This window comes from Leptodactylus fuscus, unplaced genomic scaffold (genome assembly GCF_031893055.1).
Source record: "Leptodactylus fuscus isolate aLepFus1 unplaced genomic scaffold, aLepFus1.hap2 HAP2_SCAFFOLD_191, whole genome shotgun sequence".
Classification (NCBI taxonomy): domain Eukaryota; kingdom Metazoa; phylum Chordata; class Amphibia; order Anura; family Leptodactylidae; genus Leptodactylus; species Leptodactylus fuscus.
The window spans coordinates 13,209-85,297 of NW_027440214.1; positions in this window are offsets into that span (position 1 = coordinate 13,209).

The window sequence follows — 72,089 nt, forward strand, 5'->3', positions numbered from 1 at the left end:
CCAATTCATGGTGGAGGGAGCCTCTAACCAGCCCAGTTTGGGCAAATTCATGGTGGAGGGAGCCTCTAAAAAACCCAGCTTGGACCAATTCATGGTGGAGGGAGCCTCTAACCAGCCCAGTTTGGGCAAATTCATGGTGGAGGGAGCCTCTAAAAAACCCAGCTTGGACCAATTCATGGTGGAGGGAGCCTCTAACCAGCCCAGTTTGGGCAAATTCATGGTGGAGGGAGCCTCTAAAAAACCCAGTTTGGACCAATTCATGGTGGAGGGAGCCTCTAAACAGCCCAGTTTGGGCAAATTCATGGTGGAGGGAGCCTCTAAACAGCCCAGTTTGGGCAAATTCATGGTGGAGGGAGCCTCTAACCAGCCCAGTTTGGACCAATTAATGGTGGAGGGAGCCTCTAACCAGCCCAGTTTGGACCAATTAATGGTGGAGGGAGCCTCTAACCAGCCCAGTTTGGACCAATTCATGGTGGAGGGAGCCTCTAAACAGCCCAGTTTGGGCAAATTCATGGTGGAGGGAGCCTCTAACCAGCCCAGTTTGGACCAATTCATGGTGGAGGGAGCCTCTAAAAAACCCAGTTTGGACCAATTCATGGTGGAGGGAGCCTCTAAACAGCCCAGTTTGGGCAAATTCATGGTGGAGGGAGCCTCTAAACAGCCCAGTTTGGGCAAATTCATGGTGGAGGGAGCCTCTAACCAGCAGAGTTGGTGGAAATCAGGGTGGAGGGAGCCTCTAACCAGCAGAGTTGGGGGAAATCAGGGTGGAGGGAGCCTAGTATTAGCAGAATTGTGCAACGCTTATGGTGGATGAGTATGAGGATGCGGAGGAATTGGAGAGGTTGAGTACAGACATGGAGTTTCATGTTGGGGTGCTTTACACAGGTGGGCACAAAAATGACGGCTCTACCCAGTGGTGGTTCATTTTTATCAAAGTGAGCCGGTCGGCACTCTCAGCTGACAGACGGGTGCGCTTGTCAGTGATGATGCCACCGGCTGCACTGAACACCCTCTCAGATAGGACGCTGGCGGCAGGACAGGACAGCACCTCCAAGGCATATAGGGCAAGTTCAAGCCACAGGTCCAACTTCGACACCCAATACGTGTAGGGCGCAGAGGGGTCGGAGAGGACAGGGCTGTGGTCGGAAAGGTATTCCCGCAACATGCGCCTATACTTCTCACGCCTGGTGACACTAGGACCCTCCGTGGCGGCACTTTGGCGAGGGGGTGCCATCAAGGTGTCCCAGACCTTAGACAGTGTGCCCCTCGTTTGTGTGGACCGGTGAGAACTTGGTTGCCTACTGGAGGAACTGCCCTCCCTGCCGCCAACGTCACATGCTGGAAACATCTCCATCATATTCTGCACCAATTGCCTGTGGCAAGCATTGATGCGATTGGCCCTCCCCTCTACCGGAATAAAAGACGAGATGTTGTTTTTATACCGGGGGTCAAGGATAGCAAAGATCCAGTACTGGTTGTCCTCCATGATTTTGACAATACGCTTGTCGGTTGTAAAGCACCCCAACATGAACTCAGCCATGTCTGCCACAGTGTTAGTTGGCATGACTCCTCTGGCCCCACCGGAAAGTTCAATCTCCATTTCCTCCTCATCCTCCATGTCTACCCATCCGCGCTGCAACAATGGGACGATTCGAAGTTGCCCGGAAGCCTCCTGTATCACCATCACATCATCGGACAACTCTTCTTCCTCCTCCTCCTCCTCCTCCTCCTCCATTAAACGCAGTGAAGCGGACAGATGTGTGGACCTACTCTCCAGCTGTGACGGATCGGATGCTATCCCTAACTCCTCTGTGTGATCTGAGTTATCCCTGATGTCAATCAGGGATTCTCTCAGAACACACAAGAGCGGGATTGTAAGGCTCACCATCGCATCCTCAGAGCTCACCCTCCTTGTGGACTCCTCAAAGACCCGTAGGATGTCACAAAGGTCTCTCATCCATGGCCACTCATGGATGAGAAACTGAGGCAGCTGACTTTGTGGCACCCTAGGGTTTTGTAGCTGGTATTCCATCAAAGGTCTCTGCTGCTCAACCACTCTATTCAACATCTGAAACGTTGAGTTCCAGCGTGTGGGGACGTCGCACAAAAGCCGGTGTTGTGGCACATGCAGGCGTTGCTGGAGAGATTTTAAGCTAGCAGCGGCTACTGTCGACTTGCGAAAGTGGGCGCACATGCGCCGCACTTTCACCAGTAGCTCTGGAACATTGGGGTAGCTCTTTAGGAAACGTTGCACCACTAGGTTGAAGACGTGGGCCAGGCATGGAACATGTTGGAGTCCGGCAAGCTCCAGAGCTGCTACCAGGTTCCGGCCGTTATCACAAACGACCATGCCTGGGCCCAGGTGCAGCGGCTCAAACCATATTGCCGTCTCATCGAGGAGGGCATCCCTCACCTCGGAGGCAGTGTGCTGTCTGTCCCCCAAGCTGATCAGCTTCAGCACAGCCTGCTGACGTCTACCAACGCCAGTGCTGCAACGTTTCCAACTCGTAGCTGGGGTCAATCTAACAGCGGAGGAGGAGGCGGTGGCGGAGGAGGAGGCGGTGGCGGAGGAGGAGGCGGTAGAGGAGGAGGAGGAGGGGGGTGTTCTTCTCGTGTCCCTGCCAGGAATGTTAGGCGGGGAGACGAGGTACACCGGGCCAGTTTGGGAAGCAGTCCCAGCCTCAACTACATTCACCCAGTGTGCCGTCAGTGAAATGTAGCGTCCCTGTCCGCATGCACTTGTCCACGCGTCGGTGGTCAAGTGGACCTTTGTGCAAAGCGCGGAACTAAGGGCCCGCCTGATGTTGAGTGACACGTGCTGGTGCAAGGCGGGGACGGCACACCGGGAGAAGTAGTGACGGCTAGGGACGGCATAGCGAGGTGCCGCAGTTGCCATCAGGTCCAGGAAGGCGGGAGTTTCAACAAGCCGGAACGCCAACATCTCCTGGGCCAGCAGTTTAGCGATGTTGGCGTTCAAGGCTTGCGCGTGTGGGTGGTTAGCAGTGTATTTCTGCCGCCGCTCCAATGTCTGAGAGATGGTGGGTTGTTGTAAAGAAACGCCTGATGGTGCCTTTGATGGTGCAGGAGAAGGAGATAAGACAGGACCAGGGGAGGATGAGGTAGAAGTCAACAAAGTGGCGGAGGCAGATGAAGTGGTGTCCTGGCTCGTCCTCTGGAGTGCATCGCCAGCACAGTCAGCAGTGGCAGTGGCAGAGGCAGTGGCAGAGGCAGTGGCAGTGGCGTGAACGGCAGGCGGCCTTTGTCCTGCCGTTGCTGCCTGCCACTGATTCCAGTGCTTGGATTCCAAATGACGGCGCATTGAAGTGGTGGACAGGTTGCTCTTCTCAGAGCCCCTAATCAATTTCGAGAGGCAAATTGTGCAGACAACACTATATCTGTCCTCGGCGCATTCCTTGAAAAAACTCCACACCTTCGAGAAACGTGCCCTCGAGGTGGGAGTTTTTCGGGGCTGGGTACGAACTGGAACATCTTGGGAGATTCCGGGTGTGGCCTGGCTTCGCCTAAGCTGCTGACCTCTGCCTCTGCCTCTAGCTACCCTTTTTGGTGCTGCACCTGCCTCAACATCCACACTACTTTCCCCGCTTGACATCCCCCCTGTCCAGGTCGGGTCAGTGTCCTCATCATCCACCACTTCCTCTTCCAACTCCTGTCTCATCTCCTCCTCCCGCACAATGCGCCGGTCAACTGGATGCCCTGACGGCAACTGCGTCACATCATCGTCGATGAGGGTGGGTTGCTGGTCATCCACCACCAAATCGAACGGAGATGGAGGAGACTCTAGTGTTTGAGCATCTGGACACAGATGCTCCTCTGTTAGGTTCGTGGAATCGTGACGTGGAGAGGCAGGTTGAGGGACAATGAAAGGAGCGGAGAACAGCTCTGGGGAGCAGGGACAGTTTGGGTTATTGTTCTGTAAAGCTTCGGAATTTTGGGAGGAAGGAAGACAAGACTGTTGGGTAATAGGAGGAGAGGAGGCAGAGTCTGACTGGCTGCTGGACAATGTGCTGTAAGCGTTCTCTGACAGCCATTGCAAGACCTGTTCCTGGTTCTCGGGCCTACTAAGGTTTGTACCCTGCAGTTTAGTTAATGTGGCAAGCAACCCCGGCACTGTGGAGTGGCGCAATGCTTGCTGCCCCACAGGAGTAGGCACGGGACGCCCTGTGGCTTCACTGCTACCTTGCTCCCCAGAACCATTCCCCCGACCTCGCCCACGGCCTCGTCCACGTCCCTTTCCGGGAGCCTTGCGCATTTTGAATTCCTAGTTAGAAATTGGCACTGTATACCAGTAGTAAAAATTGTGGGTGCACGTAACCCCAATATATTCTTTGAATTCCCAGTCAGACACTGGCACTATATGGCAGTAGCAAGAAATGAGGGTATTTGTATTCCCAATATACTCTTTGAATTCCCAGTCAGACAATGGCACTGTATACCAGTAGTAAAAATTGTGGGTGCACGTAACCCCAATATATTCTTTGAATTCCCAGTCAGACACTGGCACTATATGGCAGTAGCAAGAAATGAGGGTATTTGTATTCCCAATATACTCTTTGAATTCCCAGTCAGACAATGGCACTGTATACCAGTAGTAAAAATTGTGGGTGCACGTAACCCCAATATATTCTTTGAATTCCCAGTCAGACAATGGCACTATATACCAGTAGCAAGAAATGAGGGTATTTATAACCCCAATATATTCTTTGAATTCCCAGTCAGACAATGGCACTGTATACCAGTAGTAAAAATTGTGGGTGCACGTAACCCCAATATATTCTTTGAATTACCAGTCAGAAACTGGCACTATATGGCAGTAGCAAGAAATGAGGGTATTTGTATTCCCAATATATTCTTTGAATTCCCAGTCAGACAATGGCACTGTATACCAGTAGTAAAAATTGTGGGTGCACGTAACCCCAATATATTCTTTGAATTCCCAGTCAGAAACTGGCACTATATGGCAGTAGCAAGAAATGAGGGTATTTGTATTCCCAATATATTCTTTGAATTCCCAGTCAGACAATGGCACTGTATACCAGTAGTAAAAATTGTGGGTGTATATAGCCCCAATTCTATTGCTAGGGGACTTGCAGGGTATTTCTGGGGTGAAGGTGGGGGGGCACACCGTTGGAACGGGTATCGGGGTATATATCGGGTATACGGGAATACACTGACAGTGTATTCCATTCAGGATGCTGGGAAAGCTGGGTTGCGGCGATTGAGCCCGTCAGTGCCACGTTACACTGACAAGCTTCTCCCTGGAATTTAGCTCTTACAAGAGCTGTTGGTTGTCTTCTCCTTCCTATCCTAGCCTGTCCCTGCCTACCCAGAATCTAAGCCCTAGCTAGCTGGACGGAAACCTCCGTCCTCGGTGAATTGCAAGCTCAGAATGACGCGAACCTGGGCGGCGCTGTTCTTTTAAATTAGAGGTCACATGTTTTCGGCAGCCAATGGGTTTTGCCTACTTTTCTCAACGTCACCGGTGTCGTAGTTCCTGTCCCACCTACCCTGCGCTGTTATTGGAGCAAAAAAGGCGCCAGGGAAGGTGGGAGGGGAATCGAGTAATGGCGCACTTTACCACGCGGTGTTCGATTCGATTCGAACATGCCGAACAGCCTAATATCCGATCGAACATGAGTTCGATAGAACACTGTTCGCTCATCTCTAATTATTACCCCTGACACATACTTACCTGTTACTCCTTGATATACTTATATGCCATTTTACCTGGTGTGTAGCTATTTATATCTGTGTCTGTATATACTCCAGATTATCTGTTAGATCTACTATCTAGTACATACACAGCATTACTATATTGTTGTTTCCTTGTTTGTATGGTTCAATTTGCTTTTTCCATCTGCCCTGCTGAAATGAATTTTTAATATTTATTCAATAAAAATTTATATATTTTATAGATATTGTATTGAATTCATAAAATTTTTGACCACTATTTCTATGGTATGTTCAGACCAAAAGTTTGGCCACACCTTCTCATTGGCAGAGTTTTCTGTATTTCCATGACTATGACAGTTGTAGATGACACTGAAGTAAGACATGTGGGATTATAGACTTACCAAACAGTGTGACACAACTGACAATCTATCTTCTGTTCTCGCTTCCTTTTGCTTTGATTCCTGCTTTGCACACTCTTGGCATTCTCTTGATGAGCTCCATGAGGTAGTCACCGGGAATGGTCTTCCAACAGTCTTGAAGGAGTTCCCAGAGATGCTTAGCAATTGTCTGTCCTTTTGTCTTCACACTGCACTCCAGCTCACCCCAAACCGTTTGGATTGGGTTCAGGTCTGGTGACTGTGGAGGCCGGGTCACCTGGTGTAGCCCCCCATCACTCTCCTTCTTGGTCACAGCCTGGAGGTGTTTGGGGTCATTGTCTGGATGGAATAGCATGCCGCTGCAAGATACTGTAGTAGCATGCTGGTTCAGTATAAATCCCCAACAGTGTCCCCAGCTTGGCCCCCCCACACCATCACACCTCCTCCTCCATGCTTCACGGTGGGAACCAGGCATGTAGACTCCATCCGGTCACCAAAGACTGGAAGGTTGGAACCAAAGATTTCACATTTGGACTCATCAGACCTTGGCACAGATTCCCACTGGTCTCATGTCCATTCCTTGTGGTCTCTTCTGCTTGTTGCCGGTCCTTAGCAGTGGTTTTCTAGCAGCTATTTTACCATGAAGGTCAGGCGGCTGCACAAAGTCTCCTCTTACCAGTTGTTGTAGAGATGTGTCTGCTGCTAGAACTCTGTGTGGCATTGCCTGGTCTCTAATCTGAGCTGCTGGTAACCTGCGATTTCTGATGCTGGTGACTTGGATGAACTTATCCTCCACAGCAGAGGTGACTCTTGGTCTTCCTTTCCTGGGGCGGTCCTCATCCTCCGCAGCAGAGGTGGCTCTTGCTCTTCCTTTCCCGGGGTGGTCCTTATCCTCCGCAGCAGAGGCGACTCTTGGTCTTCCTTTCCTGGGGCGGTCCTTATCCTCTGCAGCAGAGGTGACTCTTGGTCTTCCTTTCCTGGGGCGGTCCTTATCCTCCGCAGCAGAGGCGACTCTTGGTCTTCCTTTTCTGAGGCGGTCCTTATCCTCCGCAGCAGAGGTGCTCTTGCTCTTCCTTTCCTGAGGCGGTCCTTATCCTCCGCAGCAGAGGTGCTCTTGCTCTTCCTTTCCTGGGGCGGTCCTCATCCTCCGCAGCAGAGGCGACTCTTGGTCTTCCTTTTCTGAGGCGGTCCTTATCCTCCGCAGCAGAGGTGCTCTTGCTCTTCCTTTCCTGGGGCGGTCCTCATCCTCCGCAGCAGAGGTGCTCTTGCTCTTCCTTTCCTGGGGCAGTCTTTATCCTCCGCAGCAGAGGTGACTCTTGGTCTTCCTTTCCTGGGGCGGTCTTTATCCTCCGCAGCAGAGGTGACTCTTGGTCTTCCTTTCCTAGGCCGGTCCTCATGTCAGCCAGTTTCCATGTAGTGCTTGATGGTTTTTGCAACTGCACTTGGGGTCACTTTCAAAATTTTCCCAATTTTTTCGGACTGACTGACCTTCCTTTCTTACAGTAATGATGGCCACTCGTTTTTCTTTACTTCGCTGCTTTTTTCTTGCCATAATACAAATTCTAAGAGTCTATTCAGTCGGACTATCAGCTGTGTATCCACCTGACTTCTGCACAACACAACTGATGGTCCCAACCCCATTTATAAGGCAAGAAATCCCACTTATTATACCTGACAGGGCACAGCTGTGAAGTGAGAACCATTCCCGGTGACTACCTCATGGTGCTCATCAAGAGAATGCCAAGAGTGTGCAAAGCAGGAATCAAAGCAAAAGGTGGCTACTTTGAAGAACATTTCTCCTAGTCAGGGAGGAAGACATGACTGATGGTGGAGGTAGTAGTGGCGGGGGATGGTACTACTACTACTGGAAGTCATGGTAGACTAGTGTAGCAGTCAGTAGTAGCCCCTATTGTCTTAACAGTGGTGTTTTGCTGCCATCTACTGGTGTGAAGAAATATAGCCTGTGTCTGTACTACTGTGAGACAATAATCACCCTGTTCTGTTTGGTAAATGGTGCGGTCCAGAGGAAGTGACGTGAGCAGCGTGGTGTGTGGGCCCAGAGTGTGTGCTGTGAGGACCTGTGAGAGGCCATTGCTGCTGTAGGCCATAGTAGAAGGCCTGAAACACTGCAGAGACTGACTGGAGAAAGCGGCAGTGTTGTGGAGATTGTTCTGGAGACTAAAGCCGGACTGTGCCTTGGACTTTGTTCAGACCTTCACCCAAGACAGAAGCAAGCCAGAGTCTGCTGAGTTCCTGGACAGGCCTGCATCGAGGGAGCACCACAGAGAGCTGAGAGACTGTATAAACCCGGTACCGTACAAGTATCTCAGGGACAGCTAGGGCCAGTTTATAGCGTGCGTTATCCTCATACTGTTATATGTAACTTAGTTTTATTTTGTTGATTCCTTCCCATTTTCCATAAGTAAATTGTGTTATATACCTGCCAGTGTGCGTCTGTCTCCTAGTCGCGGATCCGCGTTACCTGCTGGCCCGGACTTACAGTAGCTAGGGAAAAAATCTGGAGGTGGAAATTCTAAAAGGTTGTGCAGAAATCCTACAGCCTTGGTGAATACAAAAAACAACAAAAAGGGGAAGATTACGATGATTCTCTAAGGGGGGATAGGAGTCAGGATGAGAAGGTGACATCAGATGAAAAGACTGCGATGGCGATGAGCAAGATCTATAAGAAGAAACGGAGCTGTGACCATGCATGAATGACATCAATAGTCACAGGGGAAGTGATCCAGGCTGTCCTCCGATGCCTCCATGTGATGTTACTGACCACATCTACACCCAGCACATGGTCATCATCATCATCATCACCAACTGTTTCTTCTCCTTCCACACCAACATTAGTCATCCATAAGGGAATGTGTGTCCAGTCATCCAGCGGTTCCAGCCAAGCTGCCGGCGGTGCAGTCACTGCCGCACCAGTTGTTGGATTCACTAAGTGATGACATGCGCTCAAGCTCGATGGAGTACAGCTAGCCGCCATTATGTGTCTAGGAAAGCTGTCCCTGCCTTATACGTGTGGGGGAACGAGGGCCTTTACATGGACATATCAGTCTGGGCTGGGGAGAGGTGCACGTCAACATCCACACATGGAGCAGAAACAAAAACAGACAAAGCAGCAGAAATTCTGAAAAATAACAAGGCCAGCTGCTAGCTCCACCCCGTTTGTGCAGGACCAGTTCTGACTCCCTGCAGGACCCATCCACCTCCTCTAGATCCTCCTCTCTGCAGCATCTTTACTAGGGCAGGCTGTTGCTTTCACTCATCTTCCTCCTCCTTCTCTGCTGCCATGTGGTGTTACAGTGAATGAGCCTGGATGAGAGGAGCCACTCAGAGGACGAGGAGCTGCCTCACAGTATCCGGCAGCAAGTGTCCCGCTAGATGGCTCCTCACCAACTGTCAGCGACAATTGCATCAATACTGCAATACAGGGGGCTCAGCGGATAGCAACATGGAGGGGCTCAGCGGATAGCAATATGGGGGTCTGGGGGGAACTGTAGATAACAAAACAGGGGGCTCAGCGGATAACAACACGGGGGGCTCAGCGGATAGCAATATGGGGGGGCTGGGGGGAACTGTAGATAACAAAACAGGGGGCTCAGCGGATAACAACACGGGGGGCTCAGCGGATAGCAATATGGGGGGGCTGGGGGGAACTGTAGATAACAAAACAGGGGGCTCAGCGGATAACAACACGGGGGGCTCAGCGGATAGCAATATGGGGGGGCTGGGGGGAACTGTAGATAACAAAACAGGGGGCTCAGCGGATAACAACACGGGGGGCTCAGCGGATAACAACATGGAGGGGCTCAGCGGATAGCAACACAGGGGCTCAATTGGTAGCAAAACGGGGGGTTCAGCGGATAACAACATGGGGGGGTTCAGTGGATAACAACACAGGGGGGGCTCAGTGAATAACAACACAGGGGGGGCTCAGTCGATAACAATATGGGGGGCTCAGTGGATAACAACAAAGGGGGCTCAGCGGATAGCAACATGGGGGGAACTCAGCGGATGACACGGGGGCTCAGTGGATAAAAACACAGGAGGCTTAGCGGATAGCAACATGGGGGGGTCAATACTGTTGTCTTGCAGCGCTGCAGTTGCAGGTTTGAGTCTGACCAGGGTCATGGAGATTTTAGCTTCTCCCCTTGTTTGTGGGTTTCTGATAGGTAAATGGGCTCATTACACCTCAGCACAATGGAAGAGCGACTCCCTGTGGCCAGGGCTGGTCTTGCAGGATGAGAGCGTACAGCGAGCGAGCCAAAGGCTGAAAAGGGTTAATGGCCCTTATCCAGTAAGAGAAGGGTTAAATCCTCCTGTAAGAAGAGAGGAATGGGCAACAGAGAGTCACAAGAGGAGGAGGGGCGAAAGGGTTAACCACCAGGGCTGGCACTGGAGGGGTTAATGCAGTGACCGCAGGAGGCGGGGAAGAAGATGAAAGGGTTAATGCCTGGGGTCATCACTGCCAAGGTGAAAGACAGCAAAGGGTTAACAGCAAGGACAAGGTTAAAAGTACATGCACTGGGTCAGCGGGAGGGAAGGGGTTAACTCACTGGCATCCAGCAGCAGGCAAGGGGTTAATAGTGACATCTCCGACTGACTGACCTGTCATCTCTGTGCAGCCGGCTCAATGGAAGAGACAGAGCTGGTCATGTGACTCAGCCTGACAGACAGCCACGTGACCAGACCCCTGTACACACTGCGCAGAAAAGCATCCTGGGAAACTCCTGCACAGACTGATACCACACTCTGCACACTGACCAGTCACATGATGCACTGCACACACACATACACACAACACAACGCACTGCACGACCGGACTGTACACACAACACAACGCACTGCACACCCTGACTGTACACACAACGCACTGCACACACACACAACACTATGCACTGCACACCCTGACTGTACACACAACACAACGCACTGCACACCCTGACTGTATACACAACACAACGCACTGCACACACACATACACACAACACAACGCACTGCACGACCGGACTGTACACACAACACAACGCACTGCACACCCTGACTGTACACACAACGCACTGCACACACACACAACACTATGCACTGCACACCCTGACTGTACACACAACACAACGCACTGCACACCCTGACTGTATACACAACACAACGCACTGCACACACACATACACATCACACACAACACAACGCACTGCACACCTTGACTGTATACATAACACAACGCACTGCACACACACACATACACAAAACGCACTGCACGACCGGACTGTACACACAACACAACGCACTGCACACCCTGACTGTACACACAACACAACGCACTGCATACCCTGACTGTACACACAACACAATGCACTGCACGCACTGACTGTACACATAACACAACGCACTGCACACAAACACACAAAACAACGCACTGCACACCCTGACTGTACACACAATACAATGCACTGCACACACACACAACACTACGCACTGCACACCCTGACTGTACACACAACACAACGCACTGCACACACACAACGCACTGCACACCCTGACTGTATACACAACACAACTCACTGAACACCCTGACTGTACACAAAACACAACGCACTGCATACCCTGACTGTATACACAACACAACGCACTGCACACACACACAATGCACTGCATACACACATCACACACAACACAACGCACTGCACACCCTGACTGTACACACAACGCACTGCACACACACACAACACTACGCACTGCACACCCTGACTGTACACACAACACAACGCACTGCACACACACAACACAACGCACTGCACACCCTGACTGTATACACAACACAACGCACTGCACACACACATACACATCACACACAACACAACGCACTGCACGACCGGACTGTACACACAACACAACGCACTGCACGCACTGACTGTACACACAACACAACGCACTGCACGCCCTGACTGTACACACAACACAACGCACTGCACACCCTGACTGTACACACAACACAACGCACTGCACGCACTGACTGTACACACAACACAACGCACTGCACACACACAACACAACGCACTGCACACCCTGACTGTATACACAACACAACTCACTGAACACCCTGACTGTACACAAAACACAATGCACTTCATACTCTGACTGTATACACAACACAATGCACTGCACGCCCTGACTGTACACACAACACAACGCACTGCACACACACACAATGCACTGCATACACACATCACACACAACACAACGCACTGCACACCCTGACTGTACACACAACGCACTGCACACACACACAACACTACGCACTGCACACCCTGGCTGTACACACAACACAACGCACTGCACACACACAACTCAACGCACTGCACACCCTGACTGTATACACAACACAACGCACTGAACACCCTGACTGTATACACAACACAACGAACTGCACGCCCTGACTGTACACACAACGCACTGCACACACACACACAACACACTGCATACACACATCACACACAACACAACGCACTGCACACCCTGACTGTACACACAATGCACTGCACTGCACGACCTGACTGTACACACAACGCACTGCATGCCCTGACTGTACACACAACACAATGCACTGCACACCCTGACTGTATACACAACACAACGCACTGCACGCCCTGACTGTACACACAACACAACGCACTGCACACCCTGACTGTATACACAACACAACACAATGCACTGCACGCCCTGACTGTACACACAACACAACGCACTACACACACAACGCACTGCACGACCTGACTGTATACACAACACACTGCACACCCTGACTGTACACACAACACAATGCACTACACACACACACAACGCACTGCACACACTGACTGTATACACAACACAACACACTGCACACCCTGACTGTACACACAACGCACTGCACGACCTGACTGTACACACAACAAATGCACTGCACACCCTGACTGTACACACAACACACTGCACACCCTGACTATACACACAACACAACACAATGCACTGCAAACACACACAAGACAGCGGACTGCACGCCCTGACTGTACACACAACACAACACACTGCACACCCTGACTGTACACACAACGCACTGCACACCCTGACTGTACACACAACACACTGCACGACCTGACTGTACACACAACACACTGCACGACCTGACTGTACACACAACAAATGCACTGCACACCCTGACTGTACACACAACACAACGCACTGCACACCCTGACTATACACACAAGACAACGCACTGCACACCCTGACGGTACACACAACGCACTGTACAACCTGACTGTACACACAACACAATGCACTGCACACCCTGACTGTAAACACAACACAACGCACTACACACCCTGACGGTACACACAACACAACACACTGCACACCCTGACTGTACACACAACACAATTCACTGCGCACCCTGACTGTACACACAACACAACGCACTGCATGACCTGATTGTACACACAACACAATGCACTGCACACCCTGACTGTACACACAACACAACGCACGGCACACCCTGACTATACACACAACACAACACAATGCACTGCACACCCTGACTGTATACACAACACAACGCACTGTACGCCCTGACTGTATACACAACACAATGCACTGCACGCACTTACTGTACACACAACACAACACACTGCACGCCCTGACTGTACACACAACACAAAGCACTGAACACCCTGACTTTAAAAAATAAAAGATAATACTGATATTCTTGTACATAGGAGTAGTATTATAATAGTTATATTTTTGTACATAGGAGCAGTATTATAGTAGTTATATTCTTGTATATAGGAGTAGTATTATAGTAGTTATATTCTTGTATATAGGAGTAGTATTATAGTAGTTATATTCTTGTACATAGGAGTAGTATTATAGTAGTTATATTCTTGTACATAGGAGCAATATTATAGTAGTTATATTCTTGTATATAGGAGTAGTATTATAGTAGTTATATTCTTGTACATAGGAGTAGTATTATAGTAGTTATATTCTTGTACATGGGAGGTAGTATTATAGTAGTTATATTCTTGTACATAGGAGCAGTATTATAGTAGTTATATTCTTGTACATAGGAGCAGTATTATAGTAGTTATATTCGTGTACATAGGAGGTAGTATTATAGTAGTTATATTCTTGTATATAGGAGTAGTATTATAGTAGTTATATTCTTGTATATAGGAGGTAGTATTATAGTAGTTATATTCTTGTACATAGGAGTAGTATTATAGTAGTTATTTTCTTGTACATAGGAGTAGTATTAAAGTAGTTATATTCTTGCACATAGGAGTAGTATTATAGTAGTTATATTCTTGTACATAGGAGTAGTATTATAGTAGTTATATTCTTGTATATAGGAGCAGTATTATAGTAGTTATATTCTTGTACATAGAAGGTAGTATTATAGTAGTTATATTCTTGTATATAGGAGTAGTATTATAGTAGTTATATTCTTGTATATAGGAGTAGTATTATAGTAGTTATATTCTTGTATATAGGAGCAGTATTATAGTAGTTATATTCTTGTACATAGGAGCAGTATTATAGTAGTTATATTCTTGTACATAGGAGCAGTATTATAGTAGTTATATTCTTGTACATAGGAGTAGTATTATAGTAGTTATATTCTTGTACATAGGAGCAGTATTATAGTAGTTATATTCTTGTACATAGGAGTAGTATTATAGTAGTTATATTCTTGTACATAGGAGTAGTATTATAGTAGTTATATTCTTGTACATAGGAGGTAGTATTATAGTAGTTATATTCTTGTACATAGGAGTAGTATTATAGTAGTTATATTCTTGTACATAGGAGGTAGTATTATAGCAGTTATATTCTTGTACATAGGAGTAGTATTATAGTAGTTATATTCTTGTACATAGGAGCAGTATTATAGTAGTTATATTCTTGTATATAGGAGTAGTATTATAGTAGTTATATTCTTGTATATAGGAGTAGTATTATAGTAGTTATATTCTTGTATATAGGAGGTAGTATTATAGTAGTTATACTCTTGTACATAGGAGGTAGTATTATAGTAGTTATATTCTTCTACATAGGAGTAGTATTATAGTAGTTATATTCTTGTATATAGGAGCAGTATTATAGTAGTTATATTCTTGTATATAGGAGTAGTATTATAGTAGTTATATTCTTGTATATAGGAGGTAGTATTATAGTAGTTATACTCTTGTACATAGGAGGTAGTATTATAGTAGTTATATTCTTCTACATAGGAGTAGTATTATAGTAGTTATATTCTTGTATATAGGAGCAGTATTATAGTAGTTATATTCTTGTACATAGGAGCAGTATTATAGTAGTTATATTCTTGTACATAGGAGTAGTATTATAGTAGTTATATTCTTGTACATAGGAGTAGTATTATAGTAGTTATATTCTTGTATATAGGAGGTAGTATTATAGTAGTTATATTCTTGTACATAGGAGGTAGTATTATAGTAGTTATATTCTTGTACATAGGAGTAGTATTATAGTAGTTATATTCTTGTACATAGGAGGTATTATTATAGTAGTTATATTCTTGTATATAGGAGTAGTATTATAGTAGTTATATTCTTGTACATAGGAGGTAGTATTATAGTAGTTATATTATTTTATATAGGAGTAGTATTATAGTAGTTATATTCTTGTACATAGGAGTAGTATTATAGAAGTTATATTCTTGTACATAGGAGGAGTATTATAGTAGTTATATTCTTGTACATAGGAGGTAGAATTATAGTAGTTATATTCTTGTACATAGGAGTAGTATTATAGTAGTTATATTCTTGTACATAGGAGCAGTATTATAGTAGTTATATTCTTGTACATAGGAGGTAGTATTATAGTAGTTATATTCTTGTACATAGGAGGTAGTATTATAGTAGTTATATTCTTGTACATAGGAGTAGTATTATAGTAGTTATATTCTTGTACATAGAAGCAGTATTATAGTAGTTATATTCTTGTACATAGGAGTAGTATTATAGTAGTTATATTCTTGTACATAGGAGCAGTATTATAGTAGTTATATTCTTGTACATAGGAGTAGTATTATAGTAGTTATATTCTTGTACATAAGAGGTAGTATTATAGTAGTTATATTCTTGTACATAGGAGCAGTATTATAGTAGTTATATTCTTGTACATAGGAGTAGTATTATAGTAGTTATATTCTTGTACATAAGAGGTAGTATTATAGTAGTTATATTCTTGTACATAGAAGCAGTATTATAGTAGTTATATTCTTGTACATAGGAGCAGTATTATAGTAGTTATATTCTTGTACATAGGAGTAGTATTATAGTAGTTATATTCTTGTACATATGAGTAGTATTATAGTAGTTATATTCTTGTACATAAGAGGTAGTATTATAGTAGTTATATTCTTGTACATAGGAGCAGTATTATAGTAGTTATATTCTTGTATATAGGAGGTAGTATTATAGTAGTTATATTCTTGTACATAGGAGTAGTATTATAGTAGTTATATTCTTGTATATAGGAGTAGTATTATAGTAGTTATATTCTTGTATATAGGAGCAGTATTATAGTAGTTATATTCTTGTACATAGGAGTAGTATTATAGTAGTTATATTCTTGTACATAGGAGGTAGTATTATAGTAGTTATATTCTTGTACATAGGAGCAGTATTATAGTAGTTATATTCTTGTATATAGGAGGTAGTATTATAGTAGTTATATTCTTGTATATAGGAGTAGTATTATAGTAGTTATATTCTTGTACATAGGAGCAGTATTATAGTAGTTATATTCTTGTATATAGGAGGTAGTATTATAGTAGTTATACTCTTGTACATAGGAGGAGTATTATAGTAGTTATATTCTTGTACATAGGAGCAGTATTATAGTAGTTATATTCTTGTATATAGGAGGTAGTATTATAGTAGTTATACTCTTGTACATAGGAGGTAGTATTATAGTAGTTATATTCTTGTACATAGGAGTAGTATTATAGTAGTTATATTCTTGTATATAGGAGCAGTATTATAGTAGTTATATTCTTGTACATAGGAGCAGTATTATAGTAGTTATATTCTTGTACATAGGAGTAGTATTATAGTAGTTATATTCTTGTACATAGGAGTAGTATTATAGTAGTTATATTCTTGTACATAGGAGCAGTATTATAGTAGTTATATTCTTGTATATAGGAGGTAGTATTATAGTAGTTATATTCTTGTACATAGGAGGTAGTATTATAGTAGTTATATTCTTGTACATAGGAGTAGTATTATAGTAGTTATATTCTTGTACATAGGAGCAGTATTATAGTAGTTATATTCTTGTACATAGGAGTAGTATTATAGTAGTTATATTCTTGTACATAGGAGTAGTATTATAGTAGTTATATTCTTGTACATAGGAGTAGTATTATAGTAGTTATATTCTTGTACATAGGAGTAGTATTATAGTAGTTATATTCTTGTATATAGGAGTAGTATTATAGTAGTTATATTCTTGTACATAGGAGGTAGTATTATAGTAGTTATATTCTTGCACATAGAAGGTAGTATTATAGTAGTTATATTCTTGTACATAGGAGTAGTATTGTAGTAGTTATATTCTTGTATATAGGAGGTAGTATTATAGTAGTTATATTCTTGTACATAGGAGGTAGTATTATAGTAGTTATATTCTTGTACATAGGAGTAGTATTATAGTAGTTATATTCTTGTACATAGGAGCAGTATTATAGTAGTTATATTCTTGTACATAGGAGCAGTATTATAGTAGTTATATTCTTGTACATAGGAGTAGTATTATAGTAGTTATATTCTTGTACATAGGAGTAGTATTATAGTAGTTATATTCTTGTACATAGGAGTAGTATTATAGTAGTTATATTCTTGTATATAGGAGTAGTATTATAGTAGTTATATTCTTGTACATAGGAGGTAGTATTATAGTAGTTATATTCTTGCACATAGAAGGTAGTATTATAGTAGTTATATTCTTGTACATAGGAGTAGTATTGTAGTAGTTATATTCTTGTACATAGGAGTAGTATAATAGTAGTTATATTCTTGTACATAGGAGGTAGTATTATAGTAGTTATATTCTTGTACATAGGAGTAGTATTATAGTAGTTATATTCTTGTATATAGGAGGTAGTATTATAGTAGTTATATTCTTGCACATAGAAGGTAGTATTATAGTAGTTGTATTCTTGTACATAGGAGTAGTATTATAGTAGTTATATTCTTGTACATAGGAGGTAGTATTATAGTAGTTATATTCTTTTATATAGGAGTAGTATTATAGTAGTTATATTCTTGCACATAGAAGGTAGTATTATAGTAGTTATATTCTTGCACATAGAAGGTAGTATTATAGTAGTTATATTTTTGTACATAGGAGTAGTATTATAGTAGTTATATTCTTGTATATAGGAGTAGTATTATAGTAGTTATATTCTTGTACATAGGAGGTAGTATTATAGTAGTTATATTCTTGTACATAGGAGTAGTATTATAGTAGTTATATTCTTGTACATAGGAGTAGTATTATAGTAGTTATATTCTTGTACATAGGAGGTAGTATTATACTAGTTATATTCTTGTACATAGGAGGTAGTATTGTAGTAGTTATATTCTTGTACATAGGAGTAGTATTATAGTAGTTAAATTCTTGTACATGGGAGTAGTATTATAGTAGTTATATTCTTGTACATAGGAGCAGTATTATAGTAGTTATATTCTTGTACATAGGAGTAGTATTATAGTAGTTATATTCTTGTACATAGTAGTAGTATTATAGTAGTTATATTCTTGTACATAGGAGCAGTATTATAGTAGTTATATTCTTGTACATAGGAGTAGTATTATAGTAGTTATATTCTTGTATATAGGAGTAGTATTATAGTAGTTATATTCTTGTATATAGGAGTAGTATTATAGTAGTTATATTCTTGTATATAGGAGTAGTATTATAGTAGTTATATTCTTGTATATAGGAGCAGTATTATAGTAGTTATATTCTTGTACATAGGAGCAGTATTATAGTAGTTATATTCTTGTACATAGGAGCAGTATTATAGTAGTTATATTCTTGTACATAGGAGTAGTATTATAGTAGTTATATTCTTGTACATAGGAGCAGTATTATAGTAGTTATATTCTTGTACATAGGAGTAGTATTATAGTAGTTATATTCTTGTACATAGGAGGTAGTATTATAGTAGTTATATTCTTGTACATAGGAGTAGTATTATAGTAGTTATATTCTTGTACATAGGAGGTAGTATTATAGCAGTTATATTCTTGTACATAGGAGTAGTATTATAGTAGTTATATTCTTGTACATAGGAGCAGTATTATAGTAGTTATATTCTTGTATATAGGAGTAGTATTATAGTAGTTATATTCTTGTATATAGGAGTAGTATTATAGTAGTTATATTCTTGTATATAGGAGGTAGTATTATAGTAGTTATACTCTTGTACATAGGAGGTAGTATTATAGTAGTTATAATCTTCTACATAGGAGTAGTATTATAGTAGTTATATTCTTGTATATAGGAGCAGTATTATAGTAGTTATATTCTTGTATATAGGAGTAGTATTATAGTAGTTATATTCTTGTATATAGGAGGTAGTATTATAGTAGTTATACTCTTGTACATAGGAGGTAGTATTATAGTAGTTATATTCTTCTACATAGGAGTAGTATTATAGTAGTTATATTCTTGTATATAGGAGTAGTATTATAGTAGTTATATTCTTGTATATAGGAGTAGTATTATAGTAGTTATATTCTTGTATATAGGAGGTAGTATTATAGTAGTTATACTCTTGTACATAGGAGGTAGTATTATAGTAGTTATATTCTTCTACATAGGAGTAGTATTATAGTAGTTATATTCTTGTATATAGGAGCAGTATTATAGTAGTTATATTCTTGTACATAGGAGCAGTATTATAGTAGTTATATTCTTGTACATAGGAGTAGTATTATAGTAGTTATATTCTTGTACATAGGAGTAGTATTATAGTAGTTATATTCTTGTACATAGGAGGTATTATTATAGTAGTTATATTCTTGTATATAGGAGTAGTATTATAGTAGTTATATTCTTGTACATAGGAGGTAGTATTATAGTAGTTATATTATTTTATATAGGAGTAGTATTATAGTAGTTATATTCTTGTACATAGGAGTAGTATTATAGAAGTTATATTCTTGTACATAGGAGGAGTATTATAGTAGTTATATTCTTGTACATAGGAGGTAGAATTATAGTAGTTATATTCTTGTACATAGGAGTAGTATTATAGTAGTTATATTCTTGTACATAGGAGTAGTATTATAGTAGTTATATTCTTGTACATAGGAGGTAGTATTATAGTAGTTATATTCTTGTACATAGGAGTAGTATTGTAGTAGTTATATTCTTGTACATAGGAGTAGTATAATAGTAGTTATATTCTTGTACATAGGAGTAGTATTATAGTAGTTATATTCTTGTACATAGGAGGTAGTATTATAGCAGTTATATTCTTGTACATAGGAGCAGTATTATAGTAGTTATATTCTTGTACATAGGAGGTAGTATTATAGTAGTTATATTCTTGTACATAGGAGCAGTATTATAGTAGTTATATTCTTGTACATAGGAGCAGTATTATAGTAGTTATATTCTTGTACATAGGAGGTAGTATTATAGTAGTTATATTCTTGTACATAGGAGTAGTATTATAGTAGTTATATTCTTGTACATAGGAGCAGTATTATAGTAGTTATATTCTTGTACATAGGAGTAGTATTATAGTAGTTATATTCTTGTACATAGGAGCAGTATTATAGTAGTTATATTCTTGTACATAGGAGCAGTATTATAGTAGTTATATTCTTGTACATAGGAGTAGTATTATAGTAGTTATATTCTTGTACATATGAGTAGTATTATAGTAGTTATATTCTTGTACATAAGAGGTAGTATTATAGTAGTTATATTCTTGTACATAGGAGCAGTATTATAGTAGTTATATTCTTGTATATAGGAGGTAGTATTATAGTAGTTATATTCTTGTACATAGGAGTAGTATTATAGTAGTGATATTCTTGTATATAGGAGTAGTATTATAGTAGTTATATTCTTGTACATAGGAGTAGTATTATAGTAGTTATATTCTTGTACATATGAGTAGTATTATAGTAGTTATATTCTTGTACATAAGAGGTAGTATTATAGTAGTTATATTCTTGTACATAGGAGCAGTATTATAGTAGTTATATTCTTGTATATAGGAGGTAGTATTATAGTAGTTATATTCTTGTACATAGGAGCAGTATTATAGTAGTTATATTCTTGTATATAGGAGGTAGTATTATAGTAGTTATATTCTTGTATATAGGAGTAGTATTATAGTAGTTATATTCTTGTATATAGGAGTTAGTATTATAGTAGTTATATTCTTGTACATAGGAGGTAGTATTATAGTAGTTATATTCTTGTACATAGGAGTAGTATTATAGTAGTTATATTCTTGTACATAGGAGTAGTATTATAGTAGTTATATTCTTGTACATAGGAGTAGTATTATAGTAGTTATATTCTTGTACATAGGAGTAGTATTATAGTAGTTATATTCTTGTATATAGGAGTAGTATTATAGTAGTTATATTCTTGTACATAGGAGGTAGTATTATAGTAGTTATATTCTTGCACATAGAAGGTAGTATTATAGTAGTTATATTCTTGTACATAGGAGTAGTATTGTAGTAGTTATATTCTTGTACATAGGAGTAGTATAATAGTAGTTATATTCTTGTACATAGGAGGTAGTATTATAGTAGTTATATTCTTGTACATAGGAGTAGTATTATAGTAGTTATATTCTTGTATATAGGAGGTAGTATTATAGTAGTTATATTCTTGCACATAGAAGGTAGTATTATAGTAAATGTATTCTTGTACATAGGAGTAGTATTATAGTAGTTATATTCTTTTATATAGGAGTAGTATTATAGTAGTTATATTCTTGCACATAGAAGGTAGTATTATAGTAGTTATATTCTTGCACATAGAAGGTAGTATTATAGTAGTTATATTCTTGTACATAGGAGAAGTATTATAGTAGTTATATTCTTGTATATAGGAGTAGTATTATAGTAGTTATATTCTTGTACATAGGAGGTAGTATTATAGTAGTTATATTCTTGTACATAGGAGTAGTATTATAGTAGTTATATTCTTGTACATAGGAGTAGTATTATAGTAGTTATATTCTTGTACATAGGAGGTAGTATTATACTAGTTATATTCTTGTACATAGGAGGTAGTATTGTAGTAGTTATATTCTTGTACATAGGAGTAGTATTATAGTAGTTAAATTCTTGTACATGGGAGTAGTATTATAGTAGTTATATTCTTGTACATAGTAGTATTATAGTAGTTATATTCTTGTACATAGGAGTAGTATTATAGTAGTTAAATTCTTGTACATGGGAGTAGTATTATAGTAGTTATATTCTTGTACATAGGAGCAGTATTATAGTAGTTATATTCTTGTACATAGGAGCAGTATTATAGTAGTTATATTCTTGTACATAGGAGTAGTATTATAGTAGTTATATTCTTGTACATAGGAGCAGTATTATAGAAGTTATATTCTTGTACATAGGAGCAGTATTATAGTAGTTATATTCTTGTACATAGGAGTAGTATTATAGTAGTTATATTCTTGTACATAGTAGTAGTATTATAGTAGTTATATTCTTGTACATAGGAGCAGTATTATAGTAGTTATATTCTTGTACATAGGAGTAGTATTATAGTAGTTATATTCTTGTACATAGGAGCAGTATTATAGAAGTTATATTCTTGTACATAGGAGCAGTATTATAGTAGTTATATTCTTGTACATAGGGGGCAGTATTATAGTAGTTATATTCTTGTACATAGGAGCAGTATTATAGTAGTTATATTCTTGTACATAGGAGCAGTATTATAGTAGTTATATTCTTGTACATAGAAGCAGTATTATAGTAGTTATATTCTTGTACATAGGAGCAATATTATAGTAGTTATATTCTTGTACATAGGAGTAGTATTATAGTAGTTATATTCTTTTATATAGGAGTAGTATTATAGTAGTTATATTCTTGTACATAGGAGGTAGTATTATAGTAGTTATATTCTTGTACATAGGAGCAGTATTATAGTAGTTATATTCTTGTACATAGGAGTAGTATTATAGTAGTTATATTCTTGTACATAGGAGCAGTATTATAGTAGTTATAGTCTTGTATATAGGAGTAGTATTATAGTAGTTATATTCTTGTACATAGGAGCAGTATTATAGTAGTTATATTCTTTTATATAGGAGTAGTATTATAGTAGTTATATTCTTGTACATAGGAGGTAGTATTATAGTAGTTATATTCTTGTACATAGGAGGTAGTATTATAGTAGTTATATTCTTGTACATAGGAGTAGTATTATAGTAGTTATATTCTTGTACATAGGAGTAGTATTATAGTAGTTATATTCTTGTACATAGGAGGTAGTATTATAGTAGTTATATTCTTGTACATAGGAGCAGTATTATAGTAGTTATATTCTTGTACATAGGAGTAGTATTATAGTAGTTATATTCTTGTACATAGAAGCAGTATTATAGTAGTTATATTCTTGTACATAGGAGTAGTATTATAGTAGTTATATTCTTGTACATATGAGTAGTATTATAGTAGTTATATTCTTGTACATAGGAGTAGTATTATAGTAGTTATATTCTTTTATATAGGAGTAGTATTATAGTAGTTATATTCTTGTACATAGGAGGTAGTATTATAGTAGTTATATTCTTGTACATAGGAGGTAGTATTATAGTAGTTATATTCTTGTACATAGGAGGTAGTATTATAGTAGTTATATTCTTGTACATAGGAGGTAGTATTATAGTAGTTATATTCTTGTACATAGGAGCAGTATTATAGTAGTTATATTCTTGTACATAGGAGGCAGTATTATAGTAGTTATATTCTTGTACATAGGAGTAGTATTATAGTAGTTATATTCTTTTATATAGGAGTAGTATTATAGTAGTTATATTCTTGTACATAGGAGCAGTATTATAGTAGTTATATTCTTGTACATAGGAGTAGTATTATAGTAGTTATATTCTTGTACATAGGAGGTAGTATTATAGTAGATATATTCTTTTATATAGGAGCAGTATTATAGTAGTTATATTATTGTACATAGGAGCAGTATTATAGTAGTTATATTCTTGTACATAGGAGTAGTATTATAGTAGTTATATTCTTGTACATAGGAGGTAGTATTATAGTAGTTATATTCTTTTATATAGGAGGTAGTATTATAGTAGTTATATTCTTGTACATAGGAGTAGTATTGTAGTAGTTATATTCTTTTATATAGGAGTAGTATTATAGTAATTATATTCTTGTACATAGGAATAGTATTATAGTAGTTATATTCTTGTACATAGGAGCAATATTATAGTAGTTATATTCTTTTATATAGGAGTAGTATTATAGTAGTTATATTCTTGTATATAGGAGGTAGTATTATAGTAGTTATATTCTTGTACATAGGAGTAGTATTATAGTAGTTATATTCTTGTACATAGGAGTAGTATTATAGTAGTTATAGTCTTGTACATAGGAGCAGTATCATAGTAGTTATATTCTTGTACATAGGAGTAGTATTATAGTAGTTATATTCTTGTACATAGGAGTAGTATTATAGTAGTTATAGTCTTGTACATAGGAGCAGTATCATAGTAGTTATATTCTCGTACATAGGAGGTAGTATTATAGTAGTTATATTCTTGTACATAGGAGTAGTATTATAGTAGTTATATTCTTGTACATAGGAGTAGTATTATAGTAGTTATATTCTTGTACATAGGAGCAGTATTATAGTAGTTATATTCTTGTATATAGGAGGTAGTATTATAGTAGTTATATTCTTGTATATAGGAGTAGTATTATAGTAGTTTTATTCTTGTATATAGGAGCAGTATTATAGTAGTTATATTCTTGTACATAGGAGTAGTATTATAGTAGTTATATTCTTGTATATAGGAGTAGTATTATAGTAGTTATATTCTTGTATATAGGAGCAGTATTATAGTAGTTATATTCTTGTACATAGGAGTAGTATTATAGTAGTTATTTTCTTGTACATAGGAGTAGTATTATAGTAGTTATATTCTTGTACATAGGAGCAGTTTTATAGTAGTTATATTCTTGTACATAGGAGCAGTATTATAGTAGTTATATTCTTGTACATAGGAGTAGTATTATAGTAGTTATATTCTTGTACATAGGAGTAGTATTATAGTAATTATATTCTTGTATATAGGAGGTAGTATTATAGTAGTTATATTCTTGTACATAGGAGTAGTATTATAGTAGTTATTTTCTTGTACATAGGAGTAGTATTATAGTAGTTATATTCTTGTACATAGGAGTAGTATTATAGTAGTTATATTCTTGTACATAGGAGTAGTATTATAGTAGTTATATTCTTGTACATAGGAGCAGTATTATAGTAGTTATATTCTTGTACATAGGAGGTAGTATTATAGTAGTTATATTCTTGTACATAGGAGTAGTATTATAGTAGTTATATACTTGTACATAGGAGCAGTATTATAGTAGTTATATTCTTGTACATAGGAGTAGTATTATAGTAGTTATATTCTTGTACATAGGAGTAGTATTATAGTAGTTATATTCTTGTACATAGGAGCAGTATTATAGTAGTTATATTCTTGTACATAGGAGTAGTATTATATTAGTTATATTCTTGTACATAGGAGCAGTTTTATAGTAGTTATATTCTTGTATATAGGAGGTAGTATTATAGAAGTTTATATTCTTGTATATAGGGGGTAGTATTATAGTAGTTATATTCTTGTACATAGGAGTAGTATTATAGTAGTTATATTCTTGTATATAGGAGTAGTATTATAGTAGTTATATTCTTGTATATAGGAGCAGTATTATAGTAGTTATATTCTTGTACATAGGAGTAGTATTATAGTAGTTATATTCTTGTATATCGGAGTAGTATTATAGTAGTTATATTCTTGTACATAGTAGTATTATAGTAGTTATATTCTTGTACATAGAAGTAGTATTATAGTAGTTATATTCTTGTACATAGGAGCAGTTTTATAGTAGTTATATTCTTGTACATAGGAGCAGTATTATTGTAGTTATATTCTTGTACATAGGAGTAGTATTATAGTAGTTATATTCTTGTATATAGGAGGTAGTATTATAGTAGTTATATTCTTGTACATAGGAGTAGTATTATAGTAGTTATTTTCTTGTACATAGGAGTAGTATTATAGTAGTTATATTCTTGTGCATAGGAGCAGTTTTATAGTAGTTATATTCTTGTACATAGGAGCAGTATTATAGTAGTTATATTCTTGTACATAGGAGTAGTATTATAGTAATTATATTCTTGTATACAGGAGGTAGTATTATAGTAGTTATATTCTTGTACATAGGAGTAGTATTATAGTAGTTATTTTCTTGTACATAGGAGTAGTATTAAAGTAGTTATATTCTTGTACATAGGGGGCAGTATTATAGTAGTTATATTCTTGTACATAGGAGCAGTTTTATAGTAGTTATATTCTTGTACATAGGGGGCAGTATTATAGTAGTTATATTCTTGTACATAGGAGTATTATTATAGTAGTTATATTCTTGTATATAGGAGGTAGTATTATAGTAGTTATATTCTTGTACATAGGAGTAGTATTATAGTAATTATATTCTTGTATATAGGAGGTAGTATTATAGTAGTTATATTCTTGTACATAGGAGTAGTATTATACTAGTTATATTCTTGTATATAGGAGTAGTATTATAGTAGTTATATTCTTGTACATAGGAGTAGTATTATAGTAGTTATCTTCTTGTACATAGGAGTAGTATTATAGTAGTTATTTTCTTGTACATAGGAGTAGTATTATAGTAGTTATCTTCTTGTACATAGGAGTAGTATTATAGTAGTTATCTTCTTGTACATAGGAGTAGTATTATAGTAGTTATTTTCTTGTACATAGGAGTAGTATTATAGTAATTATATTCTTGTATATAGGAGGTAGTATTATAGTAGTTATATTCTTGTACATAGGAGTAGTATTATAGTAGTTATATTCTTGTACATAGGAGTAGTATTATAGTAGTTATCTTCTTGTACATAGGAGTAGTATTATAGTAGTTATATTCTTGTACATAGTAGTATTATAGTAGTTATATTCTAGTACTTAGGAGTAGTATTATAGTAGTTATATTCTTGTACATAGGAGTAGTATTATAGTAGTTATATTCTTGTACATAGGAGTAGTATTATAGTAGTTATATTCTTGTACATAGGAGCAGTATTATAGTAGTTATATTCTTGTACATAGGAGTAGTATTATAGTAGTTAAACTCTTATACATAGGAGCAGTATTATAGTAGTTATATTCTTGTACATAGGAGGTAGTATTATAGTAGTTATATTCTTGTACATAGGAGCAGTATTATAGTATTTATATTCTTGTACATAGGAGTAGTATTATAGTAGTTATATTCTTGTACATAGGAGGTAGTATTATAGTAGTTATATTCTTGTACATAGGAGGTAGTATTATAGTAGTTATATTCTTGTACATAGGAGTAGTATTATAGTAGTTATATTCTTGTACGTAGGAGTAGTATTATAGTAGTTATATTCTTGTACATAGGAGGTAGTATTATAGTAGTTATATTCTTGTACATAGGAACAGTATTATAGTGGTTATATTCTTGTACATAGGAGCAGTATTATAGTAGTTATATTCTTGTACATAGGAGTAGTATTATAGTAGTTATATTCTTGTACGTAGGAGTAGTATTATAGTAGTTATATTCTTGTACATAGGAGGTAGTATTATAGTAGTTATATTCTTGTACATAGGAACAGTATTATAGTGGTTATATTCTTGTACATAGGAGCAGTATTATAGTATTTATATTCTTGTACATAGGAGTAGTATTATAGTAGTTATATTCTTGTACATAGCAGTAGTATTATAGTAGTTATATTCTTGTACATAGGAGCAGTATTATAGTAGTTATATTCTTGTACATAGGAGGTAGTATTATAGTAGTTATTTTCTTGTACATAGGAGTAGTATTATAGTAGTTATTTTCTTGTACATAGGAGTAGTATTATAGTAGTTATATTCTTGTACATAGGAGCAGTTTTATAGTAGTTATATTCTTGTACATAGGAGCAGTATTATAGTAGTTATATTCTTGTACATAGGAGTAGTATTATAGTAATTATATTCTTGTATATAGGAGGTAGTATTATAGTAGTTATATTCTTGTACATAGGAGTAGTATTATAGTAGTTATTTTCTTGTACATAGGAGTAGTATTATAGTAGTTATATTCTTGTACATAGGGGGCAGTATTATAGTAGTTATATTCTTGTACATAGGAGTAGTATTATAGTAGTTATATTCTTGTATATAGGAGCAGTATTATAGTAGTTATATTCTTGTACATAGGAGTAGTATTATAGTAGTTATATTCTTGTATATCGGAGTAGTATTATAGTAGTTATATTCTTGTACATAGTAGTATTATAGTAGTTATTTTCTTGCACATAGAAGGTAGTATTATAGTAGTTATTTTCTTGTACATAGTAGTATTATAGTAGTTATATTCTTGTACATAGGAGTAGTATTATAGTAGTTATATTCTTGTACATAGTAGTATTATAGTAGTTATATTCTTGTACATAGGAGTAGTATTATAGTAGTTATTTTCTTGTACATAGGAGTAGTATTATAGTAGTTATATTCTTGTACATAGGAGCAGTTTTATAGTAGTTATATTCTTGTACATAGGAGTAGTATTATAGTAGTTATATTCTTGTACATAGGAGCAGTTGTATAGTAGTTATATTCTTGTATATAGGAGGTAGTATTATAGAAGTTATATTCTTGTACATAGGAGTAGTATTATAGTAGTTATATTCTTGTATATAGGAGGTAGTATTATAGAAGTTATATTCTTGTACATAGGAGTAGTATTATAGTAATTATATTCTTGTATATAGGAGGTAGTATTATAGTAGTTATATTCTTGTACATAGGAGCAGTATTATAGTAGTTATCTTCTTGTACATAGGAGTAGTATTATAGTAGTTATATTCTAGTACTTAGGAGTAGTATTATAGTAGTTATATTCTTGTACATAGTAGTATTATAGTAGTTATATTCTAGTACTTAGGAGGTAGTATTATAGTAGTTATATTCTTGTACATAGGAGCAGTTTTATAGTAGTTATATTCTTGTACATAGGAGCAGTATTATAGTAGTTATATTCTTGTACATAGGAGTAGTATTATAGTAGTTATATTCTTGTACATAGGAGCAGTTTTATAGTAGTTATATTCTTGTACATAGGAGCAGTATTATAGTAGTTATATTCTTGTACATAGGAGCAGTATTATAGTAGTTATATTCTTGTACATAGGAGTAGTATTATAGTAGTTATATTCTTGTACATAGGAGCAGTATTATAGTAGTTATATTCTTGTATATAGGAGGTAGTATTATAGTAGTTATATTCTTGTACATAGGAGTAGTATTATAGTAGTTATATTCTTGTATATAGGAGGTAGTATTATAGTAGTTATATTCTTGTACATAGGAGTAGTATTATAGTAATTATATTCTTGTATATAGGAGGTAGTATTATAGTAGTTATATTCTTGTACATAGGAGTAGTATTATAGTAGTTATTTTCTTGTACATAGGAGCAGTATTATAGTAGTTATCTTCTTGTACATAGGAGTAGTATTATAGTAGTTATTTTCTTGTACATAGGAGTAGTATTATAGTAGTTATATTCTTGTACATAGGAGTATTATAGTAGTTATATTCTAGTACTTAGGAGTAGTATTATAGTAGTTATATTCTTGTACATAGTAGTATTATAGTAGTTATATTCTAGTACTTAGGAGTAGTATTATAGTAGTTATATTCTTGTACATAGGAATAGTATTATAGTAGTTATATTCTTGTACATAGGAGTAGTATTATAGTAGTTATATTCTTGTATATAGGAGTAGTATTATAGTAGTTATACTCTTATACATAGGAGCAGTATTATAGTAGTTATATTCTTGTACATAGGAGGTAGTATTATAGTAGTTATATTCTTGTACATAGGAGTAGTATTATAGTAGTTATATTCTTGTACATAGGAGTAGTATTATAGTAGTTATATTCTTGTACGTAGGAGTAGTATTATAGTAGTTATATTCTTGTACGTAGGAGTAGTATTATAGTAGTTATATTCTTGTACATAGGAGGTAGTATTATAGTAGTTATATTCTTGTACATAGGAGTAGTATTATAGTAGTTATATTCTTGTACATAGGAGTAGTATTATAGTAGTTATATTCTTGTACGTAGGAGTAGTATTATAGTAGTTATATTCTTGTACGTAGGAGTAGTATTATAGTAGTTATATTCTTGTACATAGGAGCAGTATTATAGTAGTTATATTCTTGTACGTAGGAGTAGTATTATAGTAGTTATATTCTTGTACATAGGAGGTAGTATTATAGGAGTTATATTCTTGTATATAGGAGCAGTATTATAGTAGTTATATTCTTGTACATAGGAGTAGTATTATAGTAGTTTTATTCTTGTACATAGGAACAGTATTATAGTGGTTATATTCTTGTACATAGGAGTAGTATTATAGTAGTTATATTCTTGTACATAGGAGTAGTATTATAGTAGTTATATTCTTGTACATAGGAGTAGTATTATAGTAGTTATATTCTTGTACATAGGAACAGTATTATAGTGGTTATATTCTTGTACATAGGAGTAGTATTATAGTAGTTATATTCTTGTACAGAGGATGTAGTATTATAGGAGTTATATTCTTGTATATAGGAGGTAGTATTATAGTAGTTATATTCTTGTACATAGGAATAGTATTATAGTAGTTATATTCTTGTACATAGGAGTAGTATTATAGTAGTTATATTCTTGTACATAGGAGTAGTATTATAGTAGTTATATTCTTGTACATAGGAGGTAGTCTTACAGTAGTTATATTCTTGTACATAGGAGTAGTATTATAGTAGTTATATTCTTGTATATAGGAGTAGTATTATAGTAGTTATATTCTTGTACATAGGAGTAGTATTATAGTAGTTATATTCTTGTACATAGGAGCAGTATTATAGTAGTTATATTCTTGTACATAGGAGTAGTATTATAGTAGTTATATTCTTGTACATAGGAGGTAGTATTATAGTAGTTATATTCTTGTACATAGGAGGTAGTATTATAGTAGTTATATTCTTGTACATAGGAGTAGTATTATAGTAGTTATATTCTTGTACATAGGAGGTAGTATTATAGTAGTTATATTCTTGTACATAGGAGCAGTATTATAGTAGTTATATTCTTGTACATAGGAGGTAGTATTATGGTAGTTATATTATTGTACATAGGAGTAGTATTATAGTAGTTATATTCTTGTACATAGGAGTAGTATTATAGTAGTTATATTCTTGTACATAGGAGTAGTATTATAGTAGTTATATTCTTGTACATAGGAGTAGTATTATAGTAGTTATATTCTTGTACATAGGAGTAGTATTATAGTAGTTATATTCTTGTACATAGGAGCAGTATTATAGTAGTTATATTCTTGTACATAGTAGTAGTATTATAGTAGTTATATTCTTGTACATAGGAGGTATTATTATAGTAGTTATATTCTTGTAGATAGGAGCAGTATTATAGTAGTTATATTCTTGTACATAGGAGTAGTATTATAGTAGTTATATTCTTGTACATAGGAGCAGTATTATAGTAGTTATATTCTTGTACATAGTAGTAGTATTATAGTAGTTATATTCTTATACATAGGAGCAGTATTATAGTAGTTATATTCTTGTGTATAGGAGGTAGTATTATAGTATTTATATTCTTATACATAGGAGCAGTATTATAGTAGTTATATTCTTGTGTATAGGAGGTAGTATTATAGTATTTATATTCTTATACATAGGAGCAGTATTATAGTAGTTATATTCTTGTACGTAGGAGTAGTATTATAGTGGTTATATTCTTGTACATAGGAGCAGTATTATAGTATTTATATTCTTGTACATAGGAGTAGTATTATAGTAGTTATATTCTTGTACATAGCAGTAGTATTATAGTAGTTATATTCTTGTACATAGGAGCAGTATTATAGTAGTTATATTCTTGTACATAGGAGGTAGTATTATAGTAGTTATTTTCTTGTACATAGGAGTAGTATTATAGTAGTTATTTTCTTGTACATAGGAGTAGTATTATAGTAGTTATATTCTTGTACATAGGAGCAGTTTTATAGTAGTTATATTCTTGTACATAGGAGCAGTATTATAGTAGTTATATTCTTGTACATAGGAGTAGTATTATAGTAATTATATTCTTGTATATAGGAGGTAGTATTATAGTAGTTATATTCTTGTACATAGGAGTAGTATTATAGTAGTTATTTTCTTGTACATAGGAGTAGTATTATAGTAGTTATATTCTTGTACATAGGGGGCAGTATTATAGTAGTTATATTCTTGTACATAGGAGTAGTATTATAGTAGTTATATTCTTGTATATAGGAGCAGTATTATAGTAGTTATATTCTTGTACATAGGAGTAGTATTATAGTAGTTATATTCTTGTATATCGGAGTAGTATTATAGTAGTTATATTCTTGTACATAGTAGTATTATAGTAGTTATATTCTTGCACATAGAAGGTAGTATTATAGTAGTTATATTCTTGTACATAGGAGTAGTATCATAGTAGTTATATTCTTGTATATAGGAGTAGTATTATAGTAGTTATATTCTTGTATATAGGAGCAGTATTATAGTAGTTATATTCTTGTACATAGGAGTAGTATTATAGTAGTTATATTCTTGTATATCGGAGTAGTATTATAGTAGTTATATTCTTGTACATAGTAGTATTATAGTAGTTATATTCTTGTACATAGGAGTAGTATTATAGTAGTTATTTTCTTGTACATAGGAGTAGTATTATAGTAGTTATATTCTTGTACATAGGAGTAGTATTATAGTAGTTATTTTCTTGTACATAGGAGTAGTATTATAGTAGTTATATTCTTGTACATAGGAGCAGTTTTATAGTAGTTATATTCTTGTATATAGGAGGTAGTATTATAGAAGTTATATTCTTGTACATAGGAGTAGTATTATAGTAGTTATATTCTTGTATATAGGAGGTAGTATTATAGTAGTTATATTCTTGTACATAGGAGTAGTATTATAGTAATTATATTCTTGTATATAGGAGGTAGTATTATAGTAGTTATATTCTTGTACATAGGAGCAGTATTATAGTAGTTATCTTCTTGTACATAGGAGTAGTATTATAGTAGTTATATTCTTGTACATAGGCGTATTATAGTAGTTATATTCTAGTACTTAGGAGTAGTATTATAGTAGTTATATTCTTGTACATAGTAGTATTATAGTAGTTATATTCTAGTACTTAGGAGTAGTATTATAGTAGTTATATTCTTGTACATAGTAGTATTATAGTAGTTATATTCTAGTACTTAGGAGTAGTATTATAGTAGTTATATTCTTGTACATAGGAGCAGTTTTATAGTAGTTATATTCTTGTACATAGGAGCAGTATTATAGTAGTTATATTCTTGTACATAGGAGTAGTATTATAGTAGTTATATTCTTGTACATAGGAGCAGTTTTATAGTAGTTATATTCTTGTATATAGGAGGTAGTATTATAGTAGTTATATTCTTGTACATAGGAGTAGTATTATAGTAGTTATATTCTTGTATATAGGAGGTAGTATTATAGTAGTTATATTCTTGTACATAGGAGTAGTATTATAGTAATTATATTCTTGTATATAGGAGGTAGTATTATAGTAGTTATATTCTTGTACATAGGAGCAGTATTATAGTAGTTATCTTCTTGTACATAGGAGTAGTATTATAGTAGTTATTTTCTTGTACATAGGAGTAGTATTATAGTAGTTATATTCTTGTACATAGGAGTATTATAGTAGTTATATTCTAGTACTTAGGAGTAGTATTATAGTAGTTATATTCTTGTACATAGTAGTATTATAGTAGTTATATTCTAGTACTTAGGAGTAGTATTATAGTAGTTATATTCTTGTACATAGGAATAGTATTATAGTAGTTATATTCTTGTACATAGGAGTAGTATTATAGTAGTTATATTCTTGTATATAGGAGTAGTATTATAGTAGTTATACTCTTATACATAGGAGCAGTATTATAGTAGTTATATTCTTGTACATAGGAGGTAGTATTATAGTAGTTATATTCTTGTACATAGGAGGTAGTATTATAGTAGTTATATTCTTGTACATAGGAGTAGTATTATAGTAGTTATATTCTTGTACATAGGAGTAGTATTATAGTAGTTATAGTTTTGTACATAGGAGTAGTATTATAGTAGTTATATTCTTGTACGTAGGAGTAGTATTATAGTAGTTATATTCTTGTACATAGGAGTAGTATTATAGTAGTTATATTCTTGTACATAGGAGTAGTATTATAGTAGTTATATTCTTGTACATAGGAGTAGTATTATAGTAGTTATATTCTTGTACATAGGAGTAGTATTATAGTAGTTATATTCTTGTACATAGGAGTAGTATTATAGTAGTTATAGTTTTGTACATAGGAGTAGTATTATAGTAGTTATATTCTTGTACGTAGGAGTAGTATTATAGTAGTTATATTCTTGTACATAGGAGTAGTATTATAGTAGTTATATTCTTGTACATAGGAGTAGTATTATAGTAGTTATATTCTTGTACATAGGAGTAGTATTATAGTAGTTATATTCTTGTACGTAGGAGTAGTATTATAGTAGTTATATTCTTGTACATAGTAGGTAGTATTATAGGAGTTATATTCTTGTATATAGGAGCAGTATTATAGTAGTTATATTCTTGTACATAGGAGTAGTATTATAGTAGTTTTATTCTTGTACATAGGAACAGTATTATAGTGGTTATATTCTTATACATAAGAGTAGTATTATAGTAGTTATATTCTTGTACATAGGAGTAGTATTATAGTAGTTATATTCTTGTACATAGGAGTAGTATTATAGTAGTTATATTCTTGTACATAGGAACAGTATTATAGTGGTTATATTCTTGTACATAGGAGTAGTATTATAGTAGTTATATTCTTGTACATAGGAGTAGTATTATAGTAGTTATATTCTTGTACATAGGAGTAGTATTATAGTAGTTATATTCTTGTACATAGGAGTAGTATTATAGTAGTTATATTCTTGTACATAGGAGTAGTATTATAGTAGTTATATTCTTGTATATAGGAGGTAGTATTATAGTAGTTATATTCTTGTACATAGGAATAGTATTATAGTAGTTATATTCTTGTACATAGGAGTAGTATTATAGTAGTTATATTCTTGTACATAGGAGTAGTATTATAGTAGTTATATTCTTGTACATAGGAGTAGTATTATAGTAGTTATATTCTTGTACATAGGAGCAGTATTATAGTAGTTATATTCTTGTACATAGGAGTAGTATTATAGTAGTTATATTCTTGTACATAGGAGGTAGTATTATAGTAGTTATATTCTTGTACATAGGAGGTAGTATTATAGTAGTTATATTCTTGTACATAGGAGTAGTATTATAGTAGTTATATTCTTGTACATAGGAGGTAGTATTATAGTAGTTATATTCTTGTACATAGGAGCAGTATTATAGTAGTTATATTCTTGTACATAGGAGGTAGTATTATAGTAGTTATATTATTGTACATAGGAGTAGTATTATAGTAGTTATATTCTTGTACATAGGAGTAGTATTATAGTAGTTATATTCTTGTACATAGGAGTAGTATTATAGTAGTTATATTCTTGTACATAGGAGTAGTATTATAGTAGTTATATTCTTGTACATAGGAGGTATTATTATAGTAGTTATATTCTTGTAGATAGGAGCAGTATTATAGTAGTTATATTATTGTACATAGGAGTAGTATTATAGTAGTTATATTCTTGTACATAGGAGTAGTATTATAGTAGTTATATTCTTATACATAGGAGCAGTATTATAGTAGTTATATTCTTGTGTATAGGAGGTAGTATTATAGTATTTATATTCTTATACATAGGAGCAGTATTATAGTAGTTATATTCTTATACATAGGAGCAGTATTATAGTAGTTATATTCTTGTGTATAGGAGGTAGTATTATAGTATTTATATTCTTATACATAGGAGCAGTATTATAGTAGTTATATTCTTATACATAGGAGCAGTATTATAGTAGTTATATTCTTATACATAGGAGCAGTATTATAGTAGTTATATTCTTGTACATAGGAGTAGTATTATAGTAGTTATATTGTTATACATAGGAGCAGTATTATAGTAGTTATATTCTTGTACATAGGAGCAGTATTATAGTAGTTATATTCTTGTACATAGGAGTAGTATTATAGTAGTTATATTCTTGCACATAGGAGTAGTATTATAGTAGTTATATTCTTGTATATAGTAGTAGTATTATAGTAGTTATATTATTATACATAGTATTATTATTATAGTAGTTATATTCTTGTATATAGGAGCAGTATTATAGTAGTTATATTCTTATACATAGGAGGTAGTATTATAGTAGTTATATTCTTGTACATAGGGGCAGTATTATAGTAGTTATATTCTTGTATATAGGAGTAGTATTATAGTAGTTATATTCTTGTATATAGGAGGTAGTATTATAGTAGTTATATTCTTGTATATAGGAGTAGTATTATAGTAGTTATATTCTTATACATAGGAGCAGTATTATAGTAGTTATATTCTTGTGTATAGGAGGTAGTATTATAGTATTTATATTCTTATACATAGGAGCAGTATTATAGTATTTATATATGTGTACACGGGGCAGTGTTATATGATCCTCCCTTCTTTAGCTGTAGTTGATATTCTCATTGGAGCGTCAGCTCTTTGGCTCAGGGTGACTTGGCAGTGCAGAAGCTTCTGAGATTTTAATAAAACAATATTTTGAACCCTTAAAGCCTGATATTGAGCTCTGTAATCCTCTTGGTAAGGCTTTGTCCAGGAATGTTGGGGTTACAGACTTAGCTGACCTCAGGGGGCGCCCTCCCTCCTAGGCTGGAGTCTTATGTTTGTACTAATGGGTTTGCTTGGTCGATGGTAAAATTTCATATTATTCCCTTCATGTTGCCTCTGTATTGTCTACATTGGCTCCTGTCTGTTTCTGGCTTTTCAGTACCGGCCCTCACTGCGCCTGGTGGGGGTGTTCTCCGTGTTCTGAGGACACAGTATGGCGGTAGTAGTCATGTCTTCTCCTATGGCTTCCTTGGTTCTCTTTTGCTGTACCCACTTACACACTAGAGATGAAGAGCGCCTGGACACGTTGCGCTTGCGTAGCTACCATTGTAATGTACAGACATTGGACCAGTCATTGTCAATGCTGTAATTAACCCCTTCACTGGCCTCGGCCAACAAGGTTGTTAGTCTTGGCTTCTTTATGACCCCAGACCACCAAGATGCTTCAATCTGGCCCGTCACTAGGCTGGACCACCAGGTTTTTGGCTTGGACTCTTTCATTTCTCTAGTCCGGAGTTTTGGAAACCTTTATAACTGTCAAAGTAATCCAAATGTAGCGTAGCAGCCATATACAGCGGCGCTGTACACGTAACACCCTCTGCAGTAGAATATCCCAGCAACACCAAATACTAGACCGCAGCAGAAAAGCCAGAATCTCCAGTGCGGCCAGGTGTGCACCGTACATGAGGCCACCGGAGGGGATAGCCAGTGGCGGTGCCGCACGGAATATACTGGAGGGGGGCAGATACTTATTGTGTTACTGCAATAGGCAGCTGCTGATACCTTGTACTGTCCACGCTCTGCTGCTACCACTAGGCGGCGCTATCCTAATGCTACGTACTGTGCCAGCGATGTTCAGCGCACCATGGAGGTGGGAGTGGGGGATGGCCAGGACAGGTGTGTGGACCGCGAGCAAAAACGGGGGTCAAATTCGAGGGGCGGGGGGGCATAAATAGGGAGATCATATGCTGTATGTGAAGTGAGGAAGATCATATACCATTGGGGGAGGCAAGAAAAGGTGGGGGTGGGTCCTATACCATGGGGGAGGGGGACAGACAAAGAGCATCATACACTATATTGGGTGGGAGGGGCATCTAACCAAATCTACCTGTATTATGTCTGGAGATCTCACCTGATGGAATCTCATATACAGTATATATACAGTATATATCCAGTGACTCACCTTCTCTGTACTATAAAGAAGCTGAGCCCCCCATACACAGTCACTAGTACATGTCATTAGTGGCCACTGCAGCTCCTATGGCCATTCTATGAGAGTCACATACTGGTAATTGGCAACAATAGCAATGTATCCTCGAATATGTCACACAGTATCACAGAACATGTTACACGGTATCCCTGAATATGTCACACGGTATCACAGAACATGTTACACGGTATCCCTGAATATGTCTCACGGTATCACAGAACATGTTACACGGTATCCCTGAATATGTCACACGGTATCACAGAACATGTTACACGGTATCCCTGAATGTCTCACGGTATCACAGAATATGTTACACGGTATCCCTGAATATGTCACACAGTATCACAGAACATGTTACACGGTATCCCTGAATATGTCACACGGTATCACAGAACATGTTACACGGTATCCCTGAATATGTCACACGGTATCACAGAACATGTTACACGGTATCCCTGAATGTCTCACGGTATCACAGAATATGTTACACGGTATCACAGAATATGTCACACGGTATCACAGAACATGTTACACGGTATCCCTGAATATGTCACACAGTATCACAGAACATGTTACACGGTATCCCTGAATATGTCACACGGTATCACAGAACATGTTACAAAATATCCTCGAATATGTCACATGGTATCACAGAAAATATTACAAGGTATCCCTGAATATGTCACACGGTATCACAGAACATGTTACACAATATCCTTGAATATGTCACACGGTATCACAGAAAATATTACAAGGTATCCCTGAATATGTCAAACGGTATCACAGAACATGTTACAAGGTATCCCTGAATATGTCACACGGTATCACAGAACATGTTAAACAATATCCTCGAATATGTCTCACGGTATCAAAGAAAATATTACAAGGTATCCCTGAATATGTCACATGGTATCACAGAACATGTTACACGGTATCCCTGAATATGTCAAACGGTATCACAGAACATGTTACAAGGTATCCCTGAATATGTCACACGGTATCACAGAACATGTTAAACAATATCCTCGAATATGTCTCACGGTATCAAAGAAAATATTACAAGGTATCCCTGAATATGTCACATGGTATCACAGAACATGTTACACGGTATCCCTGAATATGTCACACGGTATCACAGAACATGTTAAACAATATCCTCGAATATGTCACATGGTATCACAGAAAATATTACAAGGTATCCCTGAATATGTCACACGGTATCACAGAACATGTTACACAATATCCTTGAATATGTCACACGGTATCACAGAAAATATTACAAGGTATCCCTGAATATGTCAAACGGTATCACAGAACATGTTACAAGGTATCCCTGAATATGTCACACGGTATCACAGAACATGTTAAACAATATCCTCGAATATGTCTCACGGTATCAAAGAAAATATTACAAGGTATCCCTGAATATGTCACATGGTATCACAGAACATGTTACACGGTATCCCTGAATATGTCAAACGGTATCACAGAACATGTTACAAGGTATCCCTGAATATGTCACACGGTATCACAGAACATGTTAAACAATATCCTCGAATATGTCTCACGGTATCAAAGAAAATATTACAAGGTATCCCTGAATATGTCACATGGTATCACAGAACATGTTACACGGTATCCCTGAATATGTCACACGGTATCATAGAACATGTTACACGGTATCCCTGAATGTCACATGGTATCACAGAACATGTTACACAATATCCTCGAATATGTCACACAGTATCACAGAACATGTTACACGGTATCCCTGAATATGTCACACGGTATCACAGAACATGTTACACGATATCCTCTAATATGTCACACGGTATCACAGAACATTTTACATGGTATCCCTGAATATGCCAAACGGTATCACAGAACATGTTACACAGTATCCTCTAATATGTCACACGGTATCACAGAACATGTTACACGGTATCCCTGAATATGTCACACGGTATCACAGAACATGTTACACGGTATCCCTGAATATGTCACACGGTATCACAGAACATGTTACACGCTATCCCTGAAAATGTCACACGGTATCACAGAACATGTTACACGGTATCCCTGAATATGTCACACAGTATCACAGAACATGTTACACGGTATCCCTGAGTATGTCTCACGGTATCACAGAATATGTTACACAATATCCTTGAATATGTCTCACGGTATCACAGAACATGTCACAAGGTATCCCTGAATATGTCACACGGTATCACAGAACATGTTACACGGTATCCCTGAATATGTCACACGGTATCACAGAACATGTTACACGGTATCCCTGAATGTCACATGGTATCACAGAACATGTTACACGGTATCCCTGAATGTCACATGGTATCACAGAACATGTTACACAATATCCTCGAATATGTCACACAGTATCACAGAACATGTTACACGGTATCCCTGAATATGTCACACGGTATCACAGAACATGTTACACGATATCCTCTAATATGTCACACGGTATCACAGAACATTTTACATGGTATCCCTGAATATGCTAAACGGTATCACAGAGCATGTTACACAGTATCCTCTAATATGTCACACGGTATCACAGAACATGTTACACGGTATCCCTGAATATGTCACACGGTATCACAGAACATGTTACACGGTATCCCTGAATATGTCACACGGTATCACAGAACATGTTACACGGTATCCCTGAAAATGTCACACGGTATCACAGAACATGTTACACGGTATCCCTGAGTATGTCTCACGGTATCACAGAATATGTTACACAATATCCTTGAATATGTCTCACGGTATCACAGAACATGTTACACGGTATCCCTGAATATGTCACACGGTATCACAGAACATGTTACACGGTATCCCTGAATATGTCACACAGTATCACAGAACATGTTACACGGTATCCCTGAGTATGTCTCACGGTATCACAGAATATGTTACACAATATCCTTGAATATGTCTCACGGTATCACAGAACATGTTACAAGGTATCCCTGAATATGTCACACGGTATCACAGAACATGTTACACGGTATCCCTGAATATGTCACACGGTATCACAGAACATGTTACACGGTATCCCTGAATGTCACATGGTATCACAGAACATGTTACACGGTATCCCTGAATGTCACATGGTATCACAGAACATGTTACACAATATCCTCGAATATGTCACACAGTATCACAGAACATGTTACACGGTATCCCTGAATATGTCACACGGTATCACAGAACATGTTACACGATATCCTCTAATATGTCACACGGTATCACAGAACATTTTATATGGTATCCCTGAATATGCCACACGGTATCACAGAACATGTTAAACAATATCCTCGAATATGTCTCACGGTATCAAAGAAAATATTACAAGGTATCCCTGAATATGTCACATGGTATCACAGAACATGTTACACGGTATCCCTGAATATGTCACACGGTATCACAGAACATGTTAAACAATATCCTCGAATATGTCACATGGTATCACAGAAAATATTACAAGGTATCCCTGAATATGTCACACGGTATCACAGAACATGTTACACAATATCCTTGAATATGTCACACGGTATCACAGAAAATATTACAAGGTATCCCTGAATATGTCAAACGGTATCACAGAACATGTTACAAGGTATCCCTGAATATGTCACACGGTATCACAGAACATGTTAAACAATATCCTCGAATATGTCTCACGGTATCAAAGAAAATATTACAAGGTATCCCTGAATATGTCACATGGTATCACAGAACATGTTACACGGTATCCCTGAATATGTCAAACGGTATCACAGAACATGTTACAAGGTATCCCTGAATATGTCACACGGTATCACAGAACATGTTAAACAATATCCTCGAATATGTCTCACGGTATCAAAGAAAATATTACAAGGTATCCCTGAATATGTCACATGGTATCACAGAACATGTTACACGGTATCCCTGAATATGTCACACGGTATCATAGAACATGTTACACGGTATCCCTGAATGTCACATGGTATCACAGAACATGTTACACAATATCCTCGAATATGTCACACAGTATCACAGAACATGTTACACGGTATCCCTGAATATGTCACACGGTATCACAGAACATGTTACACGATATCCTCTAATATGTCACACGGTATCACAGAACATTTTACATGGTATCCCTGAATATGCCAAACGGTATCACAGAACATGTTACACAGTATCCTCTAATATGTCACACGGTATCACAGAACATGTTACACGGTATCCCTGAATATGTCACACGGTATCACAGAACATGTTACACGGTATCCCTGAATATGTCACACGGTATCACAGAACATGTTACACGCTATCCCTGAAAATGTCACACGGTATCACAGAACATGTTACACGGTATCCCTGAATATGTCACACAGTATCACAGAACATGTTACACGGTATCCCTGAGTATGTCTCACGGTATCACAGAATATGTTACACAATATCCTTGAATATGTCTCACGGTATCACAGAACATGTCACAAGGTATCCCTGAATATGTCACACGGTATCACAGAACATGTTACACGGTATCCCTGAATATGTCACACGGTATCACAGAACATGTTACACGGTATCCCTGAATGTCACATGGTATCACAGAACATGTTACACGGTATCCCTGAATGTCACATGGTATCACAGAACATGTTACACAATATCCTCGAATATGTCACACAGTATCACAGAACATGTTACACGGTATCCCTGAATATGTCACACGGTATCACAGAACATGTTACACGATATCCTCTAATATGTCACACGGTATCACAGAACATTTTACATGGTATCCCTGAATATGCTAAACGGTATCACAGAGCATGTTACACAGTATCCTCTAATATGTCACACGGTATCACAGAACATGTTACACGGTATCCCTGAATATGTCACACGGTATCACAGAACATGTTACACGGTATCCCTGAATATGTCACACGGTATCACAGAACATGTTACACGGTATCCCTGAAAATGTCACACGGTATCACAGAACATGTTACACGGTATCCCTGAGTATGTCTCACGGTATCACAGAATATGTTACACAATATCCTTGAATATGTCTCACGGTATCACAGAACATGTTACACGGTATCCCTGAATATGTCACACGGTATCACAGAACATGTTACACGGTATCCCTGAATATGTCACACAGTATCACAGAACATGTTACACGGTATCCCTGAGTATGTCTCACGGTATCACAGAATATGTTACACAATATCCTTGAATATGTCTCACGGTATCACAGAACATGTTACAAGGTATCCCTGAATATGTCACACGGTATCACAGAACATGTTACACGGTATCCCTGAATATGTCACACGGTATCACAGAACATGTTACACGGTATCCCTGAATGTCACATGGTATCACAGAACATGTTACACGGTATCCCTGAATGTCACATGGTATCACAGAACATGTTACACAATATCCTCGAATATGTCACACAGTATCACAGAACATGTTACACGGTATCCCTGAATATGTCACACGGTATCACAGAACATGTTACACGATATCCTCTAATATGTCACACGGTATCACAGAACATTTTATATGGTATCCCTGAATATGCCACACGGTATCACAGAACATGTTAAACAATATCCTCGAATATGTCTCACGGTATCAAAGAAAATATTACAAGGTATCCCTGAATATGTCACATGGTATCACAGAACATGTTACACGGTATCCCTGAATATGTCACACGGTATCATAGAACATGTTACACGGTATCCCTGAATGTCACATGGTATCACAGAACATGTTACACAATATCCTCGAATATGTCACACAGTATCACAGAACATGTTACACGCTATCCCTGAATATGTCACACGGTATCACAGAACATGTTACACGATATCCTCTAATATGTCACACGGTATCACAGAACATTTTACATGGTATCCCTGAATATGCTAAACGGTATCACAGAGCATGTTACACAGTATCCTCTAATATGTCACACGGTATCACAGAACATGTTACACGGTATCCCTGAATATGTCACACGGTATCACAGAACATGTTACACGGTATCCCTGAATATGTCACACGGTATCACAGAACATGTTACACGGTATCCCTGAAAATGTCACACGGTATCACAGAACATGTTACACGGTATCCCTGAATATGTCACACAGTATCACAGAACATGTTACACGGTATCCCTGAGTATGTCTCACGGTATCACAGAATATGTTACACAATATCCTTGAATATGTCACACGGTATCACAGAACATGTTACAAGGTATCCCTGAATATGTCACACGGTATCACAGAACATGTTACACGGTATCCCTGAATATGTCACACGGTATCACAGAACATGTTACACGGTATCCCTGAATGTCACATGGTATCACAGAACATGTTACACAATATACTCGAATATGTCACACAGTATCACAGAACATGTTACACGGTATCCCTGAATATGTCACACGGTATCACAGAACATGTTACACGATATCCTCTAATATGTCACTCGGTATCACAGAACATTTTACATGGTATCCCTGAATATGCCACACGGTATCACAGAACATGTTACACAGTATCCTCTAATATGTCACACGGTATCACAGAACATGTTACACGGTATCCCTGAATATGTCACACGGTATCACAGAACATGTTACACGGTATCCCTGAATATGTCACACGGTATCACAGAACATGTTACACGGTATCCCTGAATATGTCACACGGTATCACAGAACATGTTACACAGTATCCCTGAATATGTCACACAGTATCATAGAACATGTTACACGGTATCCCTGAGTATGTCTCACGGTATCACAGAACATGTTACACAGTATCCTGGAATATGTCACATGGTATCACAGAACATGTTACACGGTATCCCTGAATATGTCACACGGTATCACAGAACATGTTACAAGGTATCCCTGAATATGTCACACGGTATCACAGAACATATTACACGGTATCCCCAAATATGTCTCACAGTATCAAAGAACATGTTACACGGTATCACAGAACATGTTACAAGGTATCCCTGAATATGTCACACGGTATCACAGAAAATATTACACGGTATCCCCAAATATGTCTCACGGTATCACAGAACATGCTACATGGTATCACAGAACATGTTACAAGGTATCCCTGAATATGCCACACGGTATCACAGAACATGTTACACGGTATCCCTGAATATGTCACACGGTATCACAGAACATGTTACACGGTATCCTCTAATATGTCACACGGTATCACAGAACATGTTACACGGTATCCCTGAATATGTCACACGGTATCACAGAACATGTTACACGGTATCCCTGAATATGTCACACGGTATCACAGAACATGTTACACGGTATCCCTGAAAATGTCACACGGTATCACAGAACATGTTACACGGTATCCCTGAATATGTCACACAGTATCACAGAACATGTTACACGGTATCCCTGAGTATGTCTCACGGTATCACAGAACATGTTACACGGTATCCCTGAATATGTCACACGGTATCACAGAACATGTTACACGGTATCCCTGAAAATGTCACACGGTATCACAGAACATGTTACACGGTATCCCTGAATATGTCACACAGTATCACAGAACATGTTACACGGTATCCCTGAGTATGTCTCACGGTATCACAGAATATGTTACACAATATCCTTGAATATGTCTCACGGTATCACAGAACATGTTACAAGGTATCCCTGAATATGTCACACGGTATCACAGAACATGTTACACGGTATCCCTGAATATGTCACACGGTATCACAGAACATGTTACACGGTATCCCTGAATGTCACATGGTATCACAGAACATGTTACACAATATCCTCGAATATGTCACACAGTATCACAGAACATGTTACACGGTATCCCTGAATATGTCACACGGTATCACAGAACATGTTACACGATATCCTCTAATATGTCACACGGTATCACAGAACATTTTACATGGTATCCCTGAATATGCCACACGGTATCACAGAACATGTTACACAGTATCCTCTAATATGTCACATGGTATCACAGAACATGTTACACGGTATCCCTGAATATGTCACACGGTATCAAAGAACATGTTACACGGTATCCCTGAATATGTCACACGGTATCACAGAACATGTTACACGGTATCCCTGAATATGTCACACGGTATCACAGAACATGTTACACGGTATCCCTGAATATGTCACACAGTATCATAGAACATGTTGCACGGTATCCCTGAGTATGTCTCACGGTATCACAGAACATGTTACACAGTATCCTGGAATATGTCACATGGTATCACAGAACATGTTACACGGTATCCCTGAATATGTCACACGGTATCACAGAACATGTTACAAGGTATCCCTGAATATGTCACACGGTATCACAGAACATATTACACGGTATCCCCAAATATGTCTCACAGTATCAAAGAACATGTTACACGGTATCACAGAACATGTTACAAGGTATCCCTGAATATGTCACACGGTATCACAGAACATATTACACGGTATCCCCAAATATGTCTCACGGTATCACAAAACATGCTACATGGTATCACAGAACATGTTACAAGGTATCCTTGAATATGTCACACGGTATCACAGAACATGTTTCAAGGTATCCCTGAATATGTCACACGGTATCACAGAACATATTACACGGTATCCCCAAATATGTCACACGGTATCACAGAACATGTTACACGGTATCACAGAACATGTTACAAGGTATACCTGAATATGTCACACGGTATCACAGAACATGTTTCAAGGTATCCCTGAATATGTCACACGGTATCATAGAACATATTACACGGTGTCCCCAAATATGTCACACGGTATCACAGAACATGTTACAAGGTATCCCTGAATATGTCACACGGTATCACAGAACATGTTACACGGTATCCCTGAATATGTCACACGGTATCACAGAACATATTACACGGTATCCCCAAATATGTCTCACGGTATCACAGAACATGCTACATGGTATCACAGAACATGTTACAAGGTATCCCTGAATATGCCACACGGTATCACAGAACATGTTACACAGTATCCTCTAATATGTCACACGGTATCACAGAACATGTTACACGGTATCCCTGAATATGTCACACGGTATCACAGAACATGTTACACGGTATCCCTGAATATGTCACACGGTATCACAGAACATGTTAAACGGTATCCCTGAATATGTCACACGGTATCACAGAACATGTTACACGGTATCCCTGAATATGTCACACAGTATCACAGAACATGTTACACGGTATCCCTGGATATGTCTCATGGTATCATAGAACATGTTACACGGTATCCCTGAATATGTCACACGGTATCACAGAACATGTTACACGGTATCCCTGAATATCTCACGGTATCACAGAACATGTTACACGGTATCCCTGAATATGTCACACGGTATCACAGAACATGTTACACGGTATCCCTGAATATGTCACACGGTATCACAGAACATGTTACACGGTATCCCTGAATATGTCACACGGTATCACAGAACATGTTAAACGGTATCCCTGAATATGTCACACGGTATCACAGAACATGTTACACGGTATCCCTGAATATGTCACACAGTATCACAGAACATGTTACACGGTATCCCTGGATATGTCTCATGGTATCATAGAACATGTTACACGGTATCCCTGAATATGTCACACGGTATCACAGAACATGTTACACGGTATCCCTGAATATCTCACGGTATCACAGAATATGTTACACGGTATCCCTGAATATGTCACACAGTATCAAAGAACATGTTACACGGTATCCCTGAATATGTCACACGGTATCACAGAACATGTTACACGGTATCCCTGAATATGTCACACGGTATCACAGAACATGTTACACGGTATCCCTGAATGTCTCACGGTATCACAGAATATGTTACACGGTATCCCTGAATATGTCACACGGTATCACAGAACATGTTACACGGTATCCCTGAATATGTCACACAGTATCACAGAACATGTTACACGGTATCCCTGAATATGTCACACGGTATCACAGAACATGTTACAAAATATCCTCGAATATGTCACATGGTATCACAGAAAATATTACAAGGTATCCCTGAATATGTCACACGGTATCACAGAACATGTTACAAGGTATCCCTGAATATGTCACATAGTATCACAGAACATGTTACACGGTATCCCTGAATATGTCACACGGTATCACAGAACATGTTACACAATATCCTTGAATATGTCACACGGTATCACAGAAAATATTACAAGGTATCCCTGAATATGTCAAACGGTATCACAGAACATGTTACAAGGTATCCCTGAATATGTCACACGGTATCACAGAACATGTTACACAATATCCTCGAATATGTCTCACGGTATCACAGAAAATATTACAAGGTATCCCTGAATATGTCACATGGTATCATAGAACATGTTACACGGTATCCCTGAATATGTCACACGGTATCACAGAACATGTTACACGGTATCCCTGAATGTCACATGGTATCACAGAACATGTTACACAATATCCTCGAATATGTCACACAGTATCACAGAACATGTTACACGGTATCCCTGAATATGTCACACGGTATCACAGAACATGTTACACGATATCCTCTAATATGTCACACGGTATCACAGAACATTTTACATGGTATCCCTGAATATGCCACACGGTATCACAGAACATGTTACACAGTATCCTCTAATATGTCACACGGTATCACAGAACATGTTACACGGTATCCCTGAATATGTCACACGGTATCACAGAACATGTTACACGGTATCCCTGAATATGTCACACGGTATCACAGAACATGTTACACGGTATCCCTGAATATGTCACACGGTATCACAGAACATGTTACACGGTATCCCTGAATATGTCACACAGTATCACAGAACATGTTACACGGTATCCCTGAATATGTCACACGGTATCACAGAACATGTTACACGGTATCCCTGAATATGTCACACAGTATCATAGAACATGTTACACGGTATCCCTGAGTATGTCTCACGGTATCACAGAACATGTTACACAGTATCCTGGAATATGTCACATGGTATCACAGAACATGTTACACGGTATCCCTGAATATGTCACACGGTATCACAGAACATGTTACAAGGTATCCCTGAATATGTCACACGGTATCACAGAACATATTACACGGTATCCCCAAATATGTCTCACAGTATCAAAGAACATGTTACACGGTATCACAGAACATGTCACACGGTATCCCTGAATATGTCACACGGTATCACAGAACATATTACACGGTATCCCCAAATATGTCTCACGGTATCACAGAACATGCTACATGGTATCACAGAACATGTTACAAGGTATCCTTGAATATGTCACACGGTATCACAGAACATGTTTCAAGGTATCCCTGAATATGTCACACGGTATCACAGAACATATTACACGGTGTCCCCAAATATGTCACACAGTATCACAGAACATGTTACAAGGTATCCCTGAATATGTCACACGGTATCACAGAACATATTACACGGTATCCCCAAATATGTCACACGGTATCACAGAACATGTTACACGGTATCACAGAACATGTTACAAGGTATACCTGAATATGTCACACGGTATCACAGAACATGTTTCAAGGTATCCCTGAATATGTCACACGGTATCACAGAACATATTACACGGTGTCCCCAAATATGTCACACGGTATCACAGAACATGTTACAAGGTATCCCTGAATATGTCACACGGTATCCCAGAACATGTTACACGGTATCACAGAACATATTACACGGTATCCCCAAATATGTCTCACGGTATCACAGAACATGCTACATGGTATCACAGAACATGTTACAAGGTATCCTTGAATATGTCACACGGTATCACAGAACATGTTACACGGTATCCCTGAATATGTCGCACGGTATCACAGAACATGTTACACGGTATCCCTGAATACGTCACACAGTATCACAGAACATGTTACAAGGTATCCCTGAATATGTCACACGGTATCACAGAACATATTACATGGTATCCCGAAATATGTCTCATGGTATCACAGAACATGTTACAAGGTATCCCTGAATGTGTCTCACGGTATCACAGAACATGTTACAAGGTATCCCTGAATATGTCACACTGCATCATCTAAACTATTACGCTCTATAGCAGAACATGTCACACTGTGTCTCCCACCATAACACGTATCTCCCCTAGCACGTCACACTGTATCCTTCAACATGTTATATGTATTGTCAATCGTATCACACGGTATCACCCACCAGCATATCAAAATGAATCACCCAACATGTTTCACTGTATCCTCCAAAGTGTCACACTCTATACTCCCCCATGTCACACTGTATCCCCCATCCACCAAGTCAAACTGTATTTCCCAAAATTTCACACTGTATCAACCACCATGTCCCAATATATCCAAAGCATCACTCTGTATCCCGCAGCTTGACATTGTATCCTCAAATTTTACACTTTATCTCCAAAATGTCACACTGTATCCCCCATGTCAAAATGAATCCCCCACAAGCCACACTAAATCCTCCAACACATTACTCTGTATCCTTCAATATGTCGCACTGTATCTCCCCCCACATGTCGCACTGTATCTCCCCCCACGTCGCACTGTATCTCCCCCCACATGTCGCACTGTATCTCCCCCCACATGTTGCACTGTATCTCCCCCTACGTCGCACTGTATCTCCCCCTACATGTCGCACTGTATCTCCCCCTACATGTCGCACTGTATCTCCCCCTACATGTCGCACTGTATCTCCCCCCACATGTTGCACTGTATCTCCCCCTACATGTCGCACTGTATCTCCCCCTACATGTCACACTGTATCTCCCCCCACATGTCGCACTGTATCTCCCCCTACATGTCGCACTGTATCTCCCCTACATGTCGCACTGTATCTCCCCCCACATGTCGCACTGTATCTCCCCCTACATGTTGCACTGTATCTCCCCCCACATGTCGCACTGTATCTCCCCCCACATGTCGCACTGTATCTCCCCCTACATGTCGCACTGTATCTCCCCCTACATGTCGCACTGTATCTCCCCCTACATGTCACACTGTATCTCCCCCCACATGTCGCACTGTATCTCCCCCTACATGTCGCACTGTATCTCCCCCTACATGTCGCACTGTATCTCCCCCCACATGTCGCACTGTATCTCCCCCTACATGTCGCACTGTATCTCCCCCCACATGTCGCACTGTATCTCCCCCCACATGTCGCACTGTATCTCCCCCACGTCGCACTATATCTCGCCCCACATGTCGCACTGTATCTCCCCCCACATGTCGCACTGTATCTCCCCCCACATGTCGCACTGTATCTCCCCCTACATGTCGCACTGTATCTCCCCCCACATGTCGCACTGTATCTCCCCCCACATGTCGCACTGTATCTCCCCCCACGTCGCACTATATCTCGCCCCACATGTCGCACTGTATCTCCCCCCACATGTCACACTGTATCTCCCCCCACATGTCGCACTGTATCTCCCCCTACATGTCGCACTGTATCTCCCCCCACATGTCGCACTGTATCTCCCCCACGTCGCACTATATCTCGCCCCACATGTTGCACTGTATCTCCCACCACATGTCGCACTGTATCTCCCCCCACATGTTGCACTGTATCTCCCCCTACATGTTGCACTGTATCTCCCCCCACATGTCGCACTGTATCTCCCCCTACATGTCGCACTGTATCTCCCCCTACATGTCGCACTGTATCTCCCCCTACATGTCGCACTGTATCTCCCCCTACATGTCGCACTGTATCTCCCCCCACATGTCGCACTGTATCTCCCCCCACATGTCGCACTGTATCTCCCCCCACGTCGCACTATATCTCGCCCCACATGTCGCACTGTATCTCCCCCTACATGTCACACTGTATCTCCCCCCACATGTCACACTGTATCTCCCCCCACATGTCGCACTGTATCTCCCCTACATGTCGCACTGTATCTCCCCCTACATGTCGCACTGTATCTCCCCCCACATGTCGCACTGTATCTCCCCCCACATCTCGCACTGTATCTCCCCCCACATCTCGCACTGTATCTCCCCCTACATGTCGCACTGTATCTCCCCCTACATGTCGCACTGTATCTCCCCCCACATGTCACACTGTATCTCCCCCCACATGTCGCACTGTATCTCCCCCTACATGTCGCACTGTATCTCCCCTACATGTCGCACTGTATCTCCCCCTACATGTCGCACTGTATCTCCCCCTACATGTCGCACTGTATCTCCCCCCACATGTCGCACTGTATCTCCCCCCACATGTCGCACTGTATCTCCCCCCACGTCGCACTATATCTCGCCCCACATGTCGCACTGTATCTCCCCCTACATGTCACACTGTATCTCCCCCCACATGTCACACTGTATCTCCCCCCACATGTCGCACTGTATCTCCCCCTACATGTCGCACTGTATCTCCCCCTACATGTCGCACTGTATCTCCCCCTACATGTCGCACTGTATCTCCCCCCACGTCGCACTGTATCTCCCCCCACATGTCGCACTGTATCTCCCCCCACGTCGCACTATATCTCGCCCCACATGTCGCACTGTATCTCCCCCTACATGTCACACTGTATCTCCCCCCACATGTCACACTGTATCTCCCCCCACATGTCGCACTGTATCTCCCCCTACATGTCGCACTGTATCTCCCCCTACATGTCGCACTGTATCTCCCCCTACATGTCGCACTGTATCTCCCCCTACATGTCGCACTGTATCTCCCCCTACATGTCACACTGTATCTCCCCCCACATGTCGCACTGTATCTCCCCCTACATGTCGCACTGTATCTCCCCCTACATGTCGCACTGTATCTCCCCCTACATGTCGCACTGTATCTCCCCCCACATGTTGCACTGTATCTCCCCCTACATGTCGCACTGTATCTCCCCCTACATGTTGCACTGTATCTCCCCCCACATGTCGCACTGTATCTCCCCCCACATGTCGCACTGTATCTCCCCCTACATGTCGCACTGTATCTCCCCCTACATGTCGCACTGTATCTCCCCCTACATGTCACACTGTATCTCCCCCCACATGTCGCACTGTATCTCCCCCTACATGTCGCACTGTATCTCCCCCTACATGTCGCACTGTATCTCCCCCTACATGTCGCACTGTATCTCCCCCTACATGTCACACTGTATCTCCCCCCACATGTCGCACTGTATCTCCCCCTACATGTCGCACTGTATCTCCCCCTACATGTCGCACTGTATCTCCCCCCACATGTCGCACTGTATCTCCCCCTACATGTCGCACTGTATCTCCCCCCACATCTCGCACTGCATCTCCCCCTACATGTCGCACTGTATCTCCCCCTACATCTCGCACTGTATTTCCCCCCACCTGTCGCATAGTATCTCCCCCCACATGTCGCACTGTATCTCCCCCTACATGTCGCACTGTATCTCCCCCCACATGTCGCACTGTATCTCCCACCATGTTGAAATGAATCACCCAGCATATCACACCGTTTCTGTCACACTGTATCCTCCAACAGGTCACACTGTATCCGCCAGAATCTGGTGTATCCACAAAGTGTCCGCATCTCCAGTGAGTACAATAACAGTAGCTGCACATACCTCTGTGTCATGATCTGTACAAGCGGCTGAGATATTACTGACTGCGTGCAGGAATGTTCACACCAGAGAACAGAGCCCTCCCTTATATACTCAAGTGCCCAATAACAGTAAGGAAGGCCTGCCCCCTCATAGCACTGCCCATATACATATTACATATAGGACTGCCCTATACACACACACACAACACTGCACACTATATATACAGCACGGTCCTGAAATCATTCTATTATCATATATATATATATATATATATATATATATCAATGCTGTGTATATAGAATACAGTGTGTATATAGTGGACAGTATTGTGTGTGTCTGCCGACTATTTACACACTGCACTCTATATACATAGCATTGTTATATATACATACACACATATATACACACACATGGACAAAATTGTTGTTCCTCTCGTTTAATGAGAAAAAAACCCACAATGGTCCCAGAAATAACCGGAATCTGACACAAGTAATAACCAAACTTCCTGCTGACAACCACAAAACTTCTGGACAATGTCCTATGGACAGAGGAGACTTTTTGGCCCATCAGCTCTATGGTCACAGACAGAGACATGAAGCCTGTCCTGAGAGGAAGACTGTCCCTACTGTGACACATGGAGGAGCTCTGTTATGTCCCTACTGTGACACATGGAGGAGCTCTGTTATGTCCCTACTGTGACACATGGAGGAGGCTCTGTTATGTCCCTACTGTGACACATGGAGGAGCTCTGTTATGTCCCTACTGTGACACATGGAGGAGCTCTGTTATGTCCCTACTGTGACACATGGAGGAGCTGTGTTATGTCCCTACTGTGACACATGGAGGAGGCTCTGTTATGTCCCTACTGTGACACATGGAGGAGCTCTGTTATGTCCCTACTGTGACACATGGAGGAGCTCTGTTATGTCCCTACTGTGACACATGGAGGAGCTCTGTTATGTCCCTACTGTGACACATGGAGGGGGCTCTGTTATGTCCCTACTGTGACACATGGAGGAGCTCTGTTATGTCCTTACTGTGACACATGGAGGAGCTCTGTTATGTCCCTACTGTGACACATGGAGGAGCTCTGTTATGTCCTTACTGTGACACATGGAGGAGGCTCTGTTATATCCCTACTGTGACACATGGAAGAGCTCTGTTATGTCCCTACTGTGACACATGGAGGAGCTCTGTTATGTCCCTACTGTGACACATGGAGGAGCTCTGTTATGTCCTTACTGTGACACATGGAGGAGCTCTGTTATGTCCCTACTGTGACACATGGAGGAGCTCTGTTATGTCCCTACTGTGACACATGGAGGAGCTCTGTTATGTCCCTACTGTGACACAATGGAGGAGCTCTGTTATGTCAATACTGTGACACATGGAGGGGGCTCTGTTATGTCCCTACTGTGACACATGGAGGGGGCTCTGTTATGTCCTTACTGTGACACATGGAGGAGCTCTGTTATGTCCCTACTGTGACACATGGAGGGGGCTCTGTTATGTCCCTACTGTGACACATGGAGGGGGCTCTGTTATGTCCTTACTGTGACACATGGAGGAGCTCTGTTATGTCCCTACTGTGACACATGGAGGAGCTCTGTTATGTCAATACTGTGACACATGGAGGGGGCTCTGTTATGTCCCTACTGTGACACATGGAGGGGGCTCTGTTATGTCCTTACTGTGACACATGGAGGAGCTCTGTTATGTCCCTACTGTGACACATGGAGGGGGCTCTGTTATGTCCCTACTGTGACACATGGAGGGGGCTCTGTTATGTCCTTACTGTGACACATGGAGGAGCTCTGTTATGTCCCTACTGTGACACATGGAGGAGGCTCTGTTATGTCCTTACTGTGACACATGGAGGAGCTCTGTTATGTCCCTACTGTGACACATGGAGGAGCTCTGTTATGTCCCTACTGTGACACATGGAGGAGCTCTGTTATGTCAATACTGTGACACATGGAGGGGGCTCTGTTATGTCCCTACTGTGACACATGGAGGGGGCTCTGTTATGTGCTTACTGTGACACATGGAGGAGCTCTGTTATGTCCCTACTGTGACACATGGAGGGGGCTCTGTTATGTCCCTACTGTGACACATGGAGGGGGCTCTGTTATGTCCTTACTGTGACACATGGAGGAGCTCTGTTATGTCCCTACTGTGACACATGGAGGAGCTCTGTTATGTCCCTACTGTGACACATGGAGGAGGCTCTGTTATGTCCCTACTGTGACACATGGAGGAGCTCTGTTATGTCCCTACTGTGACACATGGAGGGGGCTCTGTTATGTCCTTACTGTGACACATGGAGGAGCTCTGTTATGTCCCTACTGTGACACATGGAGGAGCTCTGTTATGTCCCTACTGTGACACATGGAGGAGCTCTGTTGTGTCCCTACTGTGACACATGGAGGAGCTCTGTTATGTCCTTACTGTGACACATGGAGGAGCTCTGTTATGTCCCTACTGTGACACATGGAGGAGCTCTGTTATGTCCCTACTGTGACACATGGAGGAGGCTCTGTTATGTCCCTACTGTGACACATGGAGGAGCTCTGTTATGTCCCTACTGTGACACATGGAGGGGGCTCTGTTATGTCCCTACTGTGACACATGGAGGGGGCTCTGTTATGTCCTTACTGTGACACATGGAGGAGCTCTGTTATGTCCCTACTGTGACACATGGAGGAGCTCTGTTATGTCCCTACTGTGACACATGGAGGAGCTCTGTTATGTCCCTACTGTGACACATGGAGGAGGCTCTGTTATGTCCCTACTGTGACACATGGAGGAGCTCTGTTATGTCCCTACTGTGACACATGGAGGGGGCTCTGTTATGTCCCTACTGTGACACATGGAGGGGGCTCTGTTATGTCCTTACTGTGACACATGGAGGAGCTCTGTTATGTCCCTACTGTGACACATGGAGGAGCTCTGTTATGTCCCTACTGTGACACATGGAGGAGGCTCTGTTGTGTCCCTACTGTGACACATGGAGGAGCTCTGTTATGTCCCTACTGTGACACATGGAGGAGCTCTGTTATGTCCCTACTGTGACACATGGAGGAGCTCTGTTGTGTCCCTACTGTGACACATGGAGGAGGCTCTGTTATGTCCCTACTGTGACACATGGAGGAGCTCTGTTGTGTCCCTACTGTGACACATGGAGGAGCTCTGTTATGTCCCTACTGTGACACATGGAGGAGCTCTGTTATGTCCCTACTGTGACACATGGAGGGGGCTCTGTTATGTCCCTACTGTGACACATGGAGGGGGCTCTGTTATGTCCCTACTGTGACACATGGAGGAGCTCTGTTATGTCCCTACTGTGACACATGGAGGAGCTCTGTTATGTCCCTACTGTGACACATGGAGGAGCTCTGTTATGTCCCTACTGTGACACATGGAGGGGGCTCTGTTATGTCCCTACTGTGACACATGGAGGAGCTCTGTTATGTCCCTACTGTGACACATGGAGGAGCTCTGTTATGTCCCTACTGTGACACATGGAGGGGGCTCTGTTATGTCCCTACTGTGACACATGGAGGAGCTCTGTTATGTCCCTACTGTGACACATGGAGGAGCTCTGTTATGTCCCTACTGTGACACATGGAGGAGCTCTGTTATGTCCCTATTGTGACACATGGAGGAGCTCTGTTATGTCCCTACTGTGACACATGGAGGGGGCTCTGTTATGTCCCTACTGTGACACATGGAGGAGCTCTGTTATGTCCCTACTGTGACACATGGAGGAGCTCTGTTATGTCCCTACTGTGACACATGGAGGAGCTCTGTTGTGTCCCTACTGTGACACATGGAGGAGGCTCTGTTATGTCCCTACTGTGACACATGGAGGAGCTCTGTTGTGTCCCTACTGTGACACATGGAGGAGCTCTGTTATGTCCCTACTGTGACACATGGAGGAGCTCTGTTATGTCCCTACTGTGACACATGGAGGAGCTCTGTTATGTCCTTACTGTGACACATGGAGGGGGCTCTGTTATGTCCCTACTGTGACACATGGAGGAGCTCTGTTATGTCCCTACTGTGACACATGGAGGGGGCTCTGTTATGTCCCTACTGTGACACATGGAGGAGCTCTGTTATGTCCCTACTGTGACACATGGAGGAGCTCTGTTATGTCCCTACTGTGACACATGGAGGAGCTCTGTTATGTCCCTATTGTGACACATGGAGGAGCTCTGTTATGTCCCTACTGTGACACATGGAGGGGGCTCTGTTATGTCCCTACTGTGACACATGGAGGAGCTCTGTTATGTCCCTACTGTGACACATGGAGGAGCTCTGTTATGTCCCTACTGTGACACATGGAGGAGCTCTGTTGTGTCCCTACTGTGACACATGGAGGAGGCTCTGTTATGTCCCTACTGTGACACATGGAGGAGCTCTGTTGTGTCCCTACTGTGACACATGGAGGAGCTCTGTTATGTCCCTACTGTGACACATGGAGGAGCTCTGTTATGTCCCTACTGTGACACATGGAGGAGCTCTGTTATGTCCTTACTGTGACACATGGAGGGGGCTCTGTTATGTCCCTACTGTGACACATGGAGGAGCTCTGTTATGTTCTGGGTCTTGTATCTGTGCAGGGTACAAGGAAATCTAAAGACTTTCAAGGGATTCTAGAGAGGAATGTGCTGCCCGGTGTCAGAATTCTTGGCCTCAGCCACAGGTCCTGGGTCTGGTACCCGAAACACAGCTAAACCCCCCCCCCCCCCCGCCCCAAGAATGGCTGAGAGGAGAACATTGGACTATTCTGAAGTGGCTTCTATGGGCCTGTACCTAAATCCTATGGAAAGAGATGAAACATGTCATCTGGAGAAGGCCCCTTCACCCCTGAGACACCTGGGGCAGAGGAGGGGCCCAAAATCCCTGGTGGGAGGGGCAGAAGTCTCACTGACGGTTACAGGAATCGTCTGATCGCAGTGATTGTCCCAAAAGGTTGTGCAACAAAATATTAAAGGGGTTGTCCCATCTCAAGGCTCCCCTCTATACTAGTAGTTCTGTAAATTAAAGCCTTTTCCTGAATATATTGCTTTACAAATGCTGCTTTGTTTGCCTGTTTTGTGACCTTATTCCTCCCATTATTTACACAGTGTTGCTGTAACCACAGACCTGGGAGACGGGACAAGTGACATCACTTACTCAGTGCCGCCGCTGCAGGACAATCCCTTCAGATGATTACACTTTGCTGATAAATCTGAGTCTGTTATCTCTCTAAATAAACATACTGATAACACCGAGTCCGTTCTGTACAAGAATCTGCAGATTATCAGACCTGTATAAGTGTTGTGTGGCCCGATCAGCAGGAGGGAGGGGGAGGGGGCAGACAAATACAGGAAGTGAAGCAGAGACTCCAGGCAGCCTCACTGACACACTGAGAGCGGAGAACCCCTTTAAGTTACAGGAGCCATCATTTCTGTCCAGGCCGTGTCATGAGGTTTATTTTTACAAAAATTCTGTTGAAGCGAAAAGCAAAGTCTGACTTTCATCTCTTCATTCTCAGAGAATTTTTATTTCTTACTTGTGTCAGATTCCGGATATTTCTGGGGCCATTGGGGGGATTTCTGTCATTAAACGAGGGGGCCGACAATGTCCACGTCTGTATATATATATATATATATATATATATATATATAAATGAATTTCAGTCTGTTCTTTATGCGCAATCAAACGAATGGACCAATGTTCACCAAATTTGGCACACAGGTACATCTGGTGCCTGGGAAGGTTTTAGACCAGGTCTCAGCTCTCAGACGTTCCGTTCCTGAGATACAGATTCCCAAAAAATGACCTGCATTAGCCAATACAAACCTGCAAGTCTTTCATTCATATTCCAATTGCCATACATACGGTCACATGTCCCTTATCAGCCAATTAAGCTCACACACGCTTAGTCTCCACATGCACACAGCTTTACTCCAGGTTTCTATAACAACCCCGCCATATATAGACTGTACCTATACTGCACTGCCATTCTGCATGCCACCATTCTTAGAAACGGAAATGTATTAAAACTACACAAAAATGACCAGAGCCAATTCTTATGGGGCCACTACACAAATATAACATGAAATATACCCGTGTGTAGCTGAGTCCTTCTACTAGTGTATATATATATATATATATATATATATATATATATACACACACACACACACAAACATAACATGAAATATACCCTTGTGTAGCCGAGTCCTTCTACTAATATATATATATATATATATATATATATATATATATATATATATACATATACACACACACATGAAGAAAGTGTCCTACACCTGCAAACCTACAAGGCATGGCCACCTAACAGATCACTGACAAGAAGTCACCAAGAGGCCCCTGGTCAGTGCGGAGGAGCCGCAGAAATCCTTGCCCCCAGTTTCATGTCCCCTCCAGCTGCCCCCAGTTTCATGTCCCCTCCAGCTGCCCCCAGTTTCATGTCCCCTCCAGCTGCCCCCAGTTTCATGTCCCCTCCAGCTGCCCCCAGTTTCATGTCCCCTCCAGCTGCCCCCAGTTTCATGTCCCCTCTAGTTTCCCCCAGGCTAAACTGGGGCACCAGGAGAGGGACCTAATACTGTGGGGTAGTTGGAAGGGAAAATTATACTGTGGGGACATCTAATGATAAAGGGGCCCCCGGAGTGCCTAGCCTGGGGACACAGGGTGTCATGGCCCATAAGGGATTTTTATTGTTGCTAGGTTTGTTGTCATTTGATTTTATGTTCGGAGTTAGTGAGTTTTGTTTTTCTGGGCTTTCCCCCCCCCCCCTCTTTCTCTCCTTAGGTATCGTCTTGGTACTTACCATGGGCGTCCCCTGCAGCCTGCGTCTCTGTGGTTTCAACCATCTTCTTATTGGTCCGTGGCTCCTAAATGGCGGGAACATATATAAGAATATATGAATATATAAGAGGGCTTTTCACCGTGCTCCGAGCTCCCGCCCATGCCATATTTGATGGATTTATACACTGCACTGCCCTCCTATATACTGTATATACACTGCACTGCCCTCCTCTATATACACAGTGCACTGCCCTCCTATATACTGTATATACACTGCACTGCCCTCCTATATACTGTATATACACTGCACTGCCCTCCTCTATATACACAGTGCACTGCCCTCCTATATACTGTATATACACTGCACTGCCCTCCTATATACTGTATATACACTGCACTGCCCTCCTCTATATACACAGTGCACTGCCCTCCTATATACTGTATATACACTGCACTGCCCTCCTATATACTGTATATACACTGCACTGCCCTCCTATATACTGTATATACACTGCACTGCCCTCCTCTATATACACAGTGCACTGCCCTCCTATATACTGTATATACACTGCACTGCCCTCCTATATACTGTATATACACTGCACTGCCCTCCTCTATATACACAGTGCACTGCCCTCCTATATACTGTATAGACACTGTACTGCCCTCCTATATACTGTATTTACACTGCACTGCCCTCCTATATACTGTATTTACACTGCACTGCCCTCCTATATACTGTATTTACACTGTACTGCCCTCCTATATACTGTATATACACTGCACTGCCCTCCTATATACTGTATTTACACTGCACTGCCCTCCTATATACTGAATATACACTGCACTGCCCTCCTATATACTGAATATACACAGAACTGCCCTCCTCTATGTACACAGTGCACTGCCCTCCTATATACTGTATATATACTGCACTGCTCTCCTATATACTGAATATACACTGCACTGCCCTCCTATATACTGTATATACACTGCACTACCCTCCTATATACTGAATATACACTGAACTGCCCTCCTCTATGTACACAGTGCACTGCCCTCCTATATACTGTATATATACTGTACTGCCCTCCTATATACTGTATTTACACTGCACGGCCCTCCTATATACTAAATATACACTGCACTGCCCTCCTATATACTGAATATAATACATTTTATTTATATAGCGCCAACATATTCCGCAGCACTGTACAATTTATAGGGTTCAGATACAGACATACATAACAAAGAACGTAATTTCACACAATGGGACTGAGGACCCTGCTCAAAAGAGCTTACAATCTATGAGGTAGAGGGGGTGACACAGGAGGTAGCAGGGGCGGCATCAGAGGTAGCAGGGGGTGATATAGGAGGTAGCAGGTGCGGCATCAGAGGTAGCAGGGGGTGATATAGGAGGTAGCAGGGGCGGCATTGCTTATACAGTGTTCAGACAATTTTGTGCATTAGGAATTGTGATCGGCTGGTCTGATAAGATGCGTCTTTAGTTTGCGTTTGAAACTGTAGAAGTTGGGAGTTACTCTGATTGTCCGGGGTAGAGCATTCCAGAGAAGTGGTGCAGCTCGGGAGAAGTCTTGTATACGAGCGGGGGAGGTTCTGATAATAGAGGATGGAAGTGTTAGGTCATTGAGTGATCGGAGAGCGGGGGTTGGGCGGTAGACAGAGATGAGGGAGGAAATGTAGGGAGGGGCGGCATTATGGAGAGCCTTGTGGATGAGAGTAATAACTTATATACATAGAATATACACAGAACTTCCCTCCTCGATATAGGCCATTGGAGTACAGTGAACTCATTGTCATGTTCAAGAAACCAGTCTGAGATGATTCCAGCTTTATGACATGGCATTGCATTATCCTGCTGAAAGTAGCCATCAGATGTTGGGTACATTGTGCTCATAAAGGGATGGACATGGTCAGCAACAATACTCAGGTAGGCTTTGGCGTTGTAACGATGCTCAATTGGTACCAAGGGGCCCAAAGAGTGCCAAGAAAATATTCCCCACACCATGACACCACCACCACCAGCCTGAACCGTTACCGATACAAGGCAGGATGGATCCATGCTTTCATGTTGTTGACGCCAAATTCTGACCCTACCATCCGAATGTCGCAGCAGAAATTGAGACTCATCAGACCAGGCAACGTTTTTCCAATCTTCAATTGTCCAATTTCGATGAGCTTGTGCAAATTGTAGCCTCAGTTTCCTGTTCTTAGCTGAAAGGAGTGGCCCCCGGTGTGGTCTTCTGCTGCTGTAGCCCATCTGTAGCCTCAAAGTTGGACGTACTGTGCGGCGTTCAGAGATGCTCTTCTGGCTACCTTGGGTGTAACGGGTGGCTATTTGAGTCACTGTTGCCTTTCTATCAGCTCGAACCAGTCTGGCCATTCTCCTCTGACCTCTGGCATCAACAACGCATTTCCGCCCCCCACAGAACTGCCGCTCACTGGATGTTTTTTCTTTTTCGGACCATTCTCTGTAAACCCTAGAGATGGTTGTGCGTGAAAATCCCAGTAGATCAGCAGTTTCTGAAATACTCAGACCAGCCCTTCTGGCACCAACAACCATGCCACGTTCAAAGGCACTCAAATCACCTTTCTTCCCCCCCATACTGATGCTCGGTTTGAACTGCAGGAGATTGTCTTGACCATGTCTACATGCCGAAATGCACTGAGTTGCCGCCATGTGATTGGCTGATTAGAAATTAAGTGTTAACGAGCAGTTGGACAGGTGTACCTAATAAAGTGGCCGGTGAGTGTATATACACTGCCCTCCTCCAGCGCTGGATTGTTTTTATTACCATAAGCGTAAATCCATAGAATACACCGGAGAGGAGTCTGATGTATCATGTCTGTATATACAACACTGCCCTCTATGTAAACGGTGTATACTATTACATATACCTCATTTACCCTCTTTACTGTATACAACCACGGTTACTACATGGGGTGCCATTACTGTACATGGTTACTACATGGGGCAGCCATTACTGTACACGGTTACTACATGGGACTGCCATTACTGTACACGGTTACTACATGGGACTGCCATTACTGTACACGGTTACTACATGGGTCTGCCATGACTGTACACGGTTACTACATGGGGTGCCATTACTGTACACGGTTACTACATGGGGCCGCCATTACTGTACACGGTTACTACATGGGGCCACCAATACTGTACACGGTTACTACATGGGGTGCCATTACTGTACACGGTTACTACATGGGGCCGCCATTACTGTACACGGTTACTACATGGGGCCACCATTACTGTACACGGTTACTACATGGGACTGCCATTACTGTACACGGTTACTACATGGGGCCACCATTACTGTACACGGTTACTACATGGGACTGCCATTACTGTACACGGTTACTACATGGGGCCGCCATTACTGTACACGGTTACTACATGGGGCCGCCATTACTGTACACGGTTACTACATGGGGCCGCCATTACTGTACACGGTTACTACATGGGGCCGCCATTACTGTACACGGTTACTACATGGGACTGCCATTACTGTACACGGTTACTACATGGGGTGGCATTACTGTACACGGTTACTACATGGGGCCGCCATTACTGTACACGGTTACTACATGGGGCCGCCATTACTGTACACGGTTACTACATGGGGCCGCCATTACTGTACACGGTTACTACATGGGGCCACCATTACTGTACACGGTTACTACATGGGAATGCCATTACTGTACACGGTTACTACATGGGGCCACCATTACTGTACACGGTTACTACATGGGGCCGCCATTACTGTACACGGTTACTACATGGGGCCGCCATTACTGTACACGGTTACTACATGGGGCCGCCATTACTGTACACGGTTACTACATGGGGTGCCATTACTGTATACGGTTACTACATGGGGCCGCCATTACTGTACACGGTTACTACATGGGGCCGCCATTACTGTACACGGTTACTACATGGGGTGCCATTACTGTATACGGTTACTACATGGGGTGCCATTACTGTACACGGTTACTACATGGGGCCGCCATTACTGTACACGGATACTACATGGGGCCGCCATTACTGTACACGGTTACTACATGGGGCCGCCATTACTGTACACGGTTACTACATGGGGCCGCCATTACTGTACACGGATACTACAAGGGGCCGCCATTACTGTACACGGATACTACATGGGGCCGCCATTACTGTACACGGTTACTACATGGGGTGCCATTACTGTACACGGTTACTACATGGGGTGCCATTACTGTACACGGTTACTACATGGGGCCGCCATTACTGTACACGGTTACTACATGGGGCCGCCATTACTGTACACGGTTACTACATGGGGCCACCATTACTGTACACGGTTACTATATGGGACTGCCATTACTGTACACGGTTACTACATGGGGCCGCCATTACTGTACACGGTTACTACATGGGGTGCCATTACTGTACACGGTTACTACATGGGGTCACCATTACTGTACACGGTTACTACATGGGACTGCCATTACTGTACACGGTTACTACATGGGGCCACCATTACTGTACACGGTTACTACATGGGAATGCCATTACTGTACACGGTTATTACATGGGGCCACCATTACTGTACAGGGTTACTACATGGGAATGCCATTACTGTACACGGTTACTACATGGGACTGCCATTACTGTACACAGTTACTACATGGGACTGCCATTACTGTACACGGTTACTACATGGGATTGCCATTACTGTACACGGTTACTACATGGGAATGCCACTACTGTACACGGTTACTACATGGGGTGCCATTACTGTACACGGTTACTACATGGGACTGCCATAACTGTACACGGTTACTACATGGGAATGCCATTACTGTACACGGTTACTACATGGGGCCGCCATTACTGTACACAGTTACTAGATGGGGCCACCATTACTGTACACGGTTACTACATGGGATTGCCATTACTGTACACAGTTACTACATGGGACTGCCATTACTGTACACAGTTACTACATGGGACTGCCATTACTGTACACGGTTACTACATGGGATTGCCATTACTGTACACGGTTACTACATGGGAATGCCACTACTGTACACGGTTACTACATGGGGTGCCATTACTGTACACGGTTACTACATGGGACTGCCATAACTGTACACGGTTACTACATGGGAATGCCATTACTGTACATGGTTACTACATGGGGCTGCCACTACTGTACACGGTTACTACATGGGGCCACCATTACTGTACACGGTTACTACATGGGGCCGCCATTACTGTACACGGTTACTACATGGGAATGCCATTACTGTACACGGTTACTACATGGGACTGCCATTACTGTACACGGTTACTACATGGGGCCACCATTACTGTACACGGTTACTACATGGGGCCGCCATTACTGTACACGGTTACTACATGGGGCCACCATTACTGTACACGGTTACTACATGGGATTGCCATTACTGTACACGGTTACTACATGGGACTGCCATTACTGTACACGGTTACTACATGGGGCCGCCATTACTGTACACGGTTACTACATGGGGCCACCATTACTGTACACGGTTACTACATGGGGTGTCATTACTGTACACGGTTACTACATGGGGTGCCATTACTGTACACGGTTACTACATGGGGCCACCATTACTGTACACGGTTACTACATGGGGCCGCCATTACTGTACACGGTTACTACATGGGGTGCCATTACTTTACACGGTTACTACATGGGGTGCCATTACTGTACACGGTTACTACATGGGGCTGCCATTACTGTACACGGTTACTACATGGGGTGTCATTACTGTACACGGTTACTACATGGGGCCACCATTACTGTACACGGTTACTACATGGGGCCGCCATTACTGTACACGGTTACTACATGGGGCCGCCATTACTGTACACGGTTACTACATGGGGCCGCCATTACTGTACACGGTTACTACATGGGGTGCCATTACTGTATACGGTTACTACATGGGGCCGCCATTACTGTACACGGTTACTACATGGGGCCGCCATTACTGTACACGGTTACTACATGGGGTGCCATTACTGTATACGGTTACTACATGGGGTGCCATTACTGTACACGGTTACTACATGGGGCCGCCATTACTGTACACGGATACTACATGGGGCCGCCATTACTGTACACGGTTACTACATGGGGCCGCCATTACTGTACACGGTTACTACATGGGGCCGCCATTACTGTACACGGATACTACATGGGGCCGCCATTACTGTACACGGATACTACATGGGGCCGCCATTACTGTACACGGTTACTACATGGGGTGCCATTACTGTACACGGTTACTACATGGGGTGCCATTACTGTACACGGTTACTACATGGGGCCGCCATTACTGTACACGGTTACTACATGGGGCCGCCATTACTGTACACGGTTACTACATGGGGCCACCATTACTGTACACGGTTACTATATGGGACTGCCATTACTGTACACGGTTACTACATGGGGCCGCCATTACTGTACACGGTTACTACATGGGGTGCCATTACTGTACACGGTTACTACATGGGGTCACCATTACTGTACACGGTTACTACATGGGACTGCCATTACTGTACACGGTTACTACATGGGGCCACCATTACTGTACACGGTTACTACATGGGAATGCCATTACTGTACACGGTTACTACATGGGGCCACCATTACTGTACAGGGTTACTACATGGGAATGCCATTACTGTACACGGTTACTACATGGGACTGCCATTACTGGACACAGTTACTACATGGGACTGCCATTACTGTACACGGTTACTACATGGGATTGCCATTACTGTACACGGTTACTACATGGGAATGCCACTACTGTACACGGTTACTACATGGGGTGCCATTACTGTACACGGTTACTACATGGGACTGCCATAACTGTACACGGTTACTAGATGGGGCCACCATTACTGTACACGGTTACTACATGGGATTGCCATTACTGTACACAGTTACTACATGGGACTGCCATTACTGTACACAGTTACTACATGGGACTGCCATTACTGTACACGGTTACTACATGGGATTGCCATTACTGTACACGGTTACTACATGGGAATGCCACTACTGTACACGGTTACTACATGGGGTGCCATTACTGTACACGGTTACTACATGGGACTGCCATAACTGTACACGGTTACTACATGGGAATGCCATTACTGTACATGGTTACTACATGGGGCTGCCACTACTGTACACGGTTACTACATGGGGCCACCATTACTGTACACGGTTACTACATGGGGCCGCCATTACTGTACACGGTTACTACATGGGAATGCCATTACTGTACACGGTTACTACATGGGACTGCCATTACTGTACACGGTTACTACATGGGGCCACCATTACTGTACACGGTTACTACATGGGGCCGCCATTACTGTACACGGTTACTACATGGGGCCACCATTACTGTACACGGTTACTACATGGGATTGCCATTACTGTACACGGTTACTACATGGGAATGCCACTACTGTACACGGTTACTACATGGGGCCACCATTACTGTACACGGTTACTACATGGGACTGCCATAACTGTACACGGTTACTACATGGGAATGCCATTACTGTACATGGTTACTACATGGGGCTGCCACTACTGTACACGGTTACTACATGGGGCCACCATTACTGTACACGGTTACTACATGGGGCCGCCATTACTGTACACGGTTACTACATGGGAATGCCATTACTGTACACGGTTACTACATGGGACTGCCATTACTGTACACGGTTACTACATGGGGCCACCATTACTGTACACGGTTACTACATGGGGCCGCCATTACTGTACACGGTTACTACATGGGGCCACCATTACTGTACACGGTTACTACATGGGATTGCCATTACTGTACACGGTTACTACATGGGACTGCCATTACTGTACACGGTTACTACATGGGGCCGCCATTACTGTACACGGTTACTACATGGGGCCACCATTACTGTACACGGTTACTACATGGGGCTGCCACTACTGTACACGGTTACTACATGGGAATGCCACTACTGTACACGGTTACTACATGGGGCCACCATTACTGTACACGGTTACTACATGGGGTGTCATTACTGTACACGGTTACTACATGGGGTGCCATTACTGTACACGGTTACTACATGGGGTGCCATTACTGTACACGGTTACTACATGGGGCTGCCATTACTGTACACGGTTACTACATGGGGCCACCATTACTGTACACGGTTACTACATGGGGCCGCCATTACTGTACACGGTTACTACATGGGGTGCCATTACTTTACACGGTTACTACATGGGGTGCCATTACTGTACACGGTTACTACATGGGGTGTCATTACTGTACACGGTTACTACATGGGGCCGCCATTACTGTACACGGTTACTACATGGAAATGCCATTACTGTACACGGTTACTACATGGGGTGCCAGTACTGTACACGGTTACTACATGGGGCCGCCATTACTGTACACGGTTACTACATGGGGCCGCCATTACTGTACACGGTTACTACATGGGGCCGCCATTACTGTACACGGTTACTACATGGGGCTGCCATTACTGTACATGGTTACTACATGGGACCGTCATTACTGTACACGGTTACTACATGGGGCCGCCATTACTGTACACGGTTACTAGATGGGGCCACCATTACTGTACACGGTTACTACATGGGACTTCCATTACTGTACACGGTTACTACATGGGAATGCCATTACTGTACACGGTTACTACATGGGAATGCCACTACTGTACACGGTTACTACATGGGGTGCCATTACTGTACACGGTTACTACATGGGACTGCCATAACTGTACACGGTTACTACATGGGGCCGCCATTACTGTACACGGTTACTAGATGGGGCCACCATTACTGTACACGGTTACTACATGGGATTGCCATTACTGTACACAGTTACTACATGGGACTGCCATTACTGTACACAGTTACTACATGGGACTGCCATTACTGTACACGGTTACTACATGGGATTGCCATTACTGTACACGGTTACTACATGGGAATGCCACTACTGTACACGGTTACTACATGGGGTGCCATTACTGTACACGGTTACTACATGGGACTGCCATAACTGTACACGGTTACTACATGGGAATGCCATTACTGTACATGGTTACTACATGGGGCTGCCACTACTGTACACGGTTACTACATGGGGCCACCATTACTGTACACGGTTACTACATGGGGCCGCCATTACTGTACACGGTTACTACATGGGAATGCCATTACTGTACACGGTTACTACATGGGACTGCCATTACTGTACACGGTTACTACATGGGGCCACCATTACTGTACACGGTTACTACATGGGGCCGCCATTACTGTACACGGTTACTACATGGGGCCACCATTACTGTACACGGTTACTACATGGGATTGCCATTACTGTACACGGTTACTACATGGGACTGCCATTACTGTACACGGTTACTACATGGGGCCGCCATTACTGTACACGGTTACTACATGGGGCCACCATTACTGTACACGGTTACTACATGGGGCTGCCACTACTGTACACGGTTACTACATGGGAATGCCACTACTGTACACGGTTACTACATGGGGCCACCATTACTGTACACGGTTACTACATGGGGTGTCATTACTGTACACGGTTACTACATGGGGTGCCATTACTGTACACGGTTACTACATGGGGTGCCATTACTGTACACGGTTACTACATGGGGCTGCCATTACTGTACACGGTTACTACATGGGGCCACCATTACTGTACACGGTTACTACATGGGGCCGCCATTACTGTACACGGTTACTACATGGGGTGCCATTACTTTACACGGTTACTACATGGGGTGCCATTACTGTACACGGTTACTACATGGGGTGTCATTACTGTACACGGTTACTACATGGGGCCGCCATTACTGTACACGGTTACTACATGGAAATGCCATTACTGTACACGGTTACTACATGGGGTGCCAGTACTGTACACGGTTACTACATGGGGCCGCCATTACTGTACACGGTTACTACATGGGGCCGCCATTACTGTACACGGTTACTACATGGGGCCGCCATTACTGTACACGGTTACTACATGGGGCTGCCATTACTGTACATGGTTACTACATGGGACCGTCATTACTGTACACGGTTACTACATGGGGCCGCCATTACTGTACACGGTTACTAGATGGGGCCACCATTACTGTACACGGTTACTACATGGGACTTCCATTACTGTACACGGTTACTACATGGGAATGCCATTACTGTACACGGTTACTACATGGGGCCACCATTACTGTACACGGTTACTACATGGGGCCACCATTACTGTACACGGTTACTACATGGGAATGCCATTACTGTACACGGTTACTACATGGGGCCACCATTACTGTACACGGTTACTACATGGGGCCGCCATTACTGTACACGGTTACTACATGGGGCCGCCATTACTGTACACGGTTACTACATGGGGCCGCCATTACTGTACACGGTTACTACATGGGACTTCCATTACTGTACACGGTTACTACATGGGAATGCCATTACTGTACACGGTTACTACATGGGGCCACCATTACTGTACACGGTTACTACATGGGGCCACCATTACTGTACACGGTTACTACATGGGACTTCCATTACTGTACACGGTTACTACATGGGACTGCCATTACTGTACACGGTTACTACATGGGAATGCCATTACTGTATACGGTTACTACATGGGGCCGCCATTACTGTACACGGTTACTACATGGGGCCGCCATTACTGTACACGGTTACTACATGGGGTGCCATTACTGTATACGGTTACTACATGGGGTGCCATTACTGTACACGGTTACTACATGGGGCCGCCATTACTGTACACGGATACTACA